The 72,089-nt window shown below is 36.4% G+C and overlaps 4 protein-coding genes across 6 annotated transcripts; 3 read left to right on the plus strand and 1 right to left on the minus strand.

Annotated features, from left to right (window-relative positions):
• Positions 1 to 32,447: 32,447 nt before the first annotated feature.
• Positions 32,448 to 33,759, plus strand: LOC141713371 (NDR1/HIN1-like protein 10). The gene has a single exon (XM_074516756.1). It carries the CDS (start codon positions 32,771 to 32,773, stop codon positions 33,560 to 33,562), a length of 792 nt encoding a protein of 263 aa, XP_074372857.1. The 5' UTR covers positions 32,448 to 32,770; the 3' UTR covers positions 33,563 to 33,759.
• A 2,955-nt stretch (positions 33,760 to 36,714) lies between these two features.
• LOC141713370 (sufE-like protein 1, chloroplastic/mitochondrial) lies at positions 36,715 to 38,034 on the minus strand. Its single transcript, XM_074516755.1, is given in 3 exon segments — positions 36,715 to 37,024; positions 37,026 to 37,778; positions 37,780 to 38,034. Coding segments are annotated over 3 exon segments (1,068 nt in total). The 5' UTR covers positions 37,966 to 38,034; the 3' UTR covers positions 36,715 to 36,895.
• A 72-nt stretch (positions 38,035 to 38,106) lies between these two features.
• Positions 38,107 to 49,349, plus strand: LOC141713369 (actin-related protein 4-like). Of its 3 annotated transcripts, none has more exons than XM_074516751.1 (20): positions 38,113 to 38,240; positions 38,345 to 38,436; positions 39,933 to 40,079; positions 40,171 to 40,244; positions 41,046 to 41,126; positions 41,541 to 41,601; positions 41,717 to 41,766; positions 42,316 to 42,370; positions 43,383 to 43,460; positions 43,554 to 43,607; positions 44,068 to 44,121; positions 44,214 to 44,274; positions 44,659 to 44,710; positions 44,965 to 45,031; positions 45,123 to 45,185; positions 45,286 to 45,348; positions 47,554 to 47,616; positions 47,971 to 48,035; positions 48,833 to 48,901; positions 49,035 to 49,349. In XM_074516751.1, the coding sequence occupies exons 1-20, from the start codon at positions 38,228 to 38,230 to the stop codon at positions 49,078 to 49,080; spliced, it is 1,308 nt and encodes a 435-aa protein (XP_074372852.1). In that variant the 5' UTR covers positions 38,113 to 38,227; the 3' UTR covers positions 49,081 to 49,349. The 3 variants fall into 3 exon arrangements, with proteins under 3 accessions (XP_074372855.1, XP_074372852.1, XP_074372853.1); XM_074516752.1 differs by having other exon boundaries at positions 38,196 to 38,229; XM_074516754.1 differs by lacking the exons at positions 47,554 to 47,616; positions 47,971 to 48,035; positions 48,833 to 48,901; positions 49,035 to 49,349 and adding an exon at positions 46,345 to 47,546 and having other exon boundaries at positions 38,107 to 38,240.
• Positions 49,350 to 56,313: 6,964 nt separating this feature from the next.
• On the plus strand, positions 56,314 to 58,007 carry LOC141715039 (uncharacterized). The gene is made up of 3 exons (XM_074518527.1): positions 56,314 to 56,358; positions 56,730 to 57,361; positions 57,455 to 58,007. Exons 1-3 carry the CDS (start codon positions 56,314 to 56,316, stop codon positions 58,005 to 58,007), a joined length of 1,230 nt encoding a protein of 409 aa, XP_074374628.1.
• The last annotated feature ends 14,082 nt before the right edge of the window (positions 58,008 to 72,089 follow it).

The raw sequence follows: 72,089 nt of genomic DNA on the forward strand, positions 1-72,089 counted from the left end.
AAACGTATATAATAATGTTATATGTGTCTTTTCTTCTCCGACAGACGTATATGACTGTTATAAAAATATATATATATATTAAATAAAAATTAGAAATAAATAATTATTTTATATAAAATTAATAAATTCAAAAAATTATTTAATTTAAAATTAAATATTTGTAACAATATTTATTAATCATATTTATATAATTTAAAATATTTTTAATATTATAAAAATTGGTGATTGAAAATATTTTTTGAAAATTACTTACGAGCATAATGATTTACACATGAAAGGAAACAAAGGCCCATAATGGCTTACAATATTTTTCATAAATGAGTTTTTTATTCTCTAAAAATATTACATAAAGCTGTACATTTTTTTTAAAAATAAGTACTAACTATTATTTTTACATATAAGGAATTAATGCTTATAGGCCTCGTGAATACTACATTCTAAAAGTTATTGTTAAAAAGAGAAACTTTTCCCAGATAACATTTATGTAATGAATTTTAAAACTGGTACATAAATCTAATTTTTAAAAAAAATCTTTTCCTTTGTGCATGAATTTTCACCAATAAACTTTAAAATCTTTAGAGTAATCGTTTCTAAAAAATATTTTTAAAATAATCACAAATTTAATACTTGGGTGATAGAAACTTTTAATTTTTTCCAAAAGAGTAGAGTTTAAAGTGCTCAAAATTTTGTAAAAATATAAGAGCTAATCAGTTATTATACCCCTCGCCCCCCTCTTTTTTTTCTATCAGTGTCTTATTTACATCTACCGATTAAAATCCTACAAAACCTAAACGATTAAACTCCAGGATCGCTACATTGATCTACTACTATTGAAACCCTAATTATATTTGGCGAAGAACGAGAGAAGCCCTAATTTTTGATTTTCAAGTCAATCTCAGGTTTATGTTGGTCTTAATCTTGTTGTTTTTGTTGTATCTAAACTTCAATGTATATCTCTAAATTGGTATATTGTATGCTCTGTTCCAATTGTTCCACCAGTAAAAAATCTCCTTGATTTTGTTCGTTTGATGTAGTGAAGAAAAAATTGTATTTTCTGCCTGCTCGCAGGTTTTAACTTCTGCCAAAAAATATCGACAAACATATTCTACATACAATATAATAATGCTCGGGTTTTCTGCTACATTCTAATTAGTTTACACTTTCAACAGAAATAATTAAGCGACCTATGCTGACTAGTAAATAGTCTGGTCCATCCACAATTATATAAAAGTTATGTGCTAGATTTAAAGAAATTTAAAAATAATACAATTTGTTGGGATTTTTGTGAGTGAATTGATGCATGTGCTCTGTATGTATAGTTTTCATTTTTCAATTGGTTTAGTTTTTTCATGTGATTTTGTGATTTAATAAGGAGTATGCGTTGTGAATTCTCCGAAACTTTATATTTTGGTGGATAGGTTAGAAAATGGTTATTAGCTGGACTTGTTTTGTGTATTGTTTTTTCGTGATTGCTATGTTGTTTTTTCTTAGGATAGTGTTGTTTTAATTATTATTGTAAGAGAATTTTTAATTGTAATTAGTGTTTACAGTGGGAAAATTTGGTACAAGGGTAATAAAGGCAAACATCTAAATTTCATTCACATGTTTTGTTGTTTGGTTGATGGTTTTGTTTTATTGGAATGGATATTGCATTTTCATGAACCTCGTGAATTGTTAATTACATAGCCCATGGGATTCCATTTGATTCTCATTCCGTTTCTTGTCCCCGTTAAAATTCAACGCCCCCTAAGCAAGTGTAAGAGATACTAGATTCTCTACAAGAGAAACAGAGTCATGCAATGAAGTGTAAAAAATATGGATATCATATAGGTCAAATTAAGAAATCCTATTACATTAAACAACATCTTATTATTTGGCGGTTATTTATTAGTTTATACTTGTCTTCTTTCCAAATATGTCCGTTTCTAAAACTAAACATTAGTAATGAATCCCACAATCACAAAAGATAATTCATCCTCGTGAAAAAATATTATACAAACTTTATAGATCACATCACCAAAAATATTATACAAAAGTTGGGAAGTTATTGTGTATACAATTCAGTTTACAACTAAAATTATCATGTTATATGGCTGTTAGAAGCTACTAAAGAGTGAACTATGATTAATGAGATTATGAGTTGTTCAATGAGCATACTAGCTAGTGCAGATTTTGCAATTTTTAGGCTTATAAATCTGTAATATGTTATTTATTTCATTTTTTCTCTATAATTGATTTTTTTCTTTGAGGTATAATTTTTTTATCCAGTTGCATTTTTTTGCAGGACTATTTTAATGCTTAGACACTGCCCTGTTTTTTTCTTAATTCTTAGGGCATATCAAGTCTATGTGGTGCCAAAAGGCAACACGAACATCAGCATGGATAGTAGGATGTATTGGCATAAAAATATTAAGGTACCCTTTGTTATTTTTATTATTATTTTACAATTCAATTTTTTTTTACTTCTTTAATAAAATATATGATTGATTTTTTAGTGTCCTCAATAACGTGGAAGTACCAAGTGTGGTTATTATGTTATGAGGTACATGTTTGACTTAGTCTCACGATATTGTAGAACCGGAGAGACTAATTGGGCTAAGGTACTTTGAAAAGTACATCAAATATTTTAAGTGTGATGGAAACATGACTAATAATTAATGTGGACATTTATATACTATTGCAGGATATTGGAAGGACAAAATCCTATACTCGACAATAAATTGATGAAATTAAAGACCTTTGGGCCGATTATTTTGCGAATGAATATTTGTAGGATTGGTAGGTATAATGGATTTGTTATTAACTTTCTGCTGATAAAAATTTAAAGTTAAGGATTTTTATTATAATGAATTATTGTACTTTGGTATTTAGATCATTGATTTTATGATAGTTTTAATGAATTTAGCACCATTCTATATGTTCTAGTAATTTTAGTGTGGTTGTGATTGAGATGCATATCGGATTTCCAAGTTTGATATTTGTGGGGATGAGAATGTATATTTGATTGTACGGGCATGGACAACTAGTGTGTCTTTTTCTTATTTTTGAGAATCTTATAATTTGGTGTTAAATATGTATTACATCTCTTTTGATTTTTGAAAGAGATATGATTATATATATGTCACAGGGGTGCTGGCACCTGAAATACAGGAGATTTTTCTATTTAAAAAACATATTTTTCACGCCTGTTTATCAACCAATGCGTCTCTTCTTCTATTTTATGCGTTTGTTGAAAGCAGACACCAATAACATTTATGCGTCTGTTCTAAAGAAGCAGATGTATAAAGTATAACTTTATGCGTCTGGCCCATAGTTGATGTGTTTGTCCTGAACAGATGCTTAACACTCATATGCGTCTGTTGCCAAGAGACGTATATACTATAGAGCTGATATGTCTCCTCCATACGCGTCTGTTGTGTGCAGTCACATATTAACCTTTTCAAAGGACGCGTATGATGGTTTTTGTACTAGTGACTACGAGTTTCCTCGCCGAGTAATTTGATAATGAGATATTTATAGTTAATCACATAAGAGCAACTCCAATAAGCTTGATGAGCGTTCATTTTATCTTAATATTATCCCGATATTTTGATAAGTTTACGTTGATTTGGATTTTTATTTAATAAATATTAATGTTTTATTATAGGTATCTAGGAGATATAATAAAGGAAGACTTGGAGTTAAAAAAAAAATCAGATTTTGAGTTTAATTTGAGTAAAAATCAAATTTTATGGGCCAGCTGCGCAGTCTCCACTGTCTGTGTCATATCTAGAGTTCTATAAGTCTGATTCTGACGTTTCAATAGCCCATGGAAAGCTTATGAGAAGAGATTAAATTCAGAATTAGTCTTGAATTTATAGCTCATCTGAATCAGCCCATAATCAGAGTCCAAAAGTCAACTATGAATTTCCATTTTCTCGAAATTCAATTCTAATTGAGAAATCTCCTTGTATTCGTTTTAATTCATTAAAAAGAATGTTATTAGATATTAGTAGATTAGATCAGACCTAGTACATAGAAGAGAGGCAAGAGTAAAGTATCCACACAAGAGAGGATGAGAAGAAGCCATCAACAGAGAAGAATTCAGCCATTGAAGACATTCAATTGGCTTTGTTTTCTCTTATCTTTTATTTTCTCTTCTTATGAACATGTGTTGGTTATCTTGTGATTGTTTTGATACTTTGATTATAGACTAAACTTATATGAGTTAGGATTTCAATGGAACCCTAGTATGGAATTGTTGGTGTTTTGATAAGAAGTACTATATGCAGTTTTGCAGTTTATTCATTCAAGTATTTTTCATGCTAATACTTTCTATTACCTGATCATTTAGTAGGTTCACGAGTTAATTATAATACTGAGAGGGTTATAGTTAATTGACACAATAATTAAATGGTGCATGATTATATCTGTTGATATTAATTTTGTGACGGTATAGCCATATATTGTTACCTTACATAACCGTATGAAATTAGTGCTTAATTATATTCTGGAAGTTAAATTGGACATAGACATATGTTAGTTTAATTACAGAATATATATCATAGTGATTCCGAGAGAAACCTATGATCATTGAATTTTAAGTTAGTAAACCGTGATCTTGCTGTAGTATTATACTGCTTTATTACCGACATGAACATATTAGGGGAAGTAATATCTTGACTTAACTTTTCGTATCTAAAACTTATCCATATCTCTTTCCTATATTATTAGTTAGTTAATTTAGTTATTAATTCATTTAAATACATAAATCAAAATGCATTCATGTGTCCTATAACTGAATTGTTTGATATTAATTGTGATTTACACGCATGGACAGTCCTTGAGGAACGATATTTGGTATTTACTACTGTATTACTTATTTGCGATTGTGTACACTTGCACATCAGTATTTCACGCAACAAGTTTTTAACACCGTTGTCGGGGACTGTTATAATGTTTATTTCATTATTAATTATCTTGCAGTTTGGTTTGATTTTGTATGCTTAAGTGACTAACTCTTATTGTTTATCAGGTTTAATAACAAAGAGTTATGTATTCTCCATATGATATTTATGTGATGTATGATGAAGAGTCTGCTGCTCGAGACCGTGAAATTCTTTTTTTGCAGGAAAGAATAGCTTCTATGTATGGGATGGTTAAGAATTTATACAAAGGAACAAATCAACCTATCTGGCAACCAGTGATTCCACCATGGAACCAATTTGGAAATATTTCATGTGTATATTGTTGCGGTGCTCTTACCTATGACTACTGCCTTTCTAATCCCAATTTTATTTGCTTCGATGTTAATCAACCATTGGTGCAACCTCCCAATTATTCATGGATCAATGATGGAGCTTATCTTGGAACTTTATCACAACAAGGGCTTGACGATGATAATGAGCAGGATGAGTCCATGTTTGTTGAAAGCAAAAAATTGGAGGAGGTCTTTCAAGCAACATCCGATCTTGAAAGTTATACATATGAATCTTCAACATTATTTATTAAGGATGTTCTAGTTTCTGATAACTTAGAGTATATTCTATATGAAGATACATTGGAGCAGCACATGGATATTCTTAATTCTGGATATGAGAATAAGGAATATGAACCTTTATTCTTGGTGGAGGTTAATTCACAAGAAGCGGAGACAGTGCATTGTTTTGATTCATTGAAAATGCTATCTTCAGAAGTCGACCCTCCAAAATCTTTTGTTAAAGAACCACCTGATTTGAAATTGAAGATGCATTCTCATTTTAAAGAAGTTTGTTCGAGCTCATCTCCGACGTTATCCATCATAATATCAGCTGATCTACCTCCTGATAAAGAAGTATTATTTTTGGAGGTTCTACAAAAGCACCAGTTAAGTAGTGGTTTAATTATGTCAAATATTCAAAATGTTATCTACTCTTTTGTTATGGAAATATGGTGTAACTATAATATCACAAGCACTTCCGATGACCAGCGAAGGAAGCTGAATCTTATTGTCAAATACGTGGTTCCGCAAAAGATAATTAAATGACCATTAGGAGATGCGGTGCAGAATTTTACACCACGGTGTGAAATTGTTAGGTAAAGATTGGTTTCATGTCTAGCAAAAGATAATAAAAAAAGCGCTTCTTGGGAGGCAACCCAAGACTATATTATTAGTTAGAGTTTATTTTTTTTACTCCCACAAGTTACCTTGATGTGTTTGTTTGAAGTGGTAGTTACAGGTGCTGAAAATGAAAAATTTGCAGGAAATTTTCTGGTCGAGTCAGCTTTCTTGTTTTTGTGTTTCCCGGAGTTTCAACAGTCAGATCGTCCTCAATATTGGACATCATCTTCCTTACCCCGACATATAACTTTTGAACAGTGGAGATCGGATTTGGAGGTCCATAAGATCAGTTTATTAAGTTCAGAACAGAAGACATGTACACTATAGTGAGGGTTGGACTCCCCATGGTGAGGCAACTTGGATTGGAAGGACTACCCGTAGGGAGAGCATGGCTACCCATGGTGAAAAAAATCGTTGTTTTGTGCGCATTTGGCTACTCACAGCAACATCCATCTTTAATCTTGGGGAATTTTCATTCTTTTCTCTTAGTGTAATTTTATGATGTATTCATAATTGTATGTTATAGAGTGATATATTTAGGAATAAAATAGAAAATATATAAAAATTAAAAAAATATGATTGCCTTGTCAATAAAACATGTTAGTAAGGATAAGTACACACCATATAGACTTATTTTTCGTGTGTCATATGTATATTTTCTTAGTGTAAACTACCTTATGCATGATGATGTATTATACGTGCTTGCGAAATTTTAAAAACTTGAATGTATGTCATTGTTAAGTTTGACGAGTATAGCATGATATTACCCTGGGAGTTCTTGAGCTTAATTTATGATTGATGCATTTTTTAATCAATCTATTTTTTTGGTGAGTTATTCGTCATTGTGCATGCTACTCTAGAACTTGCTTTAAACAAGGTCGTGCACATATTGATATTGTGTATGTGTAAAAATGATAAAGGCACTAGGATTAACTGTATTGTCCCAAACGGTACCATGAAAAATAATCCTTAGTTAGCCCCCTTGAGCCTATAACCTCTTTCTTCGTATATCACCAAATAAATCTTGAGCTTAAATGTTTATTCTTGTCTTGATTGACTAGTAGAGCACTGTGATGTATGTTTGAGATTGGTAAAATTTTAAGTGTGGGGATTTCTTTGTTCAAGTGGAATATTTGGTGGGAATCAATTACTTGATCTTTAAAAAAGATTATGTATTGCAACAAAGTATCAAGTACTTCTTGGAGATTAATGGGTGACAAGTGCAATGTTATATAAAAAGAATGATCTATGTACATGTGTTGGTATTAAGTACAATGTCTTGGTGACTTTTTACTGCCCTTCGTTACTGGAGAATAACTTGACTTTGAAAAAAATAAAAGAAAAAAATTTGAGCAAGAAGAAGATCAAGTAAAGTTTGTGTTAATTAGTTTTTATAATTTGAAAGTGGGATAGTACGTGATCTACTTTTCATGTTAGGTGCTATAATTAAAAGTGAACACTTTGCTCTGCTAGTTATCAAGTTTAGCCACTTGTTAGTATATTTCTTTGATATCCTACCCATTTTTTAAATCTCGTTACAACTCTTGACAAAGACCGTTTGATTTATATATGCGCGAAGTCTAAAGATTTTGGTGGGCAAGCAAGCTTATGGTAGCACATGTGCAATTAATTAAAATCGAGTGATACAGTTACACCTAAATAACTTGTGTGATTTGAGTGTTTATGAGGTTATTTTTCTATCCAAAGCATGCTACTTTCTTGTTGATTGAGACTTTGATGTTATTCATGATTATTTAAGTCTTTTGAGACTATATGTGTGTGCTTGAATAGTTGTGTTGGTGTGTAAAGTTGAGAAACTGCATTATATGACATCTATGAGCTATTGTATCTCTATATTTGCATGTGTGAGATGTTATAATATATTTCATGTTTGAGACTTGACAGTCAGAAAAAAAATTGGGAATTTTGTGGGTACATTCACTATAGGCCCTCACGAGACCTTACTCGTCCTCTAGGGCTACCTTGGGATTTAAAGGGTTTGTTGCATATGCCAAATGCAACCGTGATCACCTACGGCAATGGTACTAATAGTTTAGGACTTAGTATTTGTTTGCCAGAGGACGTGCAAGATGCTAAGTGTGAAGATGTGATGAGCGTACACTTTATCTTAATATTATACCGATATTTTGATTATTTTGCTTTAATTTGGATTTTTATTTAATAAATATTAATTTTTTATTGTAGGTATCAAGGAGATATAATAAAGGGAGGCTTGGAGTTAAAGAAAAATCAGATTTGGAGTTTAATTTGATTAAAAATCGGATTTTATGGGCCAACTGCGCAGTCTACACTGTTTGTTCCATATTCGGAGTTCCATAAGTCCGATTCTGACGTTTCGACAACCCATGGAAAGCTTATGAGAAGAGTTTCAATTCAGAATTGGTCTTGAATTTATAGCCCATCCAAATTATCCCAGAATCAGAGTTCAAAAGTCAACTACAAATTTCCACTTTTTCGAAATTCAATTCTAATTAGGAAATCTCCTTCTATTTGCTTTAATTCATTAAAAATAATTTTATTAAATATTATTAGATTAGATCAGAACTAGTACATAGAATAAAGGCAAGAGTCAAGTAGCTACACAAGAGAAAAGGAGAAGAGGCCATCAACGGAAAAGAATTCAGCCATTGAAGATATTTAAATGGATTTGTTTTCTCTTATCTTTTATTTTCTCTTCTTATGAACATGTGTTGGTTATCTTGGGATTGTTTTGATACTTTGATTATGAACTAAACTTATATGAGTTAGGATTTTTATGGAACCCTAGTATGGAATTGTTGGTGTTTCATTAAGAAGTACTATATGTAGTTTTGCAGTTTATTCATTCAATTGCTTTTCATGCTAATACTTGCTATTGTCTGATCAACCTTAGCAGGTTAACGAGTTAATTATAATACTGATAGGGTTATAGTTAATTGATAATATACTTGAATGGTGTATTATTATATCGTTTGATATTAATTTTGTGACGGTATAGCCATATATTGTTATCTTGCATAACCGTATGAAATTGGTGCTTAATTATATTCTGGAAGTTGAATTGGACATAGACATATGTTAGTTTAATTACAGAATCTATATCATAGTGATTTCGATAGAAACCTATGATAATTGAATTTCAAGTTAGTAAACTGTGATCTTGCTGTAGTATTATACTGCCTTATTACCGACATGAACATATTAGGGGGAAGTAATATCCTGACTTAGCTTTTCGTATCTAAAACTTATCCAGATCTCTTTCCTATATTATTAGTTAGTTAATTAAGTTATTAATTCGATTAAATACATAAATCAAAACTCATTCCTGTGTTCTATAACTGAATTGTTTGATATTAATTGTGATTTACACGCATGGACAGTCCTTGAGGAACGATATCTGGTACTCCCTCCGTCCCTTTCAATTGTTTACATTTTTTAGAGAGTGTCTGACACGCATTTTAAGGTGCATATAAAGTATAGTTCTGTAATTTTTTTTTATAATTTTGTTTTTCTGAATAAAAATTAAAACATTCAACTTTTATTCAGAAAAAGAAAATTGTAAAAATAAGTTACATAACTATATTTTTATGCACCTTAAAATGTGTGCCGGACACTTTCTCAGAAATGTAAATAATTGGAAGGGACTGAGGTAGTATTTGCTATTATATTACTCTTTTGCGATTGTGTACACTTGCACATCAGTATTTCACGCAACAAAGCTCCTAAATGAACTCCTCTAAGTTCAAATTTGAGGAGAATGTAACAAAAATATACTCCAACACACTGCTAAATCCTCTTCAAAAATTTAAAAGTCCCTTTATCCTCTTCATACTTAGGAATCTCTCTCCTCTCTCCACTCTATTTTTATAAATATACATCACTTCCTTTCAATTATCTACCAATTTAATATATTTTTTTCTTAAAATATTGCAAGTACTTTTAACAATTGAAAATAACTTAAAAGGAAAGTGTAAAGATGATGTTGAAGATGGTTAACAAATTTTATATGTTAAATCATTAGTAGGAAATTGTTTATATTATTTTTAGCAAAAGATTTAAGAGTTTGTTGTAGTTGCTCTGACAACTAAAACAACCACATCAAATGTAATCAAAGGTGAATAAGCATGAAAAAATGTGAAAAAATAATCAACACTGTTTTTATACTTTTGCATTTGACACATTCGAATTTTTAATTTCCCATGTTAATAAATTTTGGCGAAGAGTATAAAAAGTTATGAAAAAATATAACGACAGGAGTTCTGATTTGGTACATATTTGTAACTCAACGAGATCTCGTACTAGATAACTTAATATGTTCCCATTATATTTTACCTCTACAAATTGTAAATTCTTTGATGTTTTCTAGAGAATGTAAACACCTTTTTTCTGAATTTTTTTGGGTGTTAAATTGACAGCATGATACGGAAGTGGTACATTACAATTTCTAAACATATATAAGAAATGTGAGCGTATTCCACTAGAATTATGTATGTGTTACGCCCAGATCTCCTTCGTCCTGCAAAAACGGACTTCGGCCTCTGAAAGCCTGCCTTCGGCTTCTATCTGAAAGGGAAGAGAATGCGAGAGATTCCTCCCTGATTCATCTCCGATGTGAAAATAAGAATCCGGATGCAAAATGGGTTTAGGGAATACAAGAAACTAGAGAATAAGTGAGAATGAGTGTATAATTTTCTATGTCTTGCTTTCCCAGGGTTTTTTATACCCAAACCTGTCATGAAGGCTCATCCGTTACACCTTAGTAATGGAGAAGAGTGAAAATGGGGCGTTATAATTGCACAATTCCAAAGGTTGGAGGAATGATGGGCCTCGGCCTATGAGCTCTGTGTGCTTCGGTATGTGGTCCTGTTGGGCCTTCGGCCTAGTAGTACGGTTGTCTAATGGGCCTTCGTTCATTGGGCGTTATTGGGCCCATAGCTAACATATCCCGGTCTTTCGGCGTGACCTTCGGCGGGCCGACGGACATCGATCTCAGCCTATCTTGGGGTGAATAAACCTAGGAAGATCACTTCGGTCTTACCTCGATTTCCGTTCGTACACGTGGCAACATCGTGGGTGCATTAATGGAATAGCTGTCTGTCACGTCGTTCCATAGCTCAATCTATGCCATTGAATTTCAACCATTTTCATCAGGGTCGTCCATTTTAAAAGAGCCCCAAACGTCGCCTTTTTGGCACTCAAACATATTTAGGCGCCTATATGTAGAGCCACAGTGTGTCATTGGTATTTTTTTATCTTTCTTTTACAACCAAACACAAACAGCGGCAAAATTTTCCAAGTCTTTTCAATAACAGGCAGTAACAACTCTACCTTTTCCAATCATCCTATCTCTATTAAACAATACCTTCAAATCAATAAGTGTCTCTTGTATATCTTTTACATTTTACATGCAAGTACTTTTTGTGGCATTTTTTGCATGCAAGTTTGTTTCTTTAGGATATGTTTTCTGGGTTTTTGTTTGGGGTTTCTGCTATTTTTGTATGGGGTGCTTTTTCTGGGTAGGTTTGCCTTTTTAGGGGCACCCAATGGGTTTAAAGAGGGAATGCGAGTTGTTCCCAGTCAAGAACTCTCTTCAGGGTTTTTGGTTGTGGAACAACCTTCGGGAGCCGATCCAGGGTGCTTAGTTTTTCCTTTTTCCTTGCCTGTTGAGTTTAAAGATGGCAGGCAAAGGGTTCTGGGGGAAAGAACTTCGAGAAACTTGACCGTAGAACATCCTTCGGGAGCCGACTCTGGGCATTTTCTTGTTCGCTCGGTTCCAAGACATGTACTCCATCCCTTGTCCTTTTATTTTTTCTTTTCCATTTATCAGAGTACATGGACTAACTTGTCTCTCTATTTCCGAATACATGGACATGGACCGAGCGAATCCTCCTACCGAGAATTCTGTTCCTAGGGCGAACACTCTGGCTGGGACTTCTTCTATCCGACCCGAAAGAACGGGAAGAGCTCTATTCGGCTCTGTGGCGACATACCCTGTGGCTAACAACTGTTCGGAGTTGTCGAAGGAATGGATGGGGCAGATGCATTTTGATTATACTGACCCACGAAGCTATTTATGGTTGTATGCCGTGAAGGGAGGCTAGCGGATCTACGATACTCCCGGTGTGCCGAAGGGATATGGAGACTGCGCCGTCGCTATCTCCGAAGCGGCGTTTAAATACGGCTTTAGGGTGCCGTTGCTGAAGATTCTGAAGCAGCTCTTCAGACAGATGGGAATAGCTCCGGAGCAGATGGATTCGAATGGATTCATCCACATCAATTGCTTCCACAACCGGTGCCTTCAGACCGAGGTTCAGCCGCTCATTCGGTTTTTCGGGAATCGGTATGATTTCTGGAAGAACCCGAAAAGCCCGGGCTTCTACAATATTATTCGTCGGGCTGGTCGAGCGGACTGGACGACCACTAATTCCAGTAATAAATTCACCCACACCCACTGGTCCTTCGTCAGTGGGCCGGAGCTGGCCGAGATTTCGGTGTGGCGTGAGGTCAACGCTTCGACGCTTATAATGTCGAACTTGACTGAGGAGGAGAAGGACTTGTATGCGGCCCTGGTGGACGCAAATGTGAACAATCTAGGTCCCGAGGAGTTCTTGGGAAAAAAATGGCTCCTTGGCTTTTGGGGTGGGGGTAACAGTCTTTTTCTTCAGTCTATTTTTTACTTGTACTTTTGTCTATATATAACTGCTTTCCTTTACGTTCGTTCAGCCTTTTTTCCCTTTACTTTTATTCATTGTATACTTAGCATTTTGTGATACCTGCTAGGACTGACCTTTCTTATTTTTCATTGTCTTCCTGGGAGGCCCTCATCGAGAGAAAAAAGGCCAAAGCGGCCGAGAAGTGAGTTGCTGAGGAGGCAGAGAGGGCCAAGGCGGCCGGCAAGAAGGTTCTCCCTGATCCTTCTGCAGAGAAGACGGAGGAAGGGACCGAATCCGAGAGGGCAGTCCCTCTTCAACAAGCTCCTCCGGCCTCCAAAGACGACCAGGGAGACGGCCTGGAGGTTATGGGTGAAGGAGGCCCTTCTAAGCGGCTCCGGAGCTGGGATGGGGTCGTTTAGATATTCATCCTGAACTGGGAGGTTCTGACGTCCGACCATACCGTCTACTTTGCCAGGAAGTCCATAAAGGAGGTGGAGGACGAAGGTCTACTCTGCTGTGTAAGACAAGGTCTGAGATATGGAGGCCATGATGGCCGAGGTCAAAGAGCTGGAGAAGTGGGCCACGGTGGCCGAGGAGGAGCTCGGGATGGTACAAAACCAGAATGAGGAGTTGATCGGTCAGGCGAAGGTGTTGCAGACCAATAAGGAAAGGCTGTAGGGAGACCTCGTCCGGGCAAATCAAAGGATCGTTCATAGGAATGGTCAGCGGAAGAAGTCCCGCAAGAAACTTCTTAAAACCAAAAAGCAGTTGGATCAGACTAAAGAACGGTGCTTCCAGATCGGGGATGACTATGTCCTTGAAAAGGCCCATGGCCTCAGATGGGATCATAAGAAGCTACTGGACGATAGCTTGGAAGAATCCATAGGTTGGGCGGCCGTGGAAGCTCCTGATGTCTCCTCGGGCGAGGACGAAGAGCTTTCAGATGAAGACCCTCAGTCTTAGATGCTTTTTCTTTTTCTGGACTTCTAATATTTTTTAATATTTTGAACTGATACTTCTGCCTTCGGGCCTCTGTAATTTAACTCGCCTTCGGGCAAAGTTTAAATTTTTAAATGCATCTTTCTTTTCTTTTGTCAGCATTCTATTGTGGTTTATTTTCACTTCCTTCATTGCATCTTCAGCTTCATTTGTGCCTTAGCAATTTTTTTTGTTTATTATATTGTATCCATCTTCGACCCCTAGTGTTAAAGGGGGCGAGGCCTTAGCCCGAAGGTAACCTTGGGACTTTAACACTGAAAAGGTTATGTCTTTTTGGGCAAAGGAACACTACACCATAGATTGGCTTTCGCAACCAGATTTCTAAAAATTCTTTAAAAAATATTGCTATTGAGATATGAGTTCATGTATATTGCAAGGGGTTTAAAAAATATTGTAATTGAATTAACAAAATTTGGAGGGTGTTACAAAATGCATGATATTACAATGCATTACATAATCGTTGCAATATATAGGACATTGGGCCAAAAAATTAAGCGGGCTTTTTGGAAATTTTAAGTGGACTTGAAAAAAAAATTAAGAGGGCTTTCTATTTTTCTTTTTTCCCGGCTAAATAGAAAAAGTAATGAAATAATAAAAATATACACATCTCAGGCACAAATACTCTAACTCCCTAGACACACACTTAGACACACAAACGCACACGAACGCACGCACTCGAACACAATGAAAGAGGAGATTTAAAGCCTAGAGAAGAAAAAAGCAGCTCAGAGAAGTTTAAAGCTCGAAAGGTATGTTTTTTCCAAATCTTATTCCCTAAATATGTTCGATTTTTGTAGATGGGTGTTCGATTTTTGTAGATGGGTGTTCGATTATTGCTAGATGGTTATTAATTCATGCTTCTTTGTTATGTTTTCATTAAATTGAGTGTTAATTATAGTTTAATTGAGTGTTAATTATTGATTCTTACATTTCGTTTTACATGTATGTGTTAATTAGGGTTTATTTGGGTAATTTTTTACATGTATGTGTTAAATTAAGGTTTATTTGTTAATCATCTGTGTTAGTTAGGATTTTTGTATATATTGTGTTCAAAGCATATTACAATTTGGGATTTTTGATTATAAGCTCTGTTTGTTACTTTGTTGCTATATTTAGTCTTTTAAGGATAAGAAACCTTAAGCAGTCTTATAAGTACTTGATTGTATCTTGGTATTGTATTTAGAGAAAGTCATAAGGGGAGAAAGTTTTAGTGTAACCCTTATTATTTTTCTCTTTGGATGGTAAATTGTGAATAACATATATCTTTTCTGGTTTTAGATTTTCCAGACCTAACCCTTGCTAACCTAAATATTTTATATATTTTGAGTCTTGCACATGTTTTGATTAAGATAAATGTTCTTTGTAATTTTGTAGTTATGGATGATACAAACCTGGAAATAAAGAATGATGATAAAATGGAGGTCGTTGTAATAGTGACATTTGGGGAAAGAAAATTGTTAACAAAGGTACCATGGAGAATCAAAATAGTTTTGAAGAAAAAATGGGTATAAGTACGCAAAAAATGCACTTTATTAACTTTTATTGTTGATGAAGATCAAATTGTTTTAGCATCAAATAAAGTTGACCATGCTCTTAAGAATGCCATACCAGAGACTAAAAATAAATGTAGTGCTAATAATTTGACATGTCATATAGTGAATGCACTCTTGTTGCTGATCTAGTCAAAATAGTGACACCCATTGATAATGAGACATTCAAGGTTAAAGGTGTAAAGACCTATGAGATTCAAGGTGTGTATATTAATTCTCCCTGTCAATTGATCATGTTATTGAGGATGCGAAACTAGCACATCATTGAAGGATTTTTCTTGCAACTACTTTTGAATTCATATTTTATTGATGTGTTGGTCCTAACTTGTGAATTTTAATCAGACAGATAGTAAGATGTAAAATAGCCCCATTCCTTCTTGGAAGCTGACCTTGAACAATAGGTATGTATCCCGTCTGCCATCACCTTCTCTTGCTGCACCAAGATTGATACATGAACAGTATATGTATCTTGAATAAGAAATCCAGGGCCAAGTTTATATTGTTAAAATATGTTGATGTACTTGTAAATTGTACATATAGGATGATGAATATTTTGCATCACTCTAATCTGATTGGGGAAAGAATTGAAGGTTAGAGAGGAAGCCTTTCAAGGCAGGTCTTTTAGAGATTTCCTTTTTTAACATAAAAACCAAGTATCTTCTTAATATAATATGTTCAGTTATCAGTACCATCTTAATGTAGCATGTGTGAGACACAATTTCTTTTAAGAATTCAGTTAGATTTTACCAATGCCAGGAAATGAGATACTTGATACTATAAGGTCTTTTAATTTAAACTGATAAGATAATAGGTTGTCTGACTTATGTTGTATGTTGGAGTAGTTTTACACATTTAAATAATCATTACCCCTATATCATACTTGTTGATGAGAAATCAGTGTTTCCTTCGAACTTTTTCTTTTTTGTCAACATGCTCAATTAATATTGTGTGTCCTCTGTAGCTTATAATCTCACCTATATGATAGGGTCAGACAGTGATTTCTATGTTTTTTTTACATCAGTGATTCCTGAACCATCACCAGATAGTGGTTATGCCTTAAACCTGCTTGTGAGGATACCTGATGCCGTAAAAGAGGTCATCTTTTTCACATTTTCTTAATTTTTTCCATATGAAATATATACAAATAATTCTATTATTTATGAGTAATTAAATATTAAAATAAAATAAGTAGAGAGTGAAATATTTTTTTCTATAGTGTTTGAGCTATCATAAATTTGTTGACTAGTAATATTATATGTAGACTTGACAGAGCTTGTGTACATAAATAGATTTGTAATATAATGATAGAGTTAGTGTGCATATATAGCAGTAGTACTATTTTTTGAGATAAAAAACAAAATATTTGCACATATATATTACTTAGCAAAAAACAGGGGCACATATTCACCCATTTTGGCTTACTTAACTCACCGTACTGACACTCAGGTCTGGTGGTGATGGTGTACTACCATTTAGATTTTATACGAAATTTTATAGGATTTGCATAACAAGGAAAACCAAGAAAGCTGGTATAATAATTGACAGGACAAGTTATGCAGAACTATGAGTAAAGTTCCTGAAGAGAACCCATCGTTGAATATTAATGTAAAGGAATTATTGGTTGACCCTTGTGTCGACGATGAAGATGAGATTGCAACAGGTGGAGAGGAAGAAGAATAGGAACAAACTGTTATTGATGTTAATTGACGATGATTAACTATTTTCATATTTGGTGTATGTTGTTCTAACTTAAGATTGTGATTGTGTGTAAACTTCAATTTTGTTGTTTTTTCTTGAGACGTTTGTAATTTTATTAGACTTGATTTATGTATTGATACTCGAACGGTAGTATTATTACTAAAATTGTGGTGTGGATTTACCAGTTAAATTTGGTGGATGTTAATTAAATCCAAAGGTCATGTCCATTTTTTTTAAAAAAATTATGTTGCAGTAGAGGGTAAAATAGTTGCCATATTTCAAATTTGTCAATAAAAACTGTTGCAATTAACTCGAAATATGTTGCGTAAGTCCATGTATTTCAACAATTATCACAAAAATAAGTTGCAAAAAAATTTTGCCATAGGAAAACTCATGTATTGCAATGCTATTATATTCGTTGTTGTACATGTAAAAATGTTGCTATAAACCGATTTTGCAACTACTTTACTCTGTTGCAAAATGGTCCCAAATTCGTTACCATAGGCCCTCATGGCAACGAGACCAAACGTTACGCCCGATTTTTTAATATACGTTGTCATAGACCCCATTACAATGAATTTGTATCATATAGCAACACTTTTTTAGGGTTGCTATATGCAGTCTATGGTATAGTGGAACAAGGGGATCGCCTTTTTTGGATTGCCCCTAGGCGTGTTCTCCTTCGTTCCATCGGTGAAAAATTGTACTTGTAAAAATTTAAGCAAGGCTTATAAAATTTGAATCACGACTTAGCTTAGAAAGGGAAGGCCTCGTTTTCTTCGGGATCTCCCCTAGACTTTCTTCGCTCTCCAGGTTTACTTGTAAAATATTAATGAAATATTTGAAGATGAAGGGTTTGTCTTCTTTGGGATCATCCCTAGATAAGCCTTTCTTCGTTCCTTCGACATTTTCGTCTTGTTTTCTTTTTACGGTGGGCAGACATCGCAGGGGAAGGACGAAGGGAAAAGCCTTATTTCAGGATTTCCATTAGACATTCCTCATTCGTCCTTTCCGTTTCCATCCTTTTTATAATCAAATAATAGTCATAGGGCAAATAATATTATTCTATTTAGGATCGCCCCTAGATAATATTCATTTTAGCGGGCGAAAGGTGTATCTTTTTCGGGATCGCCCCTAGATAATACTCGTTCGCCCGCTTGGTTTTCATCGTAATTTCAAGTAATAAATTCGTGCAAAGGAAGTGTGTTTTTATTTGATCATTAAGACATTACACTTTTCGAATTGAATTCAAAATGAAGTACAACTGGGGAATAAAAGAAATTTTCCTTACAGATAAAATTTCTAAAGGCGACTAGCATGCCAAGTATTCTTGATGGCCTCGCTAGCCAATGTGTCCAGCCTGTAAGTCCCGGGACAAATGATCTCGGTCACTTTGTATGACCCTTCCCAGTTCGGCTGAAGTTTTCCTTGTTTTGTTAGCATGAAGGCGGCTAGTTCTCGTAGGACCAAATCTCTGATACCGAACGACCTCTTTTTTATTCCTGAGTCATAGTGTTGGGCTACCTACAGTAGGTATTTTATGTTTCTTTAGTGGGCAGCCTCTCTTTCTTCTTCTAACAAATCCACATTTGTCCTTAGTCCGAAGTTGTTGATTTCCATATTGTAGACTTCAATTCTGTAAGACTCCAGGACCACTTCAACCGAAACCAAGGCATCCGTTTCATATACCAGCCTGAAAGGAGTTTCCCGGTGAAAGACTCGGGCGTTATTCGGTAAGCCCACAAGAGCCAGGGTAGATCTTTTGCCCATATTCCCTTGGTATCTCCTAGCCTTTTCTTGATCCCTTAAAAGATTATCTTGTTTGCATCTTCGATCGCCTCGTTTCCTCGGGGGTGCGCAACTGAGTTGAACTTTTGTTGAACCCCGAAGTGATGAGGGAACCTTACGATTTTGTTCCCAACGAACTGTGTTCCGTTGTCTAAGACATAAACTTTTGGAATCCCTAACCTGAGAATTATCTGCTCCAGAAAGAACTTTTTGGCAACTTCTTCGATTATGGCGGATAATGGCCTACTTCGACCCACTTGGTCATGTAGTCGATGGAGATTATACAGTATTTGGCTTGCTGGTTGCTGGTAGGGATAATTCCAACTATGTCTATGGCCCACATCGCGAACGGGATGGGGCTGAGGACATAATTCATTTCTTCGGGAGGTTGCTTCAGAGCGGTGGCAAACTGCTGGCATTGCTTGCACTTCTTTGCATATTCACTCGCATCGGCTCGCAAAGTTGGCCAGAAGAATCCTTTTCGAAGGATCTTAAAGGCGAGAGACCGACCGACCAGATGCTCTCCGCACATTCCTTTATGTACCGCTTCTAAGGCCTGATATTGCTCTTCAGTATTTAAGCACCTTAGGAGGGGCTGACTAACCAACCAACAATACATTCTTCAATTGATAATTGTGTAGCTTGTTTCCCTGTACTTTAATTTTAGGGCTTTTCTTCGATCCAGAGGCAAGATTCTTTTTTCTAGAAAACTCTAAATAGGGGTCATCCAATCGGCGCCTTGGTGAATCTCAAGGCAATTTTTATTTACGATCAAAGGCATCTTGACTTCTATGAGATCGATAGAACCAGTCAGGCTCTGCGTCTCGGCCGAAACTAGCCTGGATAGGGCATCAACCCGACTATGGTTTTCCCTGCCTATCTGACTTAGCTCAAAAGTTTCAAATGACAAAGAATAATCTTTTACCTTGGTGGCATAAGCCTTTGTCCAAGGAACCCTTCATATTCCCCTGAAAAGTGCTTGACTACCAACATGGAGTCACTAAATGCCTTCAGGTGCCTCACCTCAAGGCTTCGGGTCAACTCCATTCTTTCCAGGAGGGCTTCATACTCTGCTTCATTATTTGCGAGGGGAGAGTTGAACCGTATAGCTTGGCATATTTCAAATCCATCGGGGCTCGAGAGGATTAAGTCGAGCCCACGCTTTTTCCCAGAGACCGATCCATCCACGAAAAGCTTCCATTTTCTCGGTGTCTAAATTTGTTGTTCCTCTGGCGTAAGGTCCTTCGGTCCGGAGAATGTACACTCGACCATAAAGTCTGCCAAAGCTTGGGCTTTGATCACCGTTTGGGGGACAAACTCGAGGTCGTATTCTCCCAGCTCGATGGACCAAGCTACAACCCTACCTGAAGCTTTTGGCCTTGTTAGAATTTTCTTCAATGGCTGGTCATTGACAATTTAAACTATTCGGCCTTGAAAGTAATTTCACAATTTTTGGAAGGCCATGACCAACCCATATGCGAATTTTTTGGCATTGGGGTACCTTGTTTCTGCATCCTTAAGTACATGAGACACATAGAACACAAGATGTTGGTTCCCTTCATGACTCTTTACAAGTACCGCCCCAGTGTTCGGTCGGATATAGCCAAGTAGAGCTGAAGTATTTCCTTCGAATCATGCCTCATTAAGAGTGGTGCCTTAGTGAGATATTCTTTTACTTCTTCAAACATCTTTTGACATTTGGGCCCCCACTCAAAATTCTTCGACCCCTTAAGCACAACGAAGAAAGGGAGCACTTTTTCAGCTGATCGGGAGATGAACCGCCGAAGGGCTGCTAGTCGGCCGGTCAGTTTTTGGATATCTCTAATGCATTTAAGAGCCTCCATATTGATAACTGCTTCAATTTTCTCCGGATTTGCCCCTATCCCACGAGCACTGACCATGTATCCCAGAAATTTTCCATTCACCACGCCAAACATGCACTTGTTCGTATTTATCCTCAGTTTGTTCTTTCGGAGAGTCTCGAAGCATTCTCTCAAATCTTCAGCATGATCTTAGAACAAGGATTTTACGATCATGTCGTCCACATAGGCCTCCATATTCCTTTATATATGCTCCTTGAACACTTTGTTCATCATTCGCTGGAATATGGCTCCAGCGTTCTTAAGTCCGAAGTGCATTTTGATATAAGCATAAGTCCCCTTCGGTGTTATGAACACTGTCTTGGGCACATCCTTGTCGTTCATGGCAATTTGATGATAACCTGAAAAAGCATCAAGGAAACTTAGTACCTGGTATCCGGTCATGGCGTCTATCAGTTGGTCGATGCTGGGTAGGGGGTAGTGGTCCTTCGGAAAGGCCTCGTTAAGATTCGTGTAGTCCACGCACATCCTCCATTATTCATTGGATTTTTTAACGACCACCACGTTAGCCAACCATTCATGATACTCAATTTCCTCTATGAACTTAGCTTCCAGCAACTTCTCTACTTCGGCCTCAATTACCTTCTGTCGTTCGGTTGCAAAGGTTTTTTGCTTCTGCTTCACTGGTTTCGCCTCTGGTTTCGCCTCGGGCTGTACATTAAGGCAATACTTAGCCGTCTTGGGATCCAAACCAGGCATGTCTTCTGGCCCCCAGGCGAACATATCATGGTACTTCCGAATCACTGCAATAACCTTTTTCTTCAGATCTTTCTCCATGTTTCTCCCAATTCAAACCATTTTGCCCGAATGTCCCAAATATAATTCAACTTCTTCGACTTTGAAGGTTGGTTCGGCGATCAGACTTGAAATATCCACCCCGAATTTCTCCAATTCAATGTTCAGGGTCCTTCTGCTTCTACTGGGTTCGACCTCAGCTCTTTTTCCTTTTCCACTTTCATCTGGCTTTTCATAGGCCTGGTCTTTTTCTAAATCTTCCAGCATGATTATTCGGGCAGTTTTCTGATCGCCCCTCATTTCTCCTACCCTTTTCTTAGTTGGCAATTTGAGTTTGGGGCGGGGTATGGACTCTACTGCCTCGAAGGTTGATAGGATTGGCATTCCCATAATGGATTCATTATACGGACTCTCAATCCAAACCACGTAGAACTTTATTGGTTTTACAACAGTGTACAGCAATTTACCCAAAAGAATGGGAAGAGTGATCGTACCTTCAAACTGTATTGGATGCCCTCCGAAGGCGTGAAGAGGTGCTTCATTGCAGGGCTCTAGTTATTCTCTCGCCAGGTTCATCTTATAATAGGTTTTGTGGAACAGGTTGTTGGCCGAGCTGCCAGTATCCACAAGCACCTTCCAGATTTTGTTTTGCCCAATGAGAGGATTGATGATAAGGGGATCTTCATGTGGGCGAATGACATCCTCATAATCTTCTATACTGAAAGTCACGGGCATGTGGGGCTTCGCTTCGCTGAACTGATAGAGGTTGTACACTTGTCGGGCATACTTTTTTTTTGATGTCTTACTATCTCTGTCCAACACACTGCCCCCAGATATTTTCTTCACCTCACCCTGTATCATTTCCCTTCGCTCGGTCTCCTCAGCTTCTAATTCTTCCTGGTTATCCTTCGGCCCTAGTCTGTCGCTCAGATCTCGGATGAACTGATTGAGTTCACCTTTTTTATCATTTGTTCGATAAGCTTCTTTAGATGGTAGCATTCATTAGTATTATGCCACTTATCTCTGTGATAATCACAGTACTTGTCGGGGTTCTTCTTATGGTTTGGGACTTTCATTTTGGTCGGCCGAACGAATCCAATCTTTCCCTTGATTTCATGGAGAATCTTGGAGATTGGTGCATTCAGAGGGGTGAATACAGCCGAATCTCTATCTCAGATACGTTCGGCCTCGCGATCAGTTTCCTTTCTTCCTTCTTTCTTATTATCCCTTTGGCCATTCCCTGATCTTGAGCTTTCGTATCTTTCTGCTCTCTTCGATCGGTCATCCCTTCGGGAATCTTTGTAGCCTCCAATATTTTTCATCTTCCTCCGAATGTTCTCACCCCTCAGATATATATCATTTAGGGATTTGGGGGAAAATCGAAAAGAGAGCAGCAAAGCTTCTTACCTTTATAGGGGTCCATCCCTGCTGTAAGGAAGCCCATAGCCTTGACTTTATCCAGATTTGTGACCATACCAGCTTCCTCCTTGAACAAGGGCTTCGGTGTCCTTCGCCTTTTGACATAAGTGTGAATAATATTTTAGGAACTTTCTCTTCAATTGTTCATACGATCTGATGGACCTAAGTTTGAGGGACTTATACCACATCGAAACCGATCCCTTCAAGTAGGTCTTGAACATTTTATAAAGCATGATGTCATTATGCCCCATCCCAATCATCAGTAATTTGTACTTTTCATATTGGTCCTCTAGATCGCCCTTTCCGTTGAACTCGCTCATCTTCGGGAACTGCCTCTCCTCGCCCGGGGGAGGTCGGTACTGTCTGATCTCTTCCATCACAATAGGTTCCCGATCGACCCTCTTATTGCCGAACATAGCCTTTTCCAGGCGAGTGAGTCTGATTCAGGACCCATCAAGTTCTTCGTACGAATCAAATAAAAAGTGTTGCTTCGTCTTCTTCCTTATGGGGTGCGAATCAGAGTCAGACTTATCTTCTTCGTCATAACCCCTCCGCTCTTTCCTGGATTTGGTGATTTTCTTCGGCTCATCAGCCTGTAGCGCTTCGCGTAATGCTTTCTCCTGTAGCTCAATTTCTTCTCTCTGGAGTTGTAGAGCTTTCAGCCGCAACGCATTAGCCTCTCTCCGCTTTGCCCGGGCCTCCGCTTATTTCTCAGCCTGGTCATCTTTTGTTTTTCCCTTCTCCGCGGCTAACTTTTCTGCACGGATCTTGAGGAGAAAAACTTCCTCTTCGGGAGTCAACTTGATGACTCCATCGGCTTCCACCAAGGAGGACATCTGTCCTCCGTCATGAGAAGTGAAACCAGGTGGTGGTGAGTGTTCATGAACTGTGTTTGTTATTATCTCAATATCTCGTTTGTGATTCTCGTATTTCCCACAGACGGTGCCAAACGTTACGCCCAGATCTCCTTCGTCCTGCAAGGATGGCCTTCGGCCTCCGAAAAACTGCCTTCGACCTCCGAAAAACTGCCTTCGACTTCTACCTGAAAGGGAAGAGAATGTGAGGGATTGTCCCCCCGATTCACCTCCGGTGTGAGAATAAGAATATGGATGCAAAGTGGGTCTAGAGAATATAAGAAAGTAGAGAATAAGTGAGAATGAGTGTATGATTGTCTATGTCTTACTTTCCCGGGATTTTTAAACCCAAACCTGTCATGAAGGCTCATCTGTTACACCTCAGTTAATGGAGAAGAGTGAAAAAGGGGCGTGTTAGGTCCCAATATGTTTGTAGAAGGGGGGGTTGAATACAAACTATACCGTTTAATCGAATTTAATGCGGAATAAAAAAGTAAAACAAAATTCAAGTTAAATAAAACTATTATTAAACTTGAAAGGTGTTACAACAACGGTATCGTTTACAAAGGATTAATCTCAAATAAATTATAACAAATCTAGAATAAATTCGACATGAACTTTTTCTATTTTTGCAATAAAAAGATCAAATGCTAGAAGCAATTTGAGATTAATTTCTAGGGATTTTGATCCGCTAGATAGTTACACAAGAACAAGAGAATGATTTCTAGTGGTTTAGATTTAACTTTAATTGCTAGAAATTAATGGTCTTGAATTTCCAGCAGTGAGAGATGAAATGCTTTTGCGGCTGTTTTTCTTTCTGTGTTCTTGAGTTGGTTGAATAATATTTAATCTTAATAATTTCTGATGCTGTTGTATTTTAATAATTCAATCAATAGAGATCAAATGAACTGGAAATACAATCGATAAGACAATCTGTTGAGCTAGCAAGATAATCGGCATGACAATCATTTGAACTAGCAAGACAATCGGCATGACAATTGATTGTCATACTAATTCAATTGATTGTCATGCTGAATTAATATTAAATATAAATTCAAAATCAATTCTGAAAATTCATAATATTAATTTAGAATTAATTAATCAATTAATTCAATTAATCAATAAATTAATCTTTGCAGATATAAATTATTTTCTTAATTAAATTATATGACTTAATTAATTAATAGAGAATTAATACTACTCTTGAACAACAACCACACTTCTGAAAATCTTCTGAAAATCACTAAAAATTATGAATCAATTCCACCACTTCAATGTTGACACTCGATGTACTTTCTGGTTCATGAGTGACTAACTTCCGTGATGTTTCTTCATGTCTTGACTTTGATAACTTGATTTTCTTCAGATTAAAACCCTGTAATTATCTGATACCCTGACAAGATCTCTGTCACTTGATTAAATCCACAATCTTGATTTATATCACTGAGGCTTGATCAATTTCTTGAACTTCTTCCAGTGAAGTAATTCCTCAAGTATGTAGATGAACATTGTTTCTGAATCCTTTGACATATGTTACTTTGTGAGATCTCTTTGACGGTAGATCCACTATTTACTTGTTACATTCTTATTTGAGTTGAGTTAAATCATCGAATAAACAAATAGGCTATGACATATGCCTTTTAATCTCCCCTATTTATTTGTTAGACAATAATAACAAATACCTAGAGGATAAATCAACTAACAAATAAGAAAAATATGTAAACAGATATGCAAAGTAAATAGCAGAAAAGTTCTGGATTATATTTAACATTTTCCAGATTCCAAATAGATGTTCCTCTAGACTGAACACATCTTCAAGTATATTCATCTTCATTTCCTTGGTTCTTCAAATCTCTGCCAGATAATACTTCTCAGTCTTGAAGTAATTATCAGCAGCTTCTTTTGTACAACCACATTTCCTGTTGAGAAGCGCATATCTCTCTTGCTTCTCCCTCTATGAGAATCAACTGCTTAAAGGAGATCACCTTCGTTTACCACATCTCCCGTATAATAGGATCCGCAGATAAAAACCAATGATACTCCCCTTTTAGAAAACAGCTTCTTCCCTTATGAAGAATAGTGATGAACCAAACCACTTCTTCTGATCACTAGGAAATCACTTTGTGTTTACCACCTGCTCCCGAACAATAGGATCCGTAGTTACAAACAACAATGGTGTGGTGTAGTGTACATGTGCTTTACCTTTTTCTTTTTCTTTCCTCCCTGCTATTTCTCCCCCTTAGTTGAGGAATCCTCCAAACTATTACTTAAGCTTTTATCTCCCCCTTAGAGAAGGAATGTATGCCGTTGTCTGAAGGAGTTCTCATATTCCACTTGGTTGGAAAAGAAATAACAAGTAGTTTCTCTTTCTTCCTCACTGTGAGTGTGTGATTCTGTTTAGTGTACCTCACATGTGTTTCACTCTTCTCTCCACTCGTGTTTACACTCATTCTCACAAGTGTATCACTCCTCTCATAGCTCCAAAATTCAGCTTGTACATGCAAGGAAAATCACCTTAGCCATCTTTAAGGAGGTCACGGGTGGTGCAATGGGAGTTCACAAATCCCCATCCTTGTTAAACTCGTCAGATGAAACTGAGTCATAATCTACAAGTTGCTAGTTTCCCTTTTAGTATTCCAGATTTGAACTCTGGGAAGGTAAACAGTGATCCAACGAATTTAGCATAAAGATCAAAGTTCCCTTCTAATGTCTGTGAAGACATTTCCTTGTGACTCATCAGGTAATATCTGAATCATTATCAACAAGTTGCCGATCTGCACTATGTCAGATCCATTATCCGCAGTTTCATCCAGGGGATTTAAGCCTGGGGAGGTAGACACTGACCACTGATATATGGCTATTGGATCAGTATCCTCTCGTAACACCTGTAAAGGCAATTGGTCCATTAAAGAACCTTGAACAAATGAATCTGACCTTAAAATGGTCGAAAATCTTATTTCCGTCAACTCATCCTTTGTGTGTGTAACATTTTCTTGTACATCAAGAATTGTTTATATTTGAGGTGGTGACACTACATCGGATACCCTGGCCGACAGGAAAATTTCAATAGACTTATCATGTTGAGAGGATGAATCTAGTAACTGTTTTTGTGCTTTTTCAACCATTACATCTTTTTGATAAGATGTATGGGGGCTAGCAGTTGTCTCGGTTTAAATACTACTCATCTTTGTAGGAGACAGAGCTGCTGGGTTGACTTCAGAATCTTCCTTATGTGGTGCACTAAGGCACTATCTCTCTCACGCTCATTCATACTTCATTTTAGTGGTAAGAGAGTGTTGGTTGGTTCTGTTTCTGTGTTTGTCTTTATAGTCTGGGATAGAAATTGTGGGTTTTCAACCTCATGACTGTCAATGAAAGAAGGCCATTGGAGGCTGAACCATGTCCTTGACGATTGGTTGAGTAGTACACTAGTCCGGATTCTCATCAAGGAGGGTTTTTCATTTTTCTTATGCAGGATTTGACACTTCAGCTTGTCGAATAAAACATAGTAGCCCTTGTCACAGAACTGACTGATACAAAGCAGATTGTGTTCAAGTCCTTGCACAATATACACATTTTCAATGATAACATTTCCAGCTTGCAAACAACCATATCCCTCAGTTAAACCTTTGCTGTTATCTCCAAAGGTAACCACTGGGCCAGCTTTCTCAACCACATTTGATAGCAGGGCTCTATCTCCGGTCATATGTCTTGACGATCTGCTGTCAAGAATCCATACTTCCGGTTCCACCTATTTAATGCCATGCAATATAAATAGATTAGACCTTCTTCGGAACCCAAACTTGGTTGGGTCCGGCATACTTGTAGAATTGGCCTTTATCAGGCAAAACAACATTCTTAATTTTTATGTTCTCAACTTTCTCAACGACTGGACATTTGACCTTGTAAACAGCCTTAACAAATTTCTGTTTAGGCTTAGGCACAAATGTCTCCTTTCTAGCCTTAGGAGGACTAACAGTCTTAGACCTATCATGCTTCCTATTATTCACATGCTGACGAGGAGTAGTCTTATCACTAGAAACATGCTTACCATTAAAATAAGCATACATCAAATTAAAAGCACAAGACATACAATTAGGAACACCACATGCTTTATGAGAGGGATTAGCAACAGGCAAATTATGCATGGTAGACATGGCATCTTTGTTATCCAACTCATGTGTGTCTGAGTTAGTCTCAGTTACTTTCACAACTTTGACTGGAACTTTCGACACACTTGGCTTGGAAACAACCTTCTCATTAGCAAGATTTTCAGCACATATTTCTTCTTGAATAATAAAGGAGGTCTCATCAAATGGTTCAGTAATTGATTCTTTATAGAGGGGTTTATCAACACCCTTAAGCACATGTGGTACTTCCCTACCTTTAGCACAGACATGAGGAGGGGAGTTTATGCCTAATTCTCCAATAGCAACATTATAATCAAAACCTATTCTAGATGTTTTATTAATAGCTTGCTTATTGTAGAACTCTTTAGCCTTCGAAAAGAATTAAAGTAAGCTTTAACCTTAGTCTCAAGATCGGTGATCTTGTCTTTGAGAATAGTTTCGAGTTGTCTATAACAGTTAACTATATTCTCTAGAAAAGATACTTGTTCTTTTAACTTGTCTTGATTAATGTGCACAAGTTTTAATTCATTGACCTCTTTCTCAAGGTCTTTGATCTGTTGAATTAACAGTTCATTATCACGACGAGCATAATCTAAGGAACCTCCTAAATGATAAACTAATTCAGTATCAGTAAATTTTACCTCTTTTCTTGACGATGAAGTATTTTCATCAATAGCCATAAGAGCAAGATTCCCATCTTCTTCATCTTCACTATCAGTATCATCCCAGCTTTTTCCCCTTTCCAGATAAGCCCTTTCAGAGTTACTCTTCTGATTTGAATCATAAGAGTTCTTCCTTACTTGTTTTGGCTTCCTGCATTCTGTGGCAAAGTGTCCCAACTCATTGCAGTTAAAGCATCGAATGGTGCTCCGATTAACCATCCCTGTTTTGTATCCACCACTTCTGGTGTTAGAGGATGAAGATCCACTTTTCTGGAATCTGTTGTAGTTGGACTTACACTTGAACTTGGGATTTCTCTTGAATCTGACATTTGAGAATCTCTTGACAATCTGGGCCATGGACTCATCTTCCAATTGCTCCAGCTCTTTCAAGGAGTAAAAATCATCATCGGATTGATTTGTAGTAGGAGGATCATATTCTTCTACTATCACATTTTCCTCAGTCATGGAAGACTGTATCATTCTTTGTGACTGTTGAGATTGTTGTTGTTGTTGTTGTTGTTGACCTTCAGCTACTAGAGCAGTAGACGTGCTGACCACTCTACCTTTCCCGTAGACTTCCTTCTGCTGAATCTGCTCCAACTCATAGGTTTTTAACACACCATAGAGCCTTTCCAAAGAAATTTCACTCAGATATCTCGCTTCTCTTATGGCACTGATTCTATGTTCAAGATGAGTTGGCAGTGTTAAAAGGAACTTTTTGTTGACCTCCCTGATTGAATAATATTTTCCATTTATGTTCAGGTTGTTGATCAATGCATTGTACCTCTCAAACACTTCAGTAATTCCTTCTCCTGGATTGGATTTAAAATGTTCATACTCAGAGGTTAGGATCTCTAACTTGTTCTCCCTAACTTCCTATGTGCCTTCATTAATCACCTCAATAGTTTCCCATATGTGTTTGGAATTTTTACAGTTCATCACATGTCTGTTCATCAAGGGATCAAGGGAATCAACTAAAATTAATTGAAGGCTGGCATCCAAGGAGGCTTCTTCATTTTCAGCAGGAGAAAAATCTTCAGGCTCTTTTGCATAGGTTCTAGCTTTGGTAATTACAACATTATCTTCTATAACCTCTGGTTCAATAACCATCGGAATTTTTGGACCCTTCTTTAACACGTCCAGATATTTGGGTTGCAACTTGTAAAAACAAGAGCATCTTCTTCTTCCACATAATATAGATTTCTTTATCAAACTGTGGAATTTTAACGGTTCCAACTTTTCGTGAAGTCATTATAAATTTTTGAAGAAATAAAAATTCAAGGAGTTGAAAAATCACAAAAGTCTAGGATCTTGATTTGTTCGTTAATCAGAAGGCTCTGATACCAATTTTTAGGTCCCAATATGTTTGTAGAAGGGGGGGGGTTGAATACAAACTATATCGTTTAATCGAATTTAATGCAGAATAAAAAAGTGATACAAAATTCAAGTTAAATAAAACTATTATTAAACTTGAAAGGTGTTACAACAACAGTATCGTTTACAGGGGATTAATCTCAAATAAATTATCACAAATCTAGAATAAATTCGACATGAACTTTTTCTATTTTTGCAATAAAAAGATCAAATGCTAGAAGCAATTTGAGATTAAGTTCTAGGGATTTTGATCCGCTAGATAGTTACACAAGAACAAGAGAATGATTTCTAGTGGTTTAGATTTAACTTTAATTGCTAGAAATTAATGGTCTTGAATTTGCAGCAGTGAGAGATGAAATGCTTCTGCGGCTGCTTTTCTTTCTGTGTTCTTGAGTTGGTTGAAGTGTATTTAATCTTAATAATGTATGTTGCTGTTGTCTTTTAATAATTCAATCAATAGAGATCAAATGAACTGGAAAGACAATCGGTAAGACAATCTGTTGAGCTAGCAAGACAATCGGTATGACAATCATTTGAACTAGCAAGACAATCGGCATGACAATTGATTGTGATACTAATTCAATTGATTGTCATGCTGAATTAATATTGAATATAAATTCAAAATCAATTCTGAAAATTCATAATATTAATTCAAAATTAATTAATAAATTAATTCAATTAATCAATAAATTAATCTTTGCAGATATAAATTATTTTCTTAATTAAATTATATGACTTAATTAATTAATAGAAAATTAATACTACTCTTGAACATCAACCACTCTTCTGAAAATCTTCTGAAAATCACTGAAAATTATGAATCAATTCCACCACTTCAATGTTGACACTCGATGTACTGTCTGGTTCATGAGTGACTAACTTCCGTGACGTTTCTTCATGTCTTGACTTTGATAACTTGATTTTCTTCAGATTAAAACTCTGTAATTATCTGATACCCTGACAAGAGCACTGTCACTTGATTAAATCCACAATCTTGATTTATATCACTGAGACTTGATCAATTTCTTTAATTTCTTCCAGTGAAGTAATTCCTCAAGTCTGTAGATGAACATTGTTTCTGAATCTTTTGACAGATGTTATTTTGTGAGATCTCTTTGACGGTAGATCCACTATTTACTTGTTACCTTCTTATTTGAGTTGAGTTAAATTCTCGAATAAACAAATAGGTTATGACATATGTCTTTCAGGGCGTTATAATTGTACAATCCCAATGGTTGGAGGAATGATGGGCCTCGACCTGTGAGCTTTATGAGATTCGGTCTTTAGTCCTGTTAGACCTTCAGTCCAATAATATGATTATCTAATGGGCCTTCGTTCGTTGAGCTTGAGCCCATAATTAACAGTGTGAACATTCACTAGCCATTATGCAACCTAAGAAATGGAGTGGGGGTTGCTAGATTTGCTTTTAGCTTAAAGAAGAATGGCATTGCCTTCAAATTTCAATTCTAATGTTTATATTTGAGGAAGAAGACAAACACGGATTAAAAGGAGCACTCCCTGTTCAAATATTAGACTTATCTGTCAGTGTCAACGATATATATTAAGACACTGTATATACTTAAAGTAGAAGCAAATTTAATTAAAAAGATTTTATTCAGTTGTATCACGGCACGAGGACCAACTTTCCGTATAACTTTTATCTTAACGAGCAAGCATTACTCACATACCCAACAAAAGTGAAAGCACCTACACATACATTCGAATTAGCACAAACAGAAAACTACACATTTTATACATGTATCAACTATCAAGCCCCAATGTTTTAAGGGCGGGTTGATCCACTAATTTTCAATCCGATTTACCAGAATGGAAATAAAATTATTAAATAAAAAGGTATTAAAATTTCATTCTGATAATAGATTCAAAATTTATGTTTAAACTGCCGCATATTCAAACAATTATTATTTTTTAATCCGCTGTATAATCAACTTACACGTATCTCAAATAGTCACGAAAATGTCTAATACAATATTCAAGTTTAACCCCTATTTAAATTCAAATATTTACTTGAAATCAAATCTAGGAATTTAGGATAATTCCTTCTAAAATCCTAAACTCCACCAACTCAGTTATCCGTGTGGGGCTTCTAACTATTGTTAAATTTTTTCGTAAAAGATATATGTATTTTAAAATGTATCTCGGAAATATTTTCAAATAACATGCATTATTATTTAACATCAAAAGTTGATATAGTCCCTATTTGGAAATTAACGATTAACTGTAACCGGTAGAACTAGTTGTTTTGACCACCTGATTGGTAAAATGTTTTTACTCCTAATTTGAATTTAACTCAACAAAATCATCTGGTTATTAGTTGTTTAAGTTAGTTTTTTGTATGCATTTGTTCAAAAAACTCCTCCAAGTAGTTTTTTCAAAAACAATTTTTTGGGATTAAAAAGTTATTTTAAAAATTAACCACCAAATACTAATATTAAAGATTTAAATTGATAAAATCTGTAGTATTTTTTAAAAAAACTAATTTATTATCAAAAAATTAACTTCCAAGCACCACCTAGAAATCAATTGAGCATGTTTTTGTGACAGGTCAAACAACAGCAGTTCCTAGTTCAACAAAGTAAAAGAAAATAAAGGTATTAACTTATCTTTCTTTTCATTACTTGCATTTCCTATGGTTTTATTGTTGTAGTTTACAAAAAAGTTAAAGTATTCAAATCCAAATATCTATTGAACCTGAATTATGAATCAAACCCCACTTAATTTCCTTTGCTCGTATCTCAATAATATAAAAACAAATTGAGCCCCACTATCTCTCAATCAGAAGCCCTTTCCTTTCCTCTTTACTTTATTTAATTTAATCCCATCTTTCCCTTTTTAAGGGTTTATTTAAAAAGCCACACCTTCATTTTTTTACAGCTTCATCTCCTCTATATCTGTAGAGCTTTTGTTTTCACAATAATAATTCCTATAATGCTTCCACCACCTTCTCCTCCTCCACCACCATTATTACTACCACCTCCACCGACCCCTCCTCCATTTCCGCTCACCCCACCTCCACCGCCACATAAACTAAGAGTTCCTCCTCGTAACCAGCTTGTTTCATCAGAAAAGGGTAGAAATCACAAAAATGTTCCAGCAGAGTTACTTGGCAGTGCCAGAAAAACAAGAATTCAGCCATTACTTAGGCCACCTCGCAGGACCAATCCTTTGATATGGTTTTGTGCAATCCTTTGTCTAGTATTTAGCCTCGCTCTCATCGTTTCTGGAATTCTTACTTTGATCGTCTTTCTTGACATAAAACCACGAAAGCCATTGCTTGACACACCCAATGCGAGCTTAAGTGTCATTTACTTCGACTCACCTGAGAATCTCAATAGCGATTTCACCTTTCTTGCCAATTTCTCTAATCCAAACAAAAAACTTGATGTGAGAATTGAGTACCTGGAAATAGAGCTCTACTTTTCCGACAGCCTACTAGCAAGCCAAGTTCTTCCACCTTTTAGCCAAAAACCAAGAGAGGCCAAATTGATTACAGTGCGATTTATATCTAGCTTGGTATATTTGCCTCCAAAAGTTGCTTTGGAGCTGCAAAAACAGGTTGTTGGTAACAAAGTTGTGTACAACATCAGAGGAACATTTAAGGTAAGGATCAGCTTTGGTTTGATTCACTTTCACTACTGGTTGCATAGAAGATGCCAATTAGAGTTGACAAGTCCGCCAACTGGCATCCTTATCACCAGAAGCTGTAAAACTAAGAGATGAAAAACACAGTATTACTCTGTCCTAGTTCCATCTCCACTGAAATTCCTTTCGTAGAGTAAAAAGAGTGAAAACTTCAAATGCATAGATTGATGTCAAAATATAGTCCGGTATGCAGAATTAGTTATTGCAATTACAGACCTTATGCTGTAGCTGTACTATATTGCATATTCTCGTTGATAAACTCAACATTTTGATAAGAGTATCCTCTAATTTAAAAATAACAACAAAAGCACATCAACTAGTCATGGATTGACAGGTATCCAAAAACAACCTACGCAGGTGGGATAGTATCACAGTGAATAATGAAGAAATGCTCCCTCTACTAGCCTATCTGGAATTTCATTTAAATTATAGTACATCACTATATCTGAAAAACCATGAATCACAAATCAAATTGTACGATGATTTTCCAACTAAGGTATTATTACATTAATTAGGTTAAACTTTTAATCTTCTGATTCTAACTGTTTCTCACATTGCAATTTACTACAATGAATGTTTAAGAAGTTTGCCAGACAGGCAATGACAACCCAGTGGCGTTAAAAATATGTTCTCTACTCTATTATGTATTCAGTCTAAACAAGAACAGAATGCAAAATATTCAGATTGCTGTGAGGATAATCAATCATCTCAAATGACCCGAGTGGACTTCAGGCTGTGACAACTGTACAACACACATCAAAAGAAACCTACAACTTATAAATCTTTATTTTGAAAGCAACCAGTTAGAAACTAAATTATCCTTTGGTATTGACAAGTTTACAGTACCAAACTAACACAAAGGGCTTCCATAAGGTAGGTACAGGCCACCAATTCCCACTTTACAATCAATTGAATGAGTGCTTATTTGTTGAGATGTGGGGGGCAGCTCAACAAATTATTAAAACACAACATTTCAAGGACAATGATTTCTGATCAGCAAGAACAACTTTAAATTGTGTAAATTAAAGTGCACAAGTGGATTGAACATGAGGTCACATCGTACAGTACTTCTACAGGACAGAGAACCCACTATAAAACACTAAAGAGAAGTAAAATGCATATTTTCATTAATTAAGTAATAATCAAGAAACGAAAGCTAACACTTGTTAATTCTTAGCAGCATGTCATATGAACATAGAGTTTATATGTTTGAGAATTTGGCAGCTGATAGAAATCATATGCAGATATCATTCAATTTATGAATCCACTGACACAACATACAAATACAGCATATATTGTAAAATTCAACATGAGTCGCAGTACCTTATAGAGATGTTATATCTTTTAGGAGTTCATCATATAAAGTAGAAGATTCCTCTAGAACAGGAACCTAATAGATAAAGGAAACCAATTGACACCTACAAAACTAAAATTAATTGAATCATTCAAGAGATTGTTAACCATGCGGCCTATAAACCTGAGCCACACGGGCAGAAGCAGAACTCTCACTCGATAATGAAAGAAAATATGATGGGAAGCAAGTAAACCAATTGTTTTATTAAGTAAAGTAGAAAACAGAATTAAGGACTTGACATACGGTAAGCTACCACTCGAATCATTTTTAACTATCAAGCAACTGCTAGTTAAGAAACCTTCCCTCCTTTGACGGTATATCGTAAACAGGCTGACACAGAAATTACAAATATAGTCCAGGAGGATCATACTTGTTAAAATTAAATTAAAAAATATAGTTATAACCTCGACTTTTCCGATAGGGGTCTGTTATTACTTAATGCAGACAAGTTTAAGATCAATATCACTTGCTTCTGTTGATAACCTAGTGGCTTTTGGAGCTTTTTAATAGCTTGGAGAGCCTTTAACTTCTTATACATCAAGTATGATGGGAGATATTTAGGAATACATACGGGTCCCAAACCAATTTTGGCTCCAATGCTTTATCCCATCTACAATCCCTTCGCATTAACTAGGCTTCACTGGTACAGCCCTAAAGGTCAAATAGAAAAAACTATGCAGAACATCCAGACATTTAAGTTGGGAAACCGTGAAAAGCTAAAACAGAAGATAAAAAGCATTTGTGTGAAAAAGATAGTGTATAACAGTGTCTAATCTAACACAAATTAAAACATATATCTTCTTTTTATAAAAATAATCAAGTACAGAAGGCATGGTCAAGGACTCTGCTTGTAACATCCTTAATGGAACATTGATGCAAAAACAGCTACATGTGCGAAAAAAGAGAGAACAGATTGTTTCGTCTGAGTAATTATGGAAGAATAGGGGTAAGGCAATACACTAATTTAAAGGTTGAGCACTTGCAAATCAGGTTTTATGCCTGTTCAAGGAATTACAAGTTCAGTACATAATTTGCGTATTTGGGCTACCTAGTGCACTTATAGCTGACATTACAGATATGTAATCACAATTTAAGAGTCTGGGAATCTTTGATCAAAGAGCAATTAACTTAATAAGACACAGGTATCTACTAGAGAACTTCAATTATATCATCATCATTTCAAATTGAAGTGCAGAGTCATGGGAAAATTATTCTGAAAGGCAGTCTTTTTATTATAATTCCCCACTAACATGAAAACTCAGCAAAGGATGAGATACACGAAGGACAGAACACCAGGAAAGAAGTGATGGAATATCCAGTATATCATGAAAGGTACTTCTGAGAACTCATTGTCAAATAACACACTCTTTTAGAAGTGAAGTAAAGCAAACAGCGATAGGATAATTCATTTCTATGAGCTAGATATCTGGTGGACTTCTATGTGCAAGCAAATCCGTACTAGAACCAACTATGCAAGCATGTCACAAAACTAGATGCAGAAACATATACCAGGCACAACTCATTGAGACTAGAAAGTAACAAGGTTTTAACCATATCACATTCTGTGAAACAGCTTATAAAGCTTATAAGGCATGCCCAGTTCTTATATCACATTCTATGGTAACAATGAACACTATTAACTCCAAAACAAAGATAAATTCTCACTTTGATAAGATGTAAACAGTAATTAAGAAGATTCAGGATCAGAAAAAGAGGAGGTAAAACCACAGACAAAAATCAGCATGTAGAAGCCCCTAAACATAGCCAGCAATTACGTTACATAATGATTATGATTAAGGCCGATACAGTGGTGTATGCCTAAGCATTAAAGGACCAAATGAACTATGAAAACATTATAGTGCAGGTACTTGACAGATAGAACAAAGAATAAAAGCGTGTTTGAACATATAATTAATTGTATTGTATTATCATCCCAGATACATCATACTATTTATTATTTGCTAAATATAAGTACAATGGAACAGAAAACAAGTACATCAACTGAACTCCAAACAAAATTGACAACCAGAAAAGATTAAAAAAATGAAAACCTCTTTTCATGAGCTGCTTCCAACTTCAGATGGTGTTTTTGCTTCAATCGATAATGCATGCAATCCACTCTGCAATTCATCTTGCAATAAACCATATACAAGCCTATGCCTCTTAACTAAACTCTTCCCTTCGAAACTCCTTAGAAACCACTCTCAAATTAAAATGCGTCTCTCCATCACTACCTCTGACACCAGCATGTCCAGCATGCTGATACGATATATCTTCCACTTTCAATTCAACAGGCTTAAGCTCTCTTTCCATTATCTCCCTAATTCTCTCTCCTCTACTCCCCAAAGCAATCACATTATCTAAACTCGAGCCCGAATCACCACCACCTACTTCCAAACCATCACCAACATTAGAATCACCATCATTATCACTACTCGAAGCCAAATCACCCTCATTCTCCACCACCAATGCATTATTACTACCACTTTTCTCAGCTTCGATAAACAAATTCAAAGCCTTCTTTTGCATCAACTTCAACATATTCAAAAACCCATTATTCCTAGAAGGAGTCAAACTCTGCTGCAACCCAAGAAGCATTGCAAAATCAGGCGAAACCCGAACAATCTCCTCGACAGGCTCCCCCGAAAGACCCTGAACAAGCAATGCTGCTAAGCCCTTAGTAAGCACAGAATCAGAATCAGCCTCAAAGATTACATTTTTATCATCATCAAAATAAGCCCTGACCCAAACCTGAGAAACACAACCCTGAACTTTATTATCACCAATCTTGAATCTTGAATCAAGGGGTTTTAAATTTCGACCATAAAACAATAACTGTTCATATTTAGCCTTAGGTTCTTGAACTGATTGAAAAAGCTTCACAATTTCTTGAAGTTTAGGGGGAAGATCAGAAATGGGTTGAAGATTAATTGAACTTGACTGGGGTTGATGATGATGATGAGTGAGGCTTTGTGGGCACTCTTTGGATTGAAATTGACCTTAAAAATGAGATCTTTGTGGTAATTTTTGTGAGAATTAGGGTTTTAACAAAAGGAGTTTTAATTGGATGAAAAATAGATTGTGGGAACCTTGAAGAGAAGACTCTGAATGAGGTTGATGCAGCCATTTGTGTGTGTGTGTGTATGTATTCTTGTGGTTTTGCTTTAATGGAAAATTGATGATTGTTTGAAAAAGAAATGAAGAAGATAGATTATAGATGGTCTGTTTAGGACCAAGCCCACAATTGTTGAATCACAAAACTTGAATTGGGCTGGGTTCATATTGGGCCTTTTCACTCTCACTGCAATCTTATAAATTTTAATTCTTTTTTTTTTGCTTAAGAGAAAAAAAACCCACCGAGTAGGAAACAAGAAGCTCTGAATCGAATTATGTACGGAGGCGGTAAAATTTATCTGCAATTTGATTCAGATATGCACAATTATTTTGAATTTAGTTTGTGTCTGTGGTTTAATTTAGGGTGCGAAATGTTGTTGTGTTTTGTACAGATGAAGTGTCGGCTATAGTGATAGATTTAGGTTCACATACTTGTAAAGCTGGTTATGCTGGTGAAGATGCTCCTAAAGCTGTGTTTCCTTCCGTAATCTCTCTCTCTCTCTCTCTCATATTTCGTATCTTTAAATTTGTTATTGGCTTTTGTTTAGTTTAGTTAGGGAAATTGTCATGCTTTTATAGGTTTTCAAGGGGATAATTGTTGTTGTACATTTGAGTTATGTTGTGAATTTCCCAAATTTTTTGACTTTGGGACCCTTTTGCGGAGATGAGGGAGTATGGTTTCAGTAATGTGGGTCATGGAAGGGAGTTTGCGTGTTTGTGGTTATAATTCAAAGTTGCCATGCCTCATTTGGCTGAAAGAAACAAAATTAGGAAGTATTAAAAAATAAAATGTTCATAGTTATCATTTCTTGCTGCCATTTCATTCATACAAATGTAAACTGTACTTAGAGCAACTCCAATGGGCGTGCTAAAACAAGGTTGCCAATATTGCCAACTCATTAATAATACTAATATACTATTGTCTCTTTCTTTAATTGTACATTTGACACCCTTCTTACCAAAATTTAGTCTAACATTTAGCGCTCAAAGTTGCCAAACTATTCATATACAAGTATAATTAAAGATAGATATGAAGGTGCATGTCATTAGTAGGATATATAACATTGTTTCCATTTTGGGAGGGTGTCAAAGGTTGTCAAAAGTTGGCTACTTTGGTTGGCACGCCTCCAATGGGCAGCCAACAAGAGTGCCATGCCACATGGCACTTTGGCACTCTTTTTGGCACCCCATTGGAGATGCTATAAGGGTTGAGCATCTAAGCTCAAGTGATGTACATCGCACAGAGAAATGAGGTGGTTGCAGGTCTTTGGTGGTAGCCAGCATAGGTGTATATCATGTAAAAGCTGTTTGATTATTTATATTCATCATCATGAACCAAAATTATTAATAATTGTGCCTGACTTAAAAAAACATGGATTTTATAATTGATAAGAAAAAATAAATAGATAAAAGTAAAATCCTTGTTGACTCTTATAATATCATGTACCTAATTTTTAAATTACGGAATGCAATTAGTCTTCTCAACTTTCAAGTTGATTCTTGTAATACAGGTGCTATACTATAAGTATTTCTTAGTACCAAGTGGAAGTGTGGAAGAAGATTTATTTTGATATATTGAAATGACAATGTGGTGTAGTACGTAGATAGTATAAACTATTAAACTGATACCTTTAGTGGATGCAAATGTGCATAAATCTTATGGAATCAAAGTCTGATAAATCGTAAAAGATTCATAGTTGCATCATAGGGTGGCGTTTCAATTATTATTGACATGAACTAAAGCTCTGTTCAGCCACGTTACTACGTCAGAGCAATGAGTGTACTTGACAACTCTGTTTTCATATATAAATTGTAATTTTTCTCTATGACAAACTTATCTCTCAAAGAAATCGAACATATCAAACCTTGCTATTAAAAAATAAAAAATTGTTTAATTTTCTCATACACAAACATATACATCTATATCATGTTATGTATATCTTTGAAACAATGGATCCTCACTGCTGCAAATGTATACAGGTTGTCGGTTCAGTTGACCAAATGGAAGTTGATGACCCTGAGACACCTGATAAGAATTCTGGATCTGTTCAAGAAACTAAGTCTAAGGAAAAGCGGAAACTATATGTAGGATCTCAAGCTTTGGGATATCGTCGAGATAATATGGAGGTCAGATTTCTATAGGAATTATCAATTAAGTACGAGAGATTTTCATATGTTATATATTTATTAATTTGAGAATCACCCTACAATTCATCAGGTGCTTCCAACGATAAAAGATGGAGTTGTTACTGACTGGGATATGGTTGAAAGTGTATGGGACCATGCCTTAAGGTACTTATTAAATGCCAAAAGATGCCATTTCTAAAAATTACTTCCATATTCGACAAATTGCTGCACTAAATTTATCCTAAATGTTGTTGTCCTCTAGAATATATTTGGCATCCTCAATTCCTTTTTATTTCTAAGCTTACTGCATCAAAAATGTTTTTTCAGTTTCTCTTCATTCAAAGGGATCTGGCCATTTTTCTCTGTAATCACGAGGGTATATACTGTAATATGCTTGGACTTTTGCAAAGAGTCCCTTCAATACAAAATAAAAATCACCAGATTTATGGTCAGTAACATGAAACATCACTATGCTTCATTTTTAATTGTTGAAAGATATATATCTAGGTCATTAAAGCTTTTTAGTGATAATTTCTAGTAAATATAATATGTGGCAAACTTTATGAATTCATAGAGGGCATACACTTCGCCTTGCAATATATCTTTATGTCATATTTATCACTGCTGTCCTGTGTTGCATAATATTTTTTCTTGTTTGCTATTATTTATTACATAATTTGCCCTTCCTCTTCCTGTTAATAAATTCAAAAGGATTATTTATGTAAAAATATAATATTTTTTATTGTAATTGTTAAAGTCAAATTCCTTTGCTTAGCATTGCAGCAAGTGACGGACATCTATAATATTAATTAGGCTTGAACAATTGGATGCCAGTAGGTGCTCGTAGATAGTTGCATAATATCATTGTTATGTTTTATACACCTCCAAAGCCAATTCCAAGACATTTTTTGTATCTTCATCGTTCTTGTCACACTTATACCTTTAAATGTTGATCATAATATTCAGGGAGTGCTTATTGGTTGATCCAAAAGAACATCCGATGCTCCTCGCAGAACCATCATTTAACTCCCAGCAACAGAGAGAAAAGTGAGTTGGTAGATGAAGCCCTTATTATGACTTTGCTGATTTTATGACTCGGTGCTTTTAGTTTTCTCTTTCAATTTTACTGTTTTCACTCTAGTTCTCTTTCATATTATCATTTTTAAACTTTAGTTCTCTGGCAATATTGTTGGAAAAGCAGCTCTTTTATCAATTTACATATAATCCAACACTCCAAAAATTTGCATACCCTGTTAAAAATAAAAAAAAATCCTTTTTTGATACACTAACTACTTGCTTCTTACTTTGCATGCTTGAAGTAACTTCAGTTCTTCATTATACATATCTGTGAATTGCGCAGCTATGTCAATTTATAAAAAAAAAATCTTCTATTATCTTGTAGACTTGTACCATATCTCTATCATTTTTGTGACTGAAGCGTACTCTATTCTTAAATGGCAGAGCAGCTGAACTCATGTTTGAAAAGTACAATGTTCCTGCAATATTTTTGGCCAAAAATGCTGTATGGTCATTCTCCACTGAGCTTTAGCTTTTAGCAACATAATTTGAAATAGAAATTGAATATCTATACTGTTAAATGATTATCACCTCTCAGTTTTTACTTGAACAACTGACAGGTTCTAACGTCATTTGCATCAGGACGTGCAACCTCTTTAGTTGTTGACAGGTAGAACTATATTTTTCCACCATTAAGTTAAAAAAATTCCGTGTGTTCTTGCATGCATAGGTCTTGTGATTATGTTTGTTTGTGAACACATTACATGTGTGAATCTTCATGTATAAGTTAGCTATGAGATGGCTATTCAAAAGTTGTACAGTTCAAATATATGCAGCACGAGATCTCTTCACAAGCTGGAACTTTGATATTCTTCCAGACTTCCACCCTTAATGGGTCCTGAATAAACAGGCTGAGTGTAGTCAGTCATATAATCACGAATTCCTGGTTTTGCTCAGATGCTATAATATATTTAGGGCGTACAAGTATATTTCTTTTTTATTCTTAAATTTTCTAGTAGGATCATCTTACATAGATTACTTAGTAATTGTGAGTGTGTTGCAGGATCAGCCTCTGTTCCACTGACATATTTGTGTTTATTGCTTCATTGAATGTCTTAGATCTCTTGATTTATGATATGTTTTTTCTATTTTGAGCTTGTTAAACCTTAATTTAATATGTGATCAAAACTAATTTTTGCACTTTTTTTCAAATCTGCAGTGGCGGAGGTTCAACTACCATTGCTCCTGTCCACGATGGTTATGTGCTTCAAAAGGTATTACTTATTTCAGGCTCTCAGTTTAGGAATCTGTTTCTGTATTGGCTACAACTCTTCCCTCAAACTACCTGTTCTTATAATAATTATTTATGTATTATGTATGTATACATTTGTTATTCGTGTTGACATAGCTTCTTATATATACTTAAGTAGATCTTAGCGGCACTAACCACATAGATAGCAAGGCAGATCTTAATTTTGTCATTAATGCATTATGAATCTGTTAGAATAATATAAGATCCTGAAAAGGGTCATTCTCTAACACCTTGAGGTTTTAGAGTAATTCTCTAACACCTTGAGGTTTTGGAGTAACTGGTTCCTTGACATGGTATAAGAGCTCAGACTGACAGAGGACTCAGGGTTCGATCCCTGTCACCCCCAACATTTCTCACAATTTATGAGGGACACGATAGACAAATTTATGTCCCAAAGATGGGCGCCCGTGATCCACTCTTCGACCCATAAATGGGCTTTCGAGTGAGGGGTACTGGAAAGGGCCATTCTCTAACACCTAGTGAGGGGGAGTGTTTGAATAATATGAGATCCTGGAAAGGACCATTCTCTAACACCTTGAGGTCTCTTCGACCCATAAATGGGCTTTCGAGTGAGGGGTACTGGAAAGGGTCATTCTCTAACACCTAGTGAGGGGGAGTGTTAGAATAATATGAGATCCTGGAAAGGGCCATTCTCTAACACCTTGAGGTTTTAGAGTAACCGGTTCCTTGACAGAATCTTCTAATGTTTATTTTGTGCACACAAGGAGTGTTTAATGTGTTACCTTGCAATTAAATAAATAGGTTGTAGACGAAGACTTCTGTTGCCAGATGATGCTAATTGTCTTTTTCATGTGTTCTTGTTATTACTTACTAATACTTGAAATCTGTCAGTGAGTCAAAACATGAAGAAAAAAACGGTAGTCCTGGGTTAATCTTGCTTCGAACCTGCTTACATAGTTATTAATTTCCAACTTTTGCATCCTCTTATTTGTTCAATGAAATGTTGTTAACAGGCTGTGATATCATCTCCAATTGGAGGAGAATTTCTCACTGATTGTTTAATTAAAAGCTTGGAAAGCAAAGGTCTTAATGTGAGTCAGCTTTAAATTTTACTTATTTTTATTCTAATTGTGATGACTTGAATGTACTAACTCATTATAATGTCCTGGTATGATGTCATGCAGATAAAACCTCGATATGCCTTCAAAAGAAAGGAAATCCGTCCCGGAGAGTTTCAGGTTCTTGAAACTTACCCAACACAGTAGCACCTATATGTGCTTGCAAGTCTATCATGCAATTTTTGCATAATTCTATTCTCTTTCTGCAGTTACTTTTACATTCATATAAATTACATATACATCATCTATTTTGATGCAGTCCCGCGTCCTTAACTTTTCACAAATTCATATTTGTTTTTCGCCTGTTGCCTTCTTTGGTACACAAATGTGTTGGTTTAGAGGTCATCCAGTTTAGTGGTGATTCTTTGCTTGTTTTCTTGTAATGGTCAAATACAGAAATTTAGATGCTCACACACTACCTCCACTACACTCTAATGCCAATGATCTGTTTATAAGACTAGTGCATAATTGATGAGAAATCTTCCGCTTTTACTTTGCTTTCATCACCAACAGATCAATATCACTTATGTTTAATGTAATTTTTTTCCTATACTTATTTTTTTCAGTATGGATTTTGCAGACAGTGGATATTAATTTCCCACAGACCACTGAGAGCTACAGACTCTACTCACAGGTTAGTCTTGGATCGGAAATTTTATGCGCAGTTGCACTTGTATTTCACTGCTAAATGTTTCCTTCTGTCTACTCACTACGCCCCCACTACAGAGGATCATTGCTAGCGATATCAAAGAATGTGTCTGTCGTGCACCGGATACTCCCTATGATGGTTTGTATTCTCTTTTTCTCTGTATAATATTAGATTTCATGCTTATGTTTATAGCTGGGGTATACAGTGATGCACTTGGAAGGACTATGTTATATGATGCTTATAAGTAGTTGCAGTCTCCTGTAGGTTATTGTGTTCCGCACTTTTGATCAAATGGATTAGTACATGACTCTTGCATGGTTTAAATGTACAATAGTTCCTGACTTCATTAAACACCCTATTCAGAAAACAAAAGAAGTAAAATATTATGTTTGGTTTTGTGACTTTGTCAATGGTGTTTTTTTATTTTCACTGTCTGCTTCAGTTTATTATAAATCTTAATTTTGTACTTAAGAAGATTTTTAAGTAATCTTACCAATTTCCTTTCATTATCCCTTTGTTCAGAGACTTCATATTCGAACATCCCTATGACGCCGTATGAGCTTCCTGATGGACAGTAAGTCATGCAAAGTCTATTTACATAGCTTTTGATAGAGATTATAATCCAGAATTTGTTCTAGTTGATTTTCTGGTTGCCACATGTAATCACCCTTTCTTGTAACATCGCTTTTGCCTAATGTGGAAGCATCCTTGAACTCTTTACACGCAACCATACTTGAGCGTTGATCAAAACCATATAGGTTTTCAGTTTTGGATTACCCCAAAATCCGTCAATTTTTATCTGCTTTTTTTCATTTAATGATGATACAGGGTAATTGAAATTGGAGCTGACAGATTCAAGATTCCTGATGTACTGTTTAATCCATCCCTGGTTCAGGTCAGTCTTTGTAACGACAGCATATCTTGATTCTTGCTTAACTATCACAGCTATTTGTTACTTGGAATATGATGGTTTTTGTTTGGTCCAGACTATTCCAGGTATGGAAAGCTATGCAGATATTGCTTCTTCTGCACGTAGTCTACCCCAAATGGTATATATTTTTTTCTACTGATAATGTGCCTGTTCAATGTAAGCTTTAAATATATTATCTGTTATTGTTCTTTTTCATTATATATTTGTTTCTTCCTCAGGTTATAGAGAGTATAAACAAGTGTGACGTGGACATTCGGAGAGAACTATATAGTAGCATATTGGTAAACGGACGACCCTTTATCTATTTTTTTCTGCAATATGATCATGAACCTTCTGTTGATCCATATAAAACTGAATTTTTTTTATTGGAACTATGATTCCTACTACTTTTATAGTTTTGGGCGAGTTTCTATACCGAAACAAAATTCTTTTATGCTTTAGTGTGAGCTACTTTACTGAATGATATTTAATCAAAGACTCTTCAAGGACTTGTTCTGGGACTCTGGGTATGGCTTCTGAGGATTAATGTGGCCTACCACAACTAGTTCGATAGTATAGGTTAACTTGAACTATCTTGAGTTTAATCTGTGTTATGTGCCCATGTCAGCAAACAGCATATGAATTCATTTTCTCTTTCATAATATTCATGAACTTTCTTGGCATGTTTCAAAATATGGCTTACAGTTTAGACCACAGTTCAGCAGCAATCCTCTTTTATTAATTTCTCTTGCAGGGCAACAATTGATTCACATCACTGATCACAAATAACAAAACAATAAATCTTAGTATTTAGGAGAATCCCAATGTTGAAAACTTCAGCGCATACAAGTGCCAGACAAGTAGGAAGCAAACACCTCAAGATCTGTTCCACTCAACTGTTCATGCACTTACATATTAAGTGTGTTCAGCAAGATAAAAAGAAATTGAATATTCTTCTCCTGTTCAGCTCCTACAGTCCTGTTTATGACAAATCTGTCTTATTTAGTCAATGACATGGCATTTTTTTAATGTTTTCAATAAAGTTTCATTATTATATTTCATTCTCTTCTTTGTTCACAAATTAAAGTAAACTTGCATTGAAGAGAATATTTTTATCTTATGTTACTTTACTCTGCTGGAAGAGTTGCTCACGAGTTAGAGTCATGCGTAGCATTCATGATTTATAAAAATATTAGGATCTCTGAATATGCATTCTAAACTTGGACATGGGTAATCACTCTATGCATGTGTGACACATAACTTATTCATGTTTTTTTTTAAATGTGGATTACCAATAGATATGTTGCACTTAGTCATACTCGGGAGAAAAAAAGGATAATGTAGGAAAAAGTCCTGAAGAACTTTCTCCGAACAGATAAGTTCCCTAGAGGCGTAAGATTCTCTTTTCAACTTAATCTGCTATAGTATTATGTGTCCGGATTGGACTCGGAACCCACACCATCACTCTGACATCATCGGTTGTATTGGGTACCATGTTAAACACTTTTGTGACAGAATTGAAGATTCTGGGTGGTATAGGTTTCACTAGTTTAGATTAAGTTATTTTATTTCTAGATCTGAAATGCAAATTAATGATTATGCTACGTTACCCATCCTTGGCTGGAACAGTGTATGTAAGGGAATGTTTGGCCTACCTTAAGATGTTACTTGTTACTCAGAAGTTTTATTTTCTATATTGTAAGTGAAGGTAATTTCTAATTTTACTTTAAAGCTATCTGTTTAGATACTTTAATTGATAATGTGTAACCTATAACTTTTCTAAAATTAAAAAGTGACAAATAACATAATTAGAAGTTACAAACGGTAAGGGTAATAGTGATGTGATGTTTCCAACGTCAATGTTCAAACTAAAAAAGGGGAGGAGAAAAAGTACCAAATCTCCGCTTAAAGTTAGAACTTATCAATTTAGAAATGATAGATCCTTTTTACTCTTTCGCCAAACAGACTCCAGTTTTCTGATTTTTGGCTCATTAAGTAGATTTTCGCACTTACTAGCGTCTCTGTTCTAAAAATCACCTATTTTACCGATTAATCATTTTAGTATGCTCTGTCGATTAGATTTTATAATCTGATTAATCACTGCACTATTTTCTTAAATTAATATATTTAGTATAATAAATTAATTAATTTTATATTTTATTAAACACATCCAATTAATGCTTTGATTAATCAATCCGATTAATCACTAAAGCTTACTCTACCGAACAATGCCGATTTCTGCTTTATACAACAATGACTAGTGTAGCAGAAGACTCTCTAACGTCCAAGTGTTGTAACTGGCAATATATTGATTTTATTTTCTGATACCCGTGTCCTAATAGATATGAGAGGCGAAATAAAGAAATTAAACAATATACTTAAAGTTTTTTTGAGAAATTTTATTTGAAATTATAAATTAATTTTCCATTCCAAAAGATCGTTTTTTTCATGCATCTCATTTATAGTGCTGTTTTTATTTACTAATTCAAGTAATTTACTTGTTACAGCTATCTGGTGGAACATCATCAATGCAGCAACTAAAGGAGCGCCTTGAGAAAGACCTGCTAGAGGTATGTTCACCACCAAGTGGCTATATAACCTCAATGCATGCCTTGGGTAAAAGAAAATACCTATCTTACGATAAATGGGAGATAAAAAGTTGTACTGTTTCATCTTGTTCATTCGAACCTTTTGCATTTATGAAGAATTTATAATGTTTAGCAAGCTTGTGCCGTGGACATTTTTTTTAGTATATATGTTAGGCAGTTATTATAGATGGTTGCATTATTAGCCATATAAACATCTTTCTCTTTATATGAATTTCTTACCATTACAAAAATGTCGCTGCTGTTCAAATAAATACCAGAGAGTTGTTTTGTTTAACAATTGCTGATGATCTGGAATTTGATATCTGCCAACTCCAGGAGTCTCCCCAAGCAGCTCGAGTCAAAGTTGTGGCCAGTGGAAATGCAACTGAAAGGAGATTCAGGTTAGTAACAACTTTTGCATAAAGGTTTTGTCAGTTTTTGCTTAATATAAGTGCTAAAACTAAGCACGAAAAGTAAGCCTGATTTCCCACCCAAAAGAAAATAAGTTTAAATCTAGCAAGAGCCAAGAAGTGGACAGACTATATTTCTGTGTTATCCATATCTATCCACTGTATTTGAAGTTCCTTCTGAATACAAATAATAGATGAATCATTTACCATCAGTTTTGCAGTGTTGCGGTCTTCTCTAATGTCAAGGACTCTTATTTATCTTGCTACCTAGAAATATAAACAAGGCTTAAGAATGATAAATCCAAATTGAGGCTACTATCTACAATGGGTCTTCCAGGGGCATAGGCCATAGCCAATAATATATTGCAGTGGGTGCAAATGACCCCGCTGAAATAGAAAAAAAAAATCAAATTTTTTATGTACAATTTTTTTACAAAGATCTTTTTAGTGAGGAAATTCCAATTTGACCCCTACTGAACAGGTATTCTTGTAGTAATAAAATTCCTTTTGACCTCATAAAATTATGTATATGTTTAATTTTTCTCTTTTTAGCTTAAAATTCACATTTATATCGACACAGAAAATCTTGCTTCCATCAGATTTTGATCCCCACTGATTGAAGATTCTGGTTACGCCTCTGGGGTCATCTGGATATTAAATGAGCAAGTTTACCTCTAAATATTTTGTAGTTGCTAGTTGACTAGTTTTATCTTCTGGTTGTTAAGTATCCACTCCATAATAGTTCTGCAAAGTCTAAAGTAACTTGAGGCTGATGTTTTATAATGTAGTGTCTGGATAGGAGGGAGTATCTTGGCATCTCTTGGCTCTTTCCAGCAGATGTGGTTTTCAAAGACCGAGTAAGTATTAAGTATCAACACATGACATATGTTATATACTTGTTTAGAGCTAAATTCTGTGAGTGACGTGTTCCAGTCTTTCACTAGTCCAACCTTTTGAGACTTTTTCCAATTTATCTTGTGCTATTGACAGATATGAAGAACACGGGGCTGGTTATGTTCAGAGGAAGTGCCCTTAAACAGGCTTATTCTAAGATAGGTGAAGTTGATGCCTTTTTAGCTTTAAACAATTGTCAAATGCATTGGTCTTCTCTCAGCTAGCTGCTAACCAATATCTTATTCTAGACTGCGTAAAGCCCATATTTATCTGTTGAGGCATGGATATCGTAAAATCATCATATGAATTATTTGCATTGACCTTCCTTTCCCCATTGATATAGGTGCAATTTCTATAGAATCATTGATTTTCTTAAGCTTGTTATAAAAAAAATGCCTAATAATTGCATCAGTATTTTAAACTATACGCAAAGCTCATTAGTATGCTGATAGCATTGACAATGGAAGTAACCCAAATCTCCAAACGGTGACGAGTGGGGATTTTATTTTGTACAAGTTACGATAAAAATACATTGGCAACCCACTGGATGGATCACTTGAAGTTTACTACTAATTTTAAATCATAATCGCCTCGAAAGGAAGATAATCATTAATATCTTGTTCTTGTGTTTACAATTTCATAATTTCAAACTTCCCCACTCTCAAACTCGGGCATAATAATATGTAAAAAGTCGAAGTGACTCTTATTTTGAAATATATGGAGTATTATTAGAAGTGCAGGTTAAAAAACTCTTCATTTCCTTTAGCCCTTCTACCCCTTCTGCCTTGTATATTACATGACCAGATTTGAATTGTGCATTTTTTTCTCTACGTAAAAAGCGAAAAGCATCTTTGCTGGATATGCAATTTATGAGAAATGATATAGCTCCCGAATCTGTTTTGGAAACTGTTCTCAGTCATGTCGATTAATTATTGTTATTTTCTTATAAATATATTAGACTCCGCGTGTATTAACATGATCCCACCTTGTTACACCTGTCACAATTTATTTTCGAGTAAATTATATTTCGCATTCACTCGATTCTTTCAATTTTCATTTGTTGCTTTCATTTTGTTACCATTACTTTAATAACTATAATTTGCACCCTTACATGAGTTTTGGTGCTTTAAAAAGCACCCCTTCGACAATTTCATCGTTATAGTTAAAATAATTCAGGGATAATTGAGTAATTTTACAACATTTATTTGCATTTTGACTCTTAAATTATAACAAATTTTTCATTTGAACCCCTAAACGAATTTTTATGTAATTTTAACCCAATATAAGAATGATATATTTTAACCGATATATTTTAACCTTTTTATTAAAATAATTTTACATCTTTTCAGAATTTAAAACTTTTAGAATATTTTAAATATATTTGAATAAAAATAAATACAAATTATTTAAAAAAAAATTGAGCATGATGTAAGGTCTCAAATTTTAAGAAATAATTTAGAAGATTTAAAAAATTGCGAAAAGAACTCAAATAATTTTTAAAATGTTAGTATTTCCTTGAATATCCGTAGTAAATTCAATTCATATCGAATTTCCATTTTTTTTGATAATTTTAAAGACTCTTTCCTGTTGCCTATAATTTTCATTAATGTATTTTCTAATATTTATTTTAAACTATATGGAAAATTGTTTAAAAAGTTCATAACTCTGTTTTTAATTTTTCTTTTAGCGTATATTTTATTTAATTCTCAATTCGTTATAACTCCGTTTCAGATGACCAATACCATTTTGAAAACTCGTTTCATTATCTACGACTTTTTTTTTACAAATTTTCAAAAAAATATCGTTTAAAGGGTAAAAAACCTAAATAAAGGTAAAACTTTATATAAAATTTAAATTGTAAAATTTTATCGTTGGAAGATAAAAATGTAAAGAGAAATCATTCAAGGGTTTAAATGAAAAATATGTTAAACTTTAGGGGTTAAAGTGTAATTTAACATTGTTAATTTACTATATTTTCCCGGATTAAATGGTAACAGCCGAATAGTATATAATGTAATGCCAAAATTTATGTAAGGGTGCAAAGTGCATTATTAAAATAATAGTATCAAAATAACAATTGAAAAAAGTAAAGGGATGCGAAATGTAATATACACTCTATTTTCACTTTCACACAGGAATCGTGGGTGATAGTCAATAGCAAGCAAGTAGGGGGAGCAAACCTCGGATCGGTTCGGTTTTTAGATAAAATCGAAATCGGAACCGGAAGTCTTTGGTTTTTAAAATTAAAAACCGCAACCGCAATCGATCCATCGGATCGATTTCGGTTTTAAAAATTTCGGATCAGTTTATATCGGTTCCGTTTCGGTTGCAAAAGCAGTTAAAAAAATATATTACATAATGTCTAGGTATCGTGTACAAAGACGATTTTTCTTATATATTTTGTATTATATACTAGCAAACAAAGACGACAACCATCTTATTATACAGAACTGCATCATTTGTAGACTGCAAAAAATATCTTGAAAATAATAGAAACAAACATATATTACGAATAAAATATTTTACAGAACCATATGTAATGATGTAAATAGAACTTTGATTGTAATGCACGACGCTGACTGTTATTTCATTCTTTATCTTACTGCCTTAATGATGTACTGCCTTGATTATCTGAAATATATATATATATATATATATATATAATCGGTTCGATTCGGTTTTTCTCGGATCGGTTTGGACCTAAAACCGGAAAATTATCATCGGATCGGTTTTTAAATTTTTCGGTTTCAGATCGGTTCGGGTTTGTACGGATCGGTTTTTTGCGGGTTTTACCGGTTTCGGATCGGTTTCGGTTTTTGTTCGATTTTTTGCTCAGTCCTAATAGCAAGTGAATGTATTCTCAGAAGCGGATTAAGCTGCTAACGTTTAAGCGAAATCGAACCATAAAACGCTTCGATTTAATACTAATCGGATAATTAAACGTTTTTAAAGATTAAGCGACCTTATAAACGGATTAAGTGATTATTAAGCGGATTAAATGATCATTATGCGGTCAAACCGATTTTGATTTGTCAATTTTTTTATTTTAAATATCAATATTTATTTTAATAAAATAATGATCTTGATCAAAAAATTAAAAATATATAATTTTTTTTTAAAAAATTATGTTTATATTCTTAGTACTTTATTTATTTTCATTATTTTAATTTTACACATATTATTATTATATTTAAAATTTTAAATAAGTAATATTTATCCGCTTATAGATCCCGTTTAAAATTTATGTTAAATATTCGCGTAACCGCTTAAACGTTAAAATGTTTTCCCATCACTTAGGATCGATCTTTACTTTTTAGAACACCGAGGGAATGCAAGACTCTTCTTAAACTTAAAGAAGAGGCCGACTACAAGATCCAAAACGATCAATCTATTTTAAAATTTCTGGAAAATACTTTTAAATATTAATTTCGAACAAACTAGAATAATATGTAACAATAAATATGCGATAAATAGAAAGCTGAGATAGAAAGTTCTATATGGCAAACACATATTACGTTGTAACACACGGAGAAAAATGGGATAATTTGTTTGGTGCATATTGCATCAGCAAGAGTTTTAATAGCGATTGTACAAATAATCATAATCTTTGGAGGTTTATGTTGAATTTGTGAATTATTTTGCATTTGTGTCGATGTACTTCAATTTATTTCAGATTCTGAATTAGAATTGATATACTTGTGTAACATCCGATATCGATGGTTATTTTTTTAATTTGGATTTTGGACTTGGCTCATTTTAGAAAAGGAGTATGAATATAATCGGGTGGTCACTTTGTAATATCGCATGTAAATTTGAAAAGTATTATTTAGAACTCCAAATATAATCTCGGTAGTAAGTTTGTAATATCCTACATATATGCAGTATTCATCTTATTTTCAAAAAGATAAATTTAATTGATTGGTTGGTACTTCAAATATTATACTGATATGGATAGAAAATACATACTAAATATATATTAAATATCGCATTAATTATACTTGGATTTCTTGTCCGAAAAATCCAATAGAGACCTGTTTGGTCCAAACTTCATAGCAGGCCTGTCTAGTCCAAAACTTCGTAACAGGCCTATGACGGCCCAAACAACCAAGGCCCACCAACGGAGGTCGTCCAAGTCCACGAACCTGAGTTATTCACGGACTAGGCCCAATACGGCTGGAATAGCAGAGACATGTGTTTTAAACGGATTCAAAGTCCTCCATAGAGGGTTCTGGATATCCTTCCTCAAAAGGACTCCTAATCATCATCTAAGTTGGAGACTTGTCCACCAAGTCCCCCAACAGAAGTCTAACTCTAGACTCACCTCTATATAAAGGGCTCTACCCCTCAACCTAGAACTACGTTTTTGGCTTGATTCTCTACAACACAGAGATACGTAGGCATCTTGTAAAGATCGATAGTCCTGAACACAAGAGCAGCCATTAAAACTTGAAACTCACCAATCCTAGCATTATATATTAAAGTACTCAGGTTTTTATTCCACAACATTTTGCGCCGTCTGTGGGAAACTTACGACAACCATGGTGAACACACGGAGCAGAAACACTAGTGGGACAGACACTCTTGCCCCATCGCGAACAATCGCATCAGTGGTGGACATACCACCAGACTCAACTTATGCCTCCATCCAAGGAGGAACCCTAGTAGGGGCAACTGAGGCTCAGCCACAAGGGACGAATCCCCAACTTCAGCAGCTGCATGCACCTGTGAACTCTCAACCCCTTGGGTATGAGTACTCGACAATTGTGATTACTAACCCCCCTTACGGGATGCCTTTATACCCGAAGTTGGAGGGAGTGGACACTCTGGTAGGAGTGAAGCACAAGGGCGGACGCCCCAATATATACGTGACTTGGCTCCTATTCGAGATGATCAAGAATTCTCTGGACCTTATACTGAAAGAGACTCTGAGTCATCGTATGATGATGCTGCTCCAAGAAGGAGGCGTGCTGGAAAAGAGCCGATGGCTGACACTGAACAACGCTCCAGGAGCACTCAAGGGATGAATCCCCAAGATGTTCAAGAGAGGATCAGGGCTCATGAAGTAGAGATTCAAAGGCTGAAACAAGACCTGGAGACACATCTGGCCCCAAGACCCCCACTCGCTCCAAACAAGAAGGGCAGTTGCCCCAAGGGCTGATCCAAGTGATCTTATGCCCCTAGGAGATCCTGATGATCCAAATCCACCATTCACTAATGAGATAATGAATGCTCACATCTCAAGGAAGTTTAAGATGCCCACCATCAAAGCATACGATGGTACTGGCGACCCCGCCAATCATGTTAGGACGTTCTCTAATGCCTTGTTGTCACAACCCGTGAACGATGCTATTAAGTGTTGGGCCTTCCCTCAAACCCTATCGGACATGGCTCAAAGGTGGCAGAGTGTGCGAGAAAAGTTCAGCATCTCTCATGGGTATAGTCCAAGGAGCAAAGGAGTCCCTGAGAGAGTATCTGAATCGATTTACGAGGAAGGCTTTGAAGGTTCCTGATCTTGATGATAAAGTAGCTATGATAGCCCTGCAGCAAGGGACTAGAGACGAGTTATTTAAGATGTCCTTGGCTAAGCACCCTCCCGAAAGCATGCTGCAGCTCCAGGATAGAGACGGGAAATATATTAAGGTGGAGGAGAGTATGAAGAAGATAGCTGTGAATAATGAACCTACTGGGAACAAGAAGCGGAAGACGGATCATGAGTACGATGCCAAGGACAAGTATCCACGAATTGGAAAAAACTCGGACTCCTCCTCTTCTAAGAAGAATCAGCAACCAAGGTTCGCTGAATATGCAAGGTTGAATGCTCCAAGGAGCCAAATCCTTATGGAAATTGAAAAGGACAAAAACTTCAAATGGTCGAAGCCACTAAGGGGAGATCCCGTAAAAAAAGACAAGAGTCGGTACTGCAGGTTTCACAAAGATGTCGGTCATGATACTGACGATTGTAGGCAACCCAAGGATAAGATTGATGAGTATTTGATCTGAAGGGGAAAGTTTAGACGTTTCACCAAGGGTGAAGAGGCCGGAGGCCAAAAGAGAGATAATGATCGAAGAGATGACGATCGAAGGGGTAACGACAGAGATCGCAACCCACATCCTCGAGGGCCACTAATCAATATGATCTCAGGAGGACCTACAACAGCTGGTACTACAAGGAACTCCCGAAAAGCTTATGCAAGAGAAGTGATGAGCATAGTTGGAGAGCCATCTAAGCGTTCTAAGTCAGAGATGACGCTTGAATTTGGTGATCTAGACCTTGAAGGTTTGAAATTTCCTCTGGATGATCCTCTGGTTATCACTCCGATAATTGGAAATTGTCCTGTTATGAGGGTCCTAGTGGACAATGGAGCTTACGTGAATATTATGTTCCATGACACATTCATAAGGATGGATTACAATGATTCTCAGCTAACTCCGTCTGACGCGCCCATCTATGGGTTTAACCATGTGGAATGCAAAGTCGAAGAAGCAATATAACTTCCCGTAAGTATCAGGGAAGAGCCTAGGGAGGCCACACAGATGTTGAACTTTCAGGTTGTCAAGGCAGCCTCTACTTACAATGCTATCATGGGTAGAATAGGGATCCATGCTTTTAAGGCTGTGCCCTCAACCTACCACATGGTACTGAAGTTCCCAACTAAAAATGGTGTTGGAGAAGCAAGGGGAGATCAAAAGATGGCCCACAGTTTCTATGTTGCAGTACTTAGGCCCGATGGAACAGGGGGCAGGTCCTCCCCATAGAAGACATGGATGTCCGAGAGAATGACGAACTATGAGGAAAGCCAGCTAAGGACTTGGTCCCAATTCTCTTAGATCCCTTAGAACCAGAAAAGGTCACATACATTGGGGCATCTTTGGACAAGCCCTTGAAGGTTCGAATGATAACTTTCTGCCAGGAGAACAATGATGTATTCGCTTGGACAGCAGCTGATATGCCTGGGATTGACCCGAACCTTATAACTCATAGGTTGAACGTTGATCCAACTCGGAAGGCTGTAAAGCAAAAGAAGAGAACTTATGCCCCTGATAGGCTGGAGGCCATTAAACAAGAGGTAGAGAAGCTTTTAGAAGCTGGATTTATTGAGGAAGTACAATTTCCTGAATGGTTGGCCTACCCTGTAATGGTTAAAAGGCCAATGAAAAGTGGATATTGTGCATTGACTTCACTGACTTGAATGATGCTTGTCCCAAGGACGGTTACCCCCTACCAAGGATTGATATCCTGATAGATGCCACTGCTGGACATGAGATGCTAAGCTTTATGGATGGCTTTAGTGGTTGCAATAAGATTAGAATGCATAAGGATAACACCCCCAAGGTATCTTTCATAACTGACTTTAGTGTATTATGTTATCTTGTTATGGCTTTTGGACTTAAGAATGCAGGAGCTACTTACCAAAGACTGGTAAACAAGATATTTTCCCATTTAATTGGGAAGACCATGGAGATCTATGTTGATGACATGTTAGTCAAAATCCTAAGCAAGGCCGATCATATTAGTCACCTCAGAGAGGCATTTGAAGTGTTGAGGCACCACAAGATGATGTTAAACCCAACCAAGTGTGCTTTTGGCATTGGGTCTGGAAAATTTTTGGGTCATATGGTCTCTAAAAGGGGAATAGAGGCCAACCGCGATAAGTTCAAAGCCATCCTAGACATGGAACCACCACGCTCCATCAAGGACGTTCAGAAGCTGACGGGAAGAATCGCAACTCTAGGGAGGTTATCTCCAAGTCTGGAGACAAATGCCTGCCCTTTTTCAAAACCCTTAAGAAGGTGAAGGACTTTGAATGGACAGCTGAGAGCCAAGAAGCCTTTGAACAGCTGAAGAAGTACATGATTGAAGCCATGTTGTTGGCTACACCAAGTCCGGAGGACACTCTTTATTTATACATCGCGGTATCTGAACAACCCGTGAGTGCAATCCTCGTGAAGGAAGAGCAGAAGCTCCAGAAGCCTGTTTACTATGTAAGCAAGGTGCTCCATGGAGCAGAATTGAATTACTCCACCACAAAAAAGTTCGCACTTGCTCTCATCACAGCCTCGAGGACGTTGAGACCATACTTCCAGGATCACAAGATCGAAGTCCTGACGGACCAACCTTTGAGGAATATTCTTCATAGCTCGAAGGCTAGTGGAAGGCTCATCAAGTGGACGATTGAGTTAGGAGAATTTGATATCAAATACAAGCCTCGAACGACCATCAAGGCTCAGGCCTTAGCAGACTTCGTGGTCGAATGCACCATTAACGACCAAGAAGTCGGGGGGCAAGAGATAGTGACCCTAGAAGGAGGAGAGAAGGAGAATGATGAAGAAACAAATTTGAAAGAGTATTGGGTTCTCCATTTTGAAGGAGCGTCTAAAACAAAATCCAGTGGTGCAGGCCTAGTCTTGCAAAGCCCTGATGGGTTTATGATTGAATATGCTTTAAAGTTAGACTTCACGACTACGAACAACGAAGCAGAATATGAAGCATTGATAGATGGCTTAGGCTTGGCTAGAGCCGTGAGGGCCAAAAACCTGAAGGTCTGCGGAGACTCAAGACTTGTAGTTGCTCAATTTAATGGGGAGTTTGATGTCAAGGATGATACTATGGCCAAGTACCTGAGAGTCGTAAAGGGAATACTGACTCAGTTCGATGAATGGTACTCAGAACATGTTCCAAGAGAGGAGAACACTACGGCGGATGCCTTGTCTCAGTTTGCCTCATCTGAAATCAAGAATTATCCAAGAAGTATTCACTTCCAGGTCTTGAAGACCCCTACTATTCATGTCATAAATTTGATAGCACCGATTGGTGTGGCAAGCTGTTGGATAGACCCGATCAAGACCCACTTAGAAACTGAGTGGCTCCCCGACGATGTCCAGGAGGCACGCAAGCTGTCGATTAGAGCATTAAGATACTCATTGATTGAAGGCCTTTTTTGCAAAAGGTCCTTTGTTATCCCGTACTTGAAGTGCTTAAGAACTCTTGAAGCGGAAGAGGCACTCAAAGAAGCTCACGAAGGGATTTGTGAACAACACTTGGGGGCAGGGCTTTTGCTCACAAGATAACTCGGTTGGGGTTCTACTGACTAAATATGACAACCGATGCAAAGGCTTATGTGAAGAGATGCGATAGATGCTAGAGGCACGCCCTGATAGTACGACAGCCCCCAGAGAGGCTAACGTCGATCAACACATCCATCCCTTTTATAATATGGGGAATGGACATTCTTGGACCATTTCCTATAGCATCGGGACAGAGGAAGTTCATTGTGGTAGCCATAGACTACTTTACAAAGTGGATTGAGGCTAAGGTACTAGCCAAGATAACCACCAAGCAAATTATCCAATTCTTTTGGGAGAATGTGATATGCCGATATGGAATCCCACGCATCCTTGTCACGGATAATGGGAAACAATTTGATAATGCAGAGTTCAGAGAGTACTGCGATAATAACAGTATAGAACTTCGCTTCACCTCCGTTGCACATCCTCAGGCAAACGGGCAAGCGGAAGTTGCTAACAGAATCATCCTAGATGGACTTAAGAAGAGAGTTGAACGCTCGAGAAACACTTGGGTGGATGAGCTGCTGCCTATGCTATGGGCATATCGAACCACCTGCGAAGTGACAACTGAAGCGACCCCATTCATGTTGGCTTACGGAGCCGAGGCATTGGTGCCCCTTGAAATCATTCATGGATCCCCTGGGATCGAAGCTTATGAGCCAGAGACAAACGAAGAAGGCATGAGGCTCGCTCTTGATCTCATTGACGAGGCCAGGGATGAGGCCAACGCCCGCAACGCAGAGCATCAACGAAGAGCCTCCCTCTATTACAATAGACGGGTTAAAGAAAGGTTCTTTCAACAGGGATATTTGGTCTGAGGAAGATTGAGGCATCATGAGTAGGGGAGAGAGGAAAATTAGCCCTCAACTGGGAAGGACCTTATAAGGTCAGGAAGACACTGTGACGAGGATCCTACAAATTAGAGACCATGAATAGTGATGAAGTGCCTCGCACTTGGTATGCTTCAAACCAGAAGGTTTATTATATTTAGGACATTCACTACATGTTCCTAGTACTTAGTATTAAGTTTATGAATAAGGTCGACGAAACCATCTTATGTAAGGGTTGAATCCATTTCTTAGAGATTTAATCTATTTATGCAAGTTTATATCTATCATCTTGTCTACTAATTTATTTAAGTACGGACATCTAAAGAATGCGATTCTCGAAGGACCAAATGCCAAAAATAAAAGACAAGTACGAAATAAAATTAAACGTAGTGCATAGATAAAAGATCCCAAAGGATCATAAGTTAAAGTCTCGAAGGACCAATAAGTTACAGACCAATAAGGTTCAAATTAGAAAATTTTGAAAATAAAATCCACATACGGCAATCAAGACCATGCAAGGCCACATCATTCACTCATCAGAAGAGTCCTCCCCCTCGCCATCCAAGCCTTCCTCAGAAGAAGAACCACTGCTCCCTAAAATCGGCTCCCTCATCTTCCCTCGAAGGGCTGCCCTGGACTTGGGGCTACCCGAGGGGGCTTTACCTTTAGAGCCTGATCCGGAACCCGAGTGACTAGAGCTCGACTGGGGCCTCATGCGAGGAGTCGAGAGCACGAATCCGGAAGCTTTCCCAGATAGGTCCATGACAGACAGCTCCCAAGGGCAAGATAGAAGGCTTGGATCAACCATATCCGGCCGTACGCCTTGAGCGTCCTTGACGCCCCTATTCCAACCTATTGTCAGGTTAACAGGGCGCATCTCGTCATCGTGCTCATCCATCATCGTGGTGAATGTGGTGGACATGTGATAAGCAGCCTCGAGGTCTTTCCATTCCTTCTTCCTCTTCTCTTTCGAGCTAGCATATTTCTTCTTCATGATGATGAGCTTGCCCTCCACCTCATGGGCCCTAGACTCCCACTCCCCTGAGGAGATAGTAATCTGCTTCATGAAAGCCTACAATACATTATAGTCGCCTCTCATTTTGATGGATTGAGTAGAGGACGCTGCAAAATAGGCATTGGCCTGACAAAGAAAATATGAGTTTGAGCATAAAGGGCCTAGCCCAAAAGGAGTGATTCCTATAATATTTTCCAAGTTCTAAGAAAAAGAGAACTTAAACGAAAGTTTGCACAAGGAGATACATACTTGATAGAGGGCATGAGCTCCCAGCATCTTAGACTCGATGAGTTTATCACCAGAAGAGACGAACAAGAGGTCGGGAGGAGTAATGTAGTTCCTCGACCACTCGAGAGCAAGAGCCGGGTTGCCGAAAACGGAGTCGTTGGAAGAAATACCCCATTCGGGCTCGAAAGGGCTCCTGGAACTCCCGTAAAAATCCTTGGTCCTCTTAAGGCCAGATCCTGATGCCTCGAGGAAGGCAGGGACCTTAGGAACATGATTGGCCTTCTTAACGGCATCTCTGGCCATCTTTCCAGTAACATCATTGCTCGACTTGGCTTTGGCGTCAAGAGCCTTAGCAACTGAAATAAGAAGAAAAGAAACAGATATATAAATAAACTTGCACAAAGTAGAGGAAAACAAGGATAAATACCCTCTATAGAGAGGCAGCTAAGGCCATCCTCGACAAGCTTGACTTCTATCACGAACTCCCAATAAGGGGTCCTCCCGTTGTCGTCAATAAGGAGGTCTCGGGCATGAAGCTTGGCGTCAGAAAGGTTGAGAATGAAGTGGGAACTATCAATTGGGCTACTAAAATCACGTCTAAAATATGCCCCCCAGTCTCCATCCTTCCACTCAACGACCACAAACCTCTTGTTCCAGTTGTGGTTTGAGTCATTGAGGGAACTGGTGTTCACTATTTGAGGAACGTGGGCTCGGTGTTGAATCACTACCCAACCAGGCCGAGTCATAGGAGACGCCTTCATCATGAAGATACTACGGAACATTGTCACACTCAATGGGATGCCTAAGTCATGGCATCTCACTATGAATAAAATGATGAAAGACCACCCATTAGGGTAGAGCTGGCATGGATGGATCTTGAGTTCGGCTAGAAGCCTCGGAATGAAGGGGTGCAGAGGGAACCTTAGCTTGGAGTTAAGGGTTGCCTTAAACACAAACAACCTTTGGTGGAAAAGATTACAATTCCTCTCACTGGGCTTAGCTCTACGAACCCTCAAGCAGTCGGGCTAGGAGTAAGTCGACTTGATCACCTCGACATCCTTCTCACGAAGTATACTTTGGTGATGGAATGCATCAAAATAGACGGTACTAGGGTACTCGTCCGCCCTCTCATCCAGCATACTCTTCAAACTGTTCGAACAACGATTAATTGAGAAGGAGGAGACAAGAGCTATACCTTGGAGTGAGCAAAGAGTAGCTCTCTTATGCATAGCTTCCTTCTCGGAAAAAGAAGACTTGACAGGGCCTTGTCCACCTGACATTCTTGAAGAAATTCAAGATAGTTAAGAACTTGAGAGAATTTGAGAATTTGGGAAGTTGAGAAATGAAGGTGTGAATGAAAATGAGCACTTCTCATCTTCTTTTATAGGAAAAAGGTGACCTGCTACATCGGGTCGTAAGTCTGCTTGGTTCGCGCTAGCAGGTACCTCGATAAAAGAACACCGGAAATGAAGAAGAAGAGCGGTCAAAAGGCAAGAAAGGAAGACATAATAAACGAGAAAAGCGATGCAGGACATCGTTTATCGTATCAGTCTTCCGAAAAAAATCATGGCTGAAACCAAATACAAGTCATTAATCTTAACTGAAGGATGATTATATTAATCACCATCATTAGCAAGATTAGTAAAGATTAAGATAAAATTGGCTTTTTAGCTGAACTCCAGAGTACGAAAATAAAACGTTCTCCTCCGTATCAGAGCCATGACAACCACAACTTGCATGCGGGGAAGCTCCAGCCGACCAGGCAACAAATGGAGGCCTTTTGGCCTATCAGGAGCCTCTGTATCAGAGCCATGACGGCCACAATTTGTGTGCGGGGAAGCCCCGGCCGACCGGGCAATAAATGGAGGCCTTTTGGCCTACCAGGAGCCTCAGTATCAGAGCCATGACGGCCACAATTTGTGTGCGGGGAAGCCCCGGGCGACCAGGAAACAAATTGAGGCCTTTTGGCCCACCACAAGCCTCCGTATCAGAGCCATGGCGGCCACAATTTGTGTGCGGGGAAGCCCCAGCCGACCAGCCAACAAATTGAGACCTTTTGGCCTACCAGGAGCCTCTATAGCAGAGCCATGACGGCTACAACTTACCTCTGTAGTGACCTTGGCCTACCAGCTAACAAATTGAGGCCTTCCAGCCTATCAGAAACTCCTGTAGGAGGGCCATGAGGCCTTCAACAGTTATCCCGGAGACCCTCTAGAGAGGTCCTTGGGAAATTTCTTGAAAACGATAACTCTCAGTAGAATCAAGTTTCGTAAAGACTAGAATGTTTAGGAGAACGAGTTGGTTGAAGTGTATAACATCCAACAAGAGAAGTTTGGACTAGTTTAATGAAGAATAAGACTTCCTATAAGGGAAAGTTCAGTAGAACACAAAGTGTTCAGCAAGAACGAGTACGGAACATCCACCGGAATGAGTGCAGAACGTTCGTTGAAGCAGCCATAGCAGAGCCCTGCGGAACTCAAAGGCAACCATGAAATTAATTTCATGGACAACCAAGAGCAACAAGGACATAAAAAGGTATGTAGAAACCTTGAACTCCTAGCGAGAAGCTCAAAAAAAGTGAGGGGCAGGAACCCCTGGGCAACCACCTCCAGGCCAACCAAGAACTGGCCGACCAGGAGGTGGCCGACCAAGAGGTTCTCCTCCAAAGTGGCCGAGTAGTCTAATTTGGGGGTTTGAGGACGAGCAGAGCCTCCTGCCCCAGTAGTTTCTGCTCGACCCCGAAGCCCCCCTTTCGAATATTTTGAAAAATATAAAAATAAAATCAGATTTTTTTTTTAATTTTTTAAATTATTAGGATTTTGAAATTAAGCCCAGATTAGGGCCAATTAGTGTATATTAAGCGTAATTAACCCAAATTAGGGATAATTAGTGATTCGTACGATAAAATTAGCCCAGATTAGGGCCGTTTAACCCATTCACTCTTGTAATTAGTGTGAATTAGTGATAATTAGTGTCTTATACATACTGATTGTCTTAATTAGCCCCGATTAGGGTAAATTAGCCTCGATTAAGGCCAATTAGTGCATTATAGCTTAAAATTAGGCTTTTAAAAGCCTAATTAGCAGCTTGTACGTGGAAATTAGCCCCGATTTGGGTCGATTAGCCCCGACTAGGGCCAGTTAGTAGCTTTCACCCTATAATTAATCTTGACGAAGGTTAAAGGGTGATAAACGCTCGCTTTGTAGTCCCTATTAGGATCGTTTAGTGTTGAATACCATCCAAATAGCCTCTACGGGGGCCTTACGTGTGTATACTCACACTAATAAGTCGTTGTAAACGTGTAGGTCACTCCACACTTTACGATAACGCGGCGATACACATGAAGGGTCGATACTTATAAAGGGTCGATACCCGAGAAGGGACAAAAATACCCCGAGTCACGATTAGACCATTATAACTTCCACAAAAACTCGAGTAATATTCACAGAAGTTGGGGGCAAATGATATGGATAGAAAATACATCCTAAAGACACATTAAATGTCGACTTAATTATACTTGGGCTTCTTGTCCGAAAAGTCCAATACAAACATGTCTGGTCCAAACTTCATAGCAGGCCCTTCTGGTCCAAAGCTTCATAACAGGCCTATGACGGCCCAAAAAACCAAGGCCCACCAGCGGAGGTCTTCCAAGTCCACGAACCTGAGGTATTCACGGACTAGGCCCAATACGGCTAGAAGAGTAGAGACATGTGTTCAAAACGGATTCAAAGCCCTACATAGAGGGTTCTGGATCTCCTTCCTTGTAAGAACCCAAATTTTTGACGTCGGTAAAAGACCTTTTTGAATAGTAATATAACAACTCAAATTTTTGAGACCTTGTAAAACGCTTAATGAATAGTAACCCTGAAAGACGGGAAAAACTTTTTAATCCACACTATGTTGTGCATGAGAAAATGAGTTTTGGAGTTGATAACATGATTATACGTACCAAATAAGTGTATGTAAACGCTATAAATTTTCGAAGAAAACGAACTTTGAAAAATGACCATATTTACGAATCATCGAGGATTGCGAGGATCAAAATATAATTCTGAATTTAAAACCTTACGGATTTATATCCAAGGATGATACTTCAAAATATGAGGAATAAATACGAAAGGATTTACGTAGCGAACCGTTTGTGAGAAAGTATTACGAAAACGTTTAAGCGACCAAACGAATGCGTAAACGATTAAATAAACGTAATGCACTAACTAACCGTGGTAGAAAAGTAACCATGGTTACTTTATTAAATAGTGAGCTAATGAAGTAGGATGATCAACTAGGGCTAGAGAATAGTGAAGCTAATGGCTAAGCTAATTAGCTTAGCTTGTAATCTAAAAAGCCTAGCTAGAATTGTCTAGAGATATGGCAACAAAAATCAATCCTATGACTTATACTAGAAGAATAAACAAGATATCACAATATTATTTCAAAAAGCAACCAATAAGCAACCAAGGAAGCAACACATTTTCTCTCTTTCTCTCTCTCTCCAAAAACCCAATGCTGATTTCCAAGAATACCATGGGAAGAAAAATTCATATCTCATGATCTATTCATTTAAAAATCACCAAACTTTAACCAAAGCTTCCTCATACCATGTAAAAGGTACGTTAAAAATTTAATGGCCATTGAATTAGTATAGGATAGTCAAATCTTTGCTCAAAATTGGTCCGAAAATCACTAACTTGTTTTCTTGATTTTTCATGAAAGTTTAAGGCTCCTAAAGCTAGACCAAGGCTTCATCAAGGATCTTAGGACTTTATTAAGTATTAACAAGCTTCAAGAAAGGTATAAACATTCATCCAAACTTTGCTTAAGTTTTAAATTTCAAGAAAAGTAAGGATCTTGGATATAAGTATGGTTTTGATGATTGATTTGATATTAGCTTGATGTTTAGTTAATTAGTTTTAAGGTTGACGATTTTTGCCTCAAGAACATGATGTTATTGAGAGGAGTTAGTGTTGAGATGTTGATTTGATGATTGTTGATGGTGGTATAATGATTTAAGACGTAAACGAAACTTGAATCGTAATCGTAACCTTGTTAAAATGAACAAAACTCAACTTAAGTTTCTACAGAAGTTATTGAATGTATTAACTATAGTTTCCTGAAAATTGAGACTTTATTATGATAGACAATGTTATAAGGATCGTTCATGCGCTTGAATCGCTTGATTTCCGATTTACGGATCAAAAGTTATGACCGTTTTACTAAACGGGATTTACGCGACAAAACTGCTACAAATTACGAACTTTGTAAATATAAATGATCGACTTAAAAATATTTAAAAATCATGAAATGTTTACAGAGAGTAAGAAATATAGTTTATTATCTTATATAAAAATTTCAAGTAAGAATGTTGATCTTTCAATTTTATAAAAATGTCGGAGCCGAGGTCGCGCGCAGTACGAACGTCAAAAACAACCCTCTGTTAGGAAACTGCCACTTCGGGGTTCACCCCTATTACCAGAAAACCATTTTCAAATGATGTGTTCTAAAGTTTGTCTAGATCGCGTACGCGAAAACGGTGCATCAATTGAGTTAACGGTTTGAGAGATATCAACGTTTTAGTGAAAGCGGTTTGAATAGTAAAACTCCGTAGTTGACCGAACTTTTGAAATACTTTTCACCTAATTAAATTAATTTTATCATAATGAAACTTCTAGGATAAATATTAAAAGCACTCAAGAAGCTCCTCGAGGTGGTTTCGTATTAAAATATTATTTTTATGATTTATTAAAAATGATAGAGTGCGAGTCGCTTAATAGTAATATTCGGTAAAGTCAAATCTAGAAGACCACTTTGATTGTCCGTTTCGACCAAGGAGTGATATTTATTTCGAGTCGGTCGAATGATGAAAGTTATGATGTATTGAACTTATTAGAAATATAAGTTGGTGATGAGAGTAGGAATACTGATTAAGATTATGATGTTTGTTGATTAGAAAATCCGGAACGAGAGGAAGTCGGGAAACGTGTCTTGGACTCCAGGCAAGTTTTCAAACCCTACCTTTTTAAAACTGTTGTGTTGTGTTTGTTATCAAATAATGTCGATATATATATGATGCTATATTTACGATATTTTAAGAAATATGTTATATAATATCGTACGATACGATAATGATTTTGGTGTATGAATATTACTGAATTTCAATCGATAACGCTAGAGAGTAGCGTTGTATATATAAGGAGTATATTTTAGACCGGGGATCGATCAGTATAATTTGATGAAAACCCGATAGTATTCCGGAGGTGTTTTATTTAAAAATATTAACACTACAGTAGAGCGTGATTTATAAGTTGTAAGACCGAGAGTCGGACAATATTTATAAAGTATAAACCCCAGAATTATCCCGGAGATATTTTGGGATGATTAAAAGTCCGTAGCTATTTTATTCCAAGGGACTCGATGTCCTCTTGCGAAATATTAAAGTACCTCGGATTTTATTTCAAAATTATTTCTAAAGATCGTATTCCCTCAACTCTTTTTAATTACCCGAGCAATGAATATTATTTCAAGTATTCATTTAAAACAGGAGAAGTATTCTCCAACATTTATTTTATTTTAAAACCAATTATTTTATATATATTAAAGATTAATGTAATTTCTTAAACTTAAATTAGTTGAGAAATATTATTTCAAATATTCTTTTAAAGAAGAACTATTCGAGGTTTAATTATTTAATAATTATTATTTAATTATTCAATATTTATTAAATGATTTAATATCATTTAAAAATCATAAAACCTAATTTAAAATATTTTCTGAGTTTCAGAAATTCATAATAATATTTTCAGATCGTCAAAGAATATTATTTCGACGTATTTTAAATACTTTAAATATAGTTCCAAAAGAAACTCCCCCTTATTTACTTATCTGTTGATAACGGTCAACTCACATCCTTAGTACTTCCTCCGAAAACTTTCGGAAGTACATATATATATATATGAAGTAAAGTTGTGCCTATCAACAAGCAAAATGCTTGGGGGAACTTCGATATGGTTCGATGATTCCAAGTAGATGATAGGATTCTTAAAAGGACAAGGGAGGGGTAGAGATCCAGTACTTCGTGGACTGGGTAGACTACCATATTTATGTTCCTTATGAGAAGGTACCATGTGTACCGAAGGACATACGAAGTATGTAAAATATACCCGGGCTGAATGGGGAAGCATATAAAGCCCGAATGCGGCTAGGGTGATAACCGGGATACGAAGGTGTCATCCTTCTACTAGTAGAAAATGTTACTATTTCCGTAGTATGACTGATCATCGTATGCGGTGGCTCCAACGAATGTCCTATTCTTCCAATTGGAATTGTGATGCAATACCGTAACCCAAGCCTAGGTGTTGGGTTTACTATTAAGGTATTCACAGGATATTAATCCATAAAAGAATTGTTTTCATAAGAAGGTGTGTATCACCAAGGAAAACTATTTTTGAATTAAACATAATTATCATATATGACGTTTTACTTGAGTTTATTATACAGTCATTTCATACTGTACATTATTATGCTGGGCATTATAGCTCACTCTTGCTTTATTTTAAATGACACAACACAACAGATAACCAGTATGCCGGTGTGGGACTTAGTTGCTTACAGTCATGGGGGGAATCCCTGGTAGCTTTGTCTCAGGTGGGCCAGAGTATCAGATAGGTATAAGATATCGGTCGTAATTGTTGTAACTTCATGTAGAGGTTATGAATAATTGTTTGAGATCCTGTAATATACATTTGAGTTTTAATAACAGATGACACTTGTTGTACGTCATTTTTAAGGCTATAACTTGTGAGTGTGTGAGATTGAGGGTCTATGATATGGAATTATTGGATTATTGAGTTAATGCAGGTTACACATGATTGAAGGATTGCGTGACGACCCAGATTCCTGACCCCGGATTTGGGGGCGCTACAGAAATGGTATCAGAGCAATAAGTTATAGTACTCAGAGACGAGAGTGTTAGGAGTCTGTCTAGATGCAAGATTTCTTAAGAGCTCATATAGAGTTCATCATTGGACTACCGGATGTAACCCCAATATGTAGGTTATGATAAATATATATTGAGGTATTAAAGCATGACTGATAGGACCATTGGAGATTATCAGAATGATGAGAAAAAAAATTAGAATCATTTACGATTTGGCAAGTATGTGGATGTAGAACTCGGAGCTGAGTCTCCAGGGCATTTGGGGTAAAGACGATATTACCAACACCATATGTTCATTGTGATAACACGAGTCTGGTTACTCGTAGTTCTTTATAGGTTGCCCATGAAGGGGCATCATATGTAAGAACCATAAAGTCTAACTATTAGTAGACAGTTGAGGCTATTGACCCAAACTAGTTGAAGGTGTCATTTTACTAATGAGGATGGGAATGTCGTATTAATCACAAACTCACCAGAGATAGTGACCAATATGCCCTTAAGGATTCTAATTCTATTAAAGAATATTTGAATATAATATAAGAATGTATCATAAGACGAGTACACTACGTGATATTATTAGTGTGCTTAACATGTAAGGTTATGATGGTTTAGCTCAGAGATCGAGAGCATCGAGAATTGATGGCATGACTACAATTGAATGGCGTAAGATTACAATGAGCGATAGTTCGATCTTAGAACCTTTTAAAAAGGATAGGCCAGTGAGTCTAGAAAGGAATTCTTCGGTACATATTATGTCAGAGGCTACGTATATATACTCGTAGACCTCTAATATATTCGGTAACATATGTTCAATTACACACACATGCTACTGAACTTATGGACTGCATTGAGATCCCTAAGAGATCTCTTTGATCTGTTCACAGGGGGAACTGACCACTTATAGTTAGTAACGGATGCGTGTAGTAGGCAACTATCGGCTTAACAAATGTTTTTGGAATATTTCTGAGTAAGGTCTTCGAGGTAAAACACCAGAATGACAGATATATGTGCAAAAGTCAAGTTAGTAAGCGATTTTAAAATGATGTTGAAAGAGAAACTATTTGAAACATGAAATTACGAAGAAGAAGAGGTGGGATCATCCTCAGATGGATAATGACGAGAGTTAAAATAATCAGTGAAATATTTTGGCACCTACTCACTGTCACGTTACTCCCTCCAAATTGTTAATCATTCGTATTGCCTTGATGAGTCATATCAGGCAATCATTTTCGTTCCCTATTTTGAACTTCTGATGTGACCATCTTGAATAGTCTTTCTCCGCATCAGGACTTGTTCAATTCTTTTAGTTAATCCATGAACTTTCATTCATAGATTATGATCTTCTTGTTCAATTCAGAGATATTTATACTTCATTTCAATTATCCAAGCGATTTTTTTATATATAAATTTTCCCTCAATTCATCCATGAATATTCATAATGAGTATCTTCATTTGATTCTTCTTTCATATTTACTCTTCTCAGTCGAGATTGTAAATATCTAACAAATTGTTAAAAATATGGATGATCTAATATCCATATATTTCTCGGGAATCCTTTTCTTCTAATCGGGATGAAATTATATATTGAACTTTGAAATCATAATAAGGGTACCAATTTGATATTGGTATTCCGAATTCAATTCTATTTAAAGATCTGATAAAGTATGTGAACTAGGGCACCTATGAGTGTACCCTTTATTTGGAAAGAAATATTTGATAAGAGGCTATCGATTGTTCCGATGCCAAGACCACTCGATTCAGAGTTATAATTGTCTTTCTCGACCCAAATTTAAAAACTCTTTATTTCAAAATCGTCATCCAGGTAGCCACAATTTCTTCAGTGGTTACGATGTTGAGATTTTTTACAAACAAACTGAAATATGCCTAGTTGCATGTGTTCTCATGAATGACTAGTTAATTGTCCTAACTAGTCAAAATTTTAATTAATACGACGAAAGCCTAGCTAATCGTAGCAAGTTGCTATGGGCCAAACCAATTATGCTGGCCATTTTCTTAGCCGGTTGATAAAATTGCTTGATATGGACTAGCTATTATTTTGCTAGTTCCACTTCCAATCAAATTTTTATTATTCCATAGTGCATTACATATGCAAAATTTAATTATTGATGAAATTTTCAAAGAATGATTTAATTGAGACCTAACTAGGTCGCCCACTCAAATGAGAATTCATATTCAGTTTTATGAAATATTTTGTTCATGAAATATTCTATTCTTTCGTTTATATAAAGAATAACCAATTAAAATCATAAAGTGATTGAAGAACAATATACTTCCTTACTTGTTAATCATTGAGTAAAATTCCTTCTTTCAAAATAGCATCTTTTGAAACCTCAATGGTTAACCTTTGGTTAAGGATGTTATTCGAAATCTCTTTCATCATTCGAAAAGAAAAGTATTCTTTCATTGGGGAAATCTTACAAGTATTGTTCGTATGATGTTATTATTAAGCAATCATTGCTTTCAAGGAATATTCTCTATAACATCATAATATAAAATTTTAAGGACATGGAAGGATAATCCTTGTTGTATTCTTTCTTCCAAGTTATAAATCTTTTGAGTGTTGCGACTCTTTTATTCAGAGCTCATTATTTCTTCAGATATTAGATTTTGAAATCTTGTTCAGATTGTCTAAATTGCATCGATATTGTGAAAATCATTTTTCCAAGGCTAATTGCCTTCCGAACAAAGAGAGGTATAGTTGAGAACCGATTGTTGTAATATGAGACTCAAAGCTCAGCGCTATGATGGTGCAATCGGAGCATCGTGATGGGTAAGTTATTTTAAAAAGGGAATACCATGTTTAGTTATTATCATAAGGATCTTTAACATGGTTATAGAAGAACGATAATAGAGATACAACGTGATTAGTGAGGTACGCTTCTGTGAAACACTATCGGGATAAGAACTAATGAATTCGGGAAATACCAATCATGTATGAATTTGAGGAATAAGATTTTCAAAAAGTGAAGGTAAGATTAGTAATAACCTCTTGTTAGAAATACTCAGCGATAAAAATAGAATTTGTATGAAATATAATGATACATCTATGCAGCTTAAGGACCGTGACATAAGGCGTCGTAATAATGATCTAGAATAATTGCGATAAGGTTCGCACTGAAAGGGACAAGGAGTTTACTTATGAGGAAATTTTGGAATTTTTTTTCTTACACTGAACACGAGATAGAGGCTATAGTCAAATTGATCAAAGGCTATGATTGAGAAATCTATTATCATCAAGGAAAGGCCAATGTGGTGGCCGAAACTTTAAGTAGGAAAAGATATATTGAGGATGACAAATCTCAAAATAACTGATGAGAAGAATCGCATGAAAAGAACCCTTTATTACTTAAGAGGAATACTTAAAGATGCCTAAAAACGTAAAAGGATATTAGTCATAACAGAATATGAAAAGGGGTGTCATTGAGTAGGTAAGTAAGTATTCAACATGGTTGAAAATGAAAACGGAAGGGCGAGGATTAAAATTTTGGCGGTTACGACTTGTAGATGACCCAAATGGGAGTAAGTGTTAATTAAAATAAATTTTGAAGTAGGATTATCAAGAACCAAGTTAGCCGTCGTGCTATTTCGGGATTTTGAGTGATAGATTAAATAAGACCGCTTATTTTATTATGCAAATGATAGATCTCCACTCTATAAAATTGTTATGAACGCGGAAGAGATAATTTGTGAGAGAGAGACCTCGTGATATCGCGCCATGCAAGGACCAAAGATACTTCGCGAGAAGGGACGAACAGAGGCACAACTTAGAGTTCTCAAATCGACAAGTAGAATGAGAGGACTATCCTGGCCATTAAAGATACGTCTAGCAGCTTACCCTTTATTTGGAACGGTTAGGGGAATCGTCTATCGTTGACAGAAAATTCGTGTAGATGTACTTACCACGCGAGCATACGATAAAGAGTCGCCGATATCCCTTACGAAGGACAACGTGGAAGAATGAAGGATGTCATTGTCAGAGCTGATAGAAGGCAAAGAAGATCGTACACACCCTATAAAGGCCACTGGTAGCAGGTACCAATGAACATGAATACGTCTAA

The sequence above is a fragment of the Apium graveolens genome, chromosome 3, assembly GCF_009905375.1.
Source record: "Apium graveolens cultivar Ventura chromosome 3, ASM990537v1, whole genome shotgun sequence".
Lineage (NCBI taxonomy): Eukaryota > Viridiplantae > Streptophyta > Magnoliopsida > Apiales > Apiaceae > Apium > Apium graveolens.

Coding starts and splice junctions, on each gene's coding strand:
- LOC141713371 (XM_074516756.1), top strand. CDS start 32,771: ATGCTTCCACCACCTTCTCCTCCTCCACCACCATTATTACTACCACCT.
- LOC141713369 (XM_074516751.1), top strand. Junction 44,122..44,213: donor GCTACAGACTCTACTCACAG/GTTAGTCTTGGA, acceptor CCCCCACTACAG/AGGATCATTGCTAGCGATAT. Junction 48,902..49,034: donor ATGTGGTTTTCAAAGACCGA/GTAAGTATTAAG, acceptor TGCTATTGACAG/ATATGAAGAACACGGGGCTG.
- LOC141715039 (XM_074518527.1), top strand. CDS start 56,314: ATGGCTTTTGGACTTAAGAATGCAGGAGCTACTTACCAAAGACTG. Junction 56,359..56,729: donor GAGCTACTTACCAAAGACTG/GTAAACAAGATA, acceptor ACCCTTAAGAAG/GTGAAGGACTTTGAATGGAC. Junction 57,362..57,454: donor GTCTTGCAAAGCCCTGATGG/GTTTATGATTGA, acceptor AGGCTTGGCTAG/AGCCGTGAGGGCCAAAAACC.